The sequence below is a fragment of the Talpa occidentalis genome, unplaced genomic scaffold, assembly GCF_014898055.3.
Source record: "Talpa occidentalis isolate TD23 unplaced genomic scaffold, MPIMG_talOcc4v2.1 talOcc4.8, whole genome shotgun sequence".
Classification (NCBI taxonomy): Eukaryota; Metazoa; Chordata; class Mammalia; order Eulipotyphla; family Talpidae; genus Talpa; species Talpa occidentalis.
The window spans coordinates 65486982-65557126 of record NW_023605194.1 but is presented as its reverse complement, the minus strand read 5'-3'; the positions used below and the strand labels follow the sequence as shown (position 1 = coordinate 65557126).

The 70145-nt window shown below is 48.1% G+C and overlaps 2 protein-coding genes and 1 pseudogene across 7 annotated transcripts; 2 read left to right on the top strand and 1 right to left on the bottom strand.

Moving 5' to 3' along the window:
• The first annotated feature begins 24819 nt into the window (after positions 1-24819).
• LOC119234861 (tubulin alpha-3 chain-like) lies at positions 24820-29195 on the top strand (annotated as a pseudogene).
• A 768-nt stretch (positions 29196-29963) lies between these two features.
• On the bottom strand, positions 29964-36617 carry LOC119234860 (mitotic-spindle organizing protein 2B-like). Its single transcript, XM_037497909.2, has 3 exons — positions 36436-36617; positions 36087-36235; positions 29964-30225 (listed from the first exon to the last, which is right to left on the bottom strand). The coding sequence occupies exons 1-3, from the start codon at positions 36615-36617 to the stop codon at positions 30068-30070; spliced, it is 489 nt and encodes a 162-aa protein (XP_037353806.1). The 3' UTR covers positions 29964-30067.
• Positions 36618-36784: 167 nt separating this feature from the next.
• SMPD4 (sphingomyelin phosphodiesterase 4) lies at positions 36785-62140 on the top strand. Of its 6 annotated transcripts, none has more exons than XM_037497906.2 (20): positions 36786-37303; positions 39361-39444; positions 41544-41630; positions 42484-42626; positions 42784-42859; positions 43686-43794; positions 43909-43961; positions 44506-44657; positions 46291-46423; positions 49405-49476; positions 53180-53266; positions 55817-55962; positions 56626-56716; positions 57171-57271; positions 57858-58021; positions 58426-58631; positions 58972-59205; positions 59407-59538; positions 59719-59847; positions 60897-62140. In XM_037497906.2, the coding sequence occupies exons 1-20, from the start codon at positions 37238-37240 to the stop codon at positions 61092-61094; spliced, it is 2463 nt and encodes an 820-aa protein (XP_037353803.1). In that variant the 5' UTR covers positions 36786-37237; the 3' UTR covers positions 61095-62140. The 6 variants fall into 6 exon arrangements, with proteins under 6 accessions (XP_037353804.1, XP_037353803.1, XP_037353800.1 ...); XM_037497903.2 differs by having other exon boundaries at positions 59975-60939; XM_037497905.2 differs by lacking the exon at positions 36786-37303 and adding an exon at positions 37321-38296 and having other exon boundaries at positions 59975-60939.
• Positions 62141-70145: the final 8005 nt, after the last annotated feature.

The window sequence follows — 70145 nt, the reverse complement described above, 5'->3', positions numbered from 1 at the left end:
ATTTCCCTGTTGTTGTTGTTTTTAATAATTAATTTCTAGAGTTATGACATTCTGCCCAGAAAGACTACTTGGTAAGATTTCAGTCTTTGTGGTTTTATTGAAAATTGACTTGTGTCCCACCAAATGGTCTATTCTTGAAAATGTTATATGTGCACTTGAAAGAATGTCTAAGCGGTGGTTTTGAAAATATTTTTATTTATTTGAGGTAACATTGGTTTACTATAGACTGTATCACTGTATGTGATTCAGAGGAATAGATTCACACCTTCTCAACTGTGTGTCCACAGCCCGCTGACCCCAGAGCACTCATATCCCTTTATTGTATACTGTTGGGCCCATTCCCCACTTTGTTCTTACACCCTCACCTTCTAGTGGTCTCAATTCTTCATTCATTTCTAGCCTTTGTTTTAATTTAGTTATGTCAGTTCCTTTGTTTTTTTTCTATATTCCACTTATGAATGAAATCATACAGCATTTATCTTTCTTCTGCTGGCTTATTTCAATTATCATAAGCCCCTCCAGTTCTGTTGCACAGTTGTTAGGAGTTTATCTTTTTCTTTGATACTGAATATATGCTACTAAATATAATGTATTCCAATATAAATATTTTTAATACAATAGAATCTATACTATTGTACCACATCTTCTTAATCCAGACATCTGTTGTTGGGCACCTAAGTTGTTTTTATAACTTGGTCATTGTAAATAGTGCTACAACGAACATAGGATTGCATGTATCCCTTTGAATTAGTTTTTTTAAATTAATATATATTTTATATTATTGTTCATTTTTGTACAGTGTATGCTTTCTCCTCTCAGGAGTAGTCCCATAAAATTCCCACCACCAAAGAGTGCAATTACTAGATCATATGGTATCTATTTTTAATATATTCTTAATCTTTTGAGAAACCTCCATACTGTTTTCCATAGGAACTGAACCATCCTATGCAATGTTTTTTTTTTTAAATATATATTCAAAAAGTCAGGTTTTAATATATATTCAAAGAGAAGGCAAAGGAAGTCAAGGATGCTTTCACAAACACAAATTGGCAAAAAGAGCTGTCCTAAAAGGGATGGGTTTATTAAAGAAGAGTACATAGTCATAGGTGGGCAGTCTTGGGAGGAAAGCTGCCTCTGCTGTTTGCAAAGGGAGAAGGTTGGTGAAAACACCTGCATAACTACAGGTGGGCATGAGAGCTGCTGCCTGCAGCAGTTTTTGGGTGGAGTAGTCTGTAGAAGTATGTCAGGCCTATTTGGTCTATTTACTTTCAAAGACTATTGCTTTTTAAAAATTTATTCTTTGTCTTGTTCTGCCCATAGTTGTACGTGGAGTATTAAAATCTCCTAGGATTATTTTGTTGCTGCCAATATCTTTCATTAGTTGTATTAATAATTGTTTGTATATCTTGGTGTTCTGTCATTTAATGCATATATTTATGAGTGTTGCTTCTCATTGTTCTATTAAGTCCTTAATCATAATGTAATGCACATCTCTGTATCTTATTACCTTTTTAAATTGGAAATCTATTTTGTCTGATGTAAGTAGATTGTTCCTTTTTGTCATTGGCATTTGTTTTTATAACTGTCTTCCAGTCTTTAAGTCTAAGAATATGCTTTTCTTTGTTAGTAAAATGGGTTTCCTGTAAAAAGCAGAAGGTTGGACTTTGGTTTGAAATCCTTTCAGTAATTCTATACCTTTTAGTTGGTGAATTGAAATCACTTACATTTAAGATCATTATTGAGACATAAGTCCTTTTTTTTTTTTAAAGAGAAACGGTATTTTTTTTTTTTTTAAGATTTATTTATTTATTTATACATACAAGCACTGGGTACAGTCAGAAGCGCAGGAGGATGAGAGAATTCACCAGAGCCAGAGCTGGGAGCAGAGCAGGCAGAAGGACCGAAGTACACTGCTGAGGGGAGCAGCGGGTGGCAGGAGAGGTCTGCGCGCCATGTGGGACCCTCCTCCAGTGGCCGGGGAGCAGCCGGGGATAGAACCGGTGCTGCAAATGCTGCGGGCAGCTTCGCAACCCAGCGCTCAACCGCTGTGCCACTGGGGAGGCCCGAGACACAAGTCCTTTTTGCCATTTGTTACTTTGCTTATTAGTTTGTCCTTATCTTTTTCTGACATCTTCCTGTTATGTTTTGTTTAGGTTACATTTCCATTGTCTTATGTTTTAATTTCTATTGATTTTTGCTTGAAGGTCCTGCTGAGGTTAGTGTATGATAGACTGTTTTTGTGGCCCATTGGATGGTCTGATCTCAAATTCATCCTGATGGACCACCTTCCTTTTTATTATTTTTTTTACTCTCCTCCATGTTGTATAATTTAGGTGTTTGTTACTACTAACTAGATCTTTTTTGGAGGAGGATTACTTTATAATAGCCCCTTTAGTACTTCTTTTATGTCCAACTTGATATTGGTAAATTCTTTAATTTTTACATTTCAAGGAAGCTCCTTATCCATTCTTTCTATCTTGAATTGTAATATTCCAGAATAAAGGATTCTAGGTTGGAAGTAATTTTCTTGAATACTTGAACTCTTACTATTCCCTTCTTGCCTCTAAGGTTTCCACTGAAAAATTGGCAGTCTAATTGGTATTCCCTTATAGGTTACTTTTCCTTGATGCTTTTCATAGTCTGTCCTTGTCAAATCTTTTAACCGCTTTGTTATAATATGTCTTGGAGTGTGTTGGTCTGGTAATATTTTGTTTGGAGTTCCTGGTTTATTTCCCACATTGAGATGATTCTCAGCAATTATATCTTTATTTTTTTTTTTTTAATTATATCTTTAAATAAATTTTATATATCTCTTTCTTTCTCTTCTCCTTCTAGGACCCCCACGATTCAGATGTTATATTTCTCTTTGGGTTATCCTAAAGAACTCTTAGTTTTTTTTATTCTTTGTAATTCTCTTTTGTCTTTGTTCTTCTGTTTGTGTGCTCTCCATCACAGTCTTTCAAGTTCCCTAATTTTCTCCATTACTTATGTTTGTCTACTGTTGAGTCTCCACTATTGTATTTTATTTATTTATTTATTTAAAAGATTTATTTATTTAAGCATACAAGAGCTGGGGTGTAGGCCAGAGGTGTGGGGGGTGAGAGAATTCACCAGAGACAGAGTGGGAAACAGAACAGGCAGACTGACTGAAATACACTGCTGAGGGGAGCAGTGGGAGAGGTCTGCTTTGCCATGTGGGTGCTCCCTGGGCGGCCGAGGATCAAACTCATGTTGCAGAGGCTGTGGATTGCTTTATAGTGTGGTGCTTAACCCCTTGCGCCACCAGGGAGGCCCTATTTTTAATTCCACTGTAGTATTTTTCATTTCCTCCTCAAATTATGTTTATTGAAGTAAAATAGTGTAGGGTAAATGATTTTCAGGCTTTTCTGCCCTCCCACCATTAGGATTGCATGCCTGATCATGGGCACCTGCATTTTTACTTTGTTATCTTCAGTTGTGTTGTTTACTCTTGTGGGCCATGGCTACAGTATTGATATGTCCGCCTAGAGTGCAGAGTGAAAATTCGCTGGGGGCTGGGTTGCCTTCGGCCTCCTGGACCTCTGGCACCCCTGCCTGCCGTGTACCTGGTAGCTGTACTACATATAAAAGCTCAATAAAAGCCTGAGAAAGCCAGCGAGGGCTCCAGGACTCTCTTCCTTTCCATCTACTCCAATCATAGAAAACCTGCTCTGTGCCCTTCCTGCCACCACAACTGGCATAGTCATCATGATTCAATGAAGACAGGTTTGGAGCCCTCTGAAGACCTCAGGAGGGACTGAGGAGTAGCAGACTGTGAGCCTGTGACAATGCTGGAGGCGCCATGGCAGCACAGGTGGTGACTAGAGTCCAGGAGCTGTGGGAAGAGCTAAAGATGCTGCAGGAACACAGGAGGTGGACAAGGTCCGGGAGCTGTGGGACGAGACCGAGTGAAGGAGAAGACAGCTGGCAAGAACCAGCCCAGAAACCCTGAGGAAGCAGAATTGTCAGGGAACAAAGAACCACAATTTGGAGCTCACCCAGTGCTGACACAGGAACAACAGATGAACTTGGACTGACATCCCGCCAGAAGGCAGAGGAACTTTGGCAGGGTAATGTTATGTTTTGGGGACTGTAAGGGCAGGACTGGATACAGTGCAGGTTTTCTGATCCCATGCAGACCGGGTAAAGGAGGAGTCAGAGTCCTCAGTAGTTTTGCAGGTTTTTTATTTGGGGTTCACCAGGCATATGGCAGGCAGGGGTGCTGGCTGGGGGGCTGGGAGGCTGGCAGGCCTCCCAGCCCCCAGCAAGTCCTCACTCTATCTGGGCTCTCTAGCGTTCGTTCTGCTGCTTCTCGGCTTCGGCTTCGGCTGCGGCGGCTGCTGCTGCTGGTGCTGGTGCTGCTCGCGTCCCCCCCGTGACGCCGCCCTTAAAAGCACAGTCTTAGCTCAGCTGAATCCCATCTACCTATGCCCACACCCTACTCCAGGTGCCCACCATCAGGCATGCATTCAGGACAAGGATCCATCATCTATCCTGATGGCGGAAGGGCAGAAAAGCCTGATATTTTCTTTACCCTACAGGGACCATGGGGGAGGATGGTATTGTTTGTAAACCCCAGGAGATGGGAATCTGGGTGTGGCCAGTGGGCCTCGGTGGCCAAAAGCAGCCTGTGTACTGCCCAGCAATTCTAGGGCCACAGTCTGGAGAGGCAATGGCCAGAGTAGAGGAAGGGGCAGGCATGAGAAGAGCACAAGAGGCTGAGGGAGGAAGCCCTCACCAAGTTCTCCACAGCCGAGCAGAGAAGATGTGTCAAAAAGCCAACTTAGAAAGGCAAAAGCTGGTGCTGAGATTGGGAGGCCCTGAGTGGCTGTTAAGCAGCCTAAGTATGTTAAAGAAGGCCAGTGAGTCTCTTAAAATCACCTGTTGGTGATGCCCTGTTCATTGTCAAGTAAGGGTGAGGAGCTAAGGAACCCATCCTTGGTCGATGGTGGGGAACATGGCTTGTGGTGGAGCCCACAGCCAAAGAGGAGACCCAAGAGAGGCCACATGTGCAACGGGCTGGCCTGAGTTCAGGGGTCTGTGTGTCCCATTGGTGGCTATGAAAGCCAAGTGTTGGAATGATCGCAGACAGAAACCCTGAGGATTGGGTGATGTAGGGTTAGGAGGACATGGAGCAGTATCTCTATGACTCTAGCAGACAGGGTAAAGGAGTAGAGAGTCCTGGAGCCCTCAGTGGCTTTTGCAGGTGTAGGGTAAGGAAAAATGTCAGGCTTTTCTGCCCTCCTGCCATCAGGATAGATGATGGATCCTGCGGTCCTGAATGCATGCCTGATGGCGGGCACCTGGAATAGGGTGTGGGCAGATGTAGATAGGATTCACCTGGGCTAAGACTGGGCTTTTTTTTTTTAAGGGCGGCATTACAGGGACGCCAGTAGAAGCCAAAGCCGAAGCCAAAAGAGAAGCCGAGAAAGAAGCAGCAGAAGCCAAGAGAGAAGCAGAGAACGCCAGAGAGCCCAGATAGAGTGAAGACCTGTTGGGGGCTGGGAGGCCTGCCAGCCTCCCAGCACCCCTGCCTGCCATATGCCTGGTGAACCCCAATAAAAGACCTTCAAAAAGCCACTGAGGACTCTGACTCCTCCTTCACCTGGTCTGCATGGGATCAGAAAACCTGCCCTATGTCGTTCCTGCCTTTACAGCAGGCTTTTATTAGGATTTACCAGGTACATGGCAGGCAGGGGTGCTGGGGGGCCTAGAGGCTGGCAGGCCTCCCAGCTCACCTTCACTCTATCTGGGATCTCCGGCCTTCTCTCACATTCTCTCTGCTTTCTGCTAGTGTCTCCATGATGCCGCCTTTATAAGCCCAATCTTAGCCCAGGTGAATCCCATCTACTTATGCCCACACCCTACTCCAAGTGCCTGCCATCAGGCATGCATTAGGGACCACAAGGATCTATCATTAATCCTAATGGCAGAAGGGCAGAAAAGCCTGATACTTTATACCTTACCCTACAATCCACCCCCTCAGGGTTTTCTGCCAGACAGTCTATACAAATTATACACACGTTTCTCTTGGCGAATATGAACACTGCAACCATGGCCTACCAAAGTACTTAAATACATCACAATATATAACAAAATACAACAGAACACAAATAAGTCCAGGCAGGGCACCAACCTAGTGGCAAAAGACAAGATTATTGGCACCAGCTGATGATTCACCACTTCTGCTGCCGAAGGCACTGCTCATGTGAGAGAAGGAAACCACTCACGGCATCTGCCGTCACACACCAGAAGCCATCAGGCTTCCTGACCTTCTCTGGCTGTAGTCTCGACCACAAACCACACACTGCATCCACCCCCAGGATGCACTTACTCTTGGAATGGCGATTCTATGCTGTTGGGGGTAATTGCCCAACCCTCAGGGTTTCTGTCTGAAGTCGCTGCAACACTCGGCCTTCATAGCCACCCATGTGACACATAGACCTCCGTACTTAGGCCAACCATTGCACAAGCACATGGGTCGGGGATCCGTGGATACAAGCTCCACATGTGGCCTCTCTTAGGTCCCCTCTTCAACTGTGGGCTCCACCACAAGCCACATTCCTCATCCATCCCCCAAGGACGGGTTCCTCAGCTCCCCACCCTCACTCAACCATGAGCAGGGCCTCACCCACAGTGATTTTAAGAGACTCACTTGCCTTCTGTAGCATACTTAGTACTTAACAGCCACTCAGGGCTTCTCAATCTTAGCACCAGTTTTTGCCTTCTCAGCTGGATTTTCTCCTCTGTCTAGCTGCTGGGCAGTACACAGGCTGCTTTTGGTCACTGAGGCCCCACTGGCTACTCCCAAATTCCCATCTCCTGGGGTTTACAAATGATACCAAACACTCCCAGGGTCCCCAAAACAACAACCTGCCAAGGTTCCTCCGCCTTGATTGTCAGTCCATTAGTCCATCAGTTTCCCTGCATCAGCACTAGGGGGCTCCAAATCGTGGTCCTTTCTTCCCCGACAATTCTGCTGCCTCAGGGGTTGCTGGCTGGTCTTCTTGGGTGTCTCCTCCAGGCAAGGTCTTGTCCTGTAACTCCCAGACCTTGTCCACCTCCTGTGCCACCATGATGCCTCCAGCGTTGTCACAGGCTCTCGGTCTGCTACTCCGCAGTCCCTCCTGAGGCCTTCGGAGGGCTCCATACCTGTCTGCATAGGTTTATCCTGCCAACTATGCCAAATGTAGGGGCAGGAGAACATGGAGCAGGATCTCTATGACCCTAGCAGATGGGGTAAAGGAGGAGAGTCCTGGAGCCCTCAGTGACTTTTGCAGGCTTTTATTAGGATTTACCAGGTACACAGCAGGGATGCTGGGGGGCCGGGAGGCTGACAGGCCTCCCAGCCCCCAAATCTTCACTCTATTTGGGCTCTCCGGCCTTCTCTCCCATTCTCTCTGCTTCTCTGCTCTCTGCTCTTCTTGTGGTTCTGCTCTCTGCTCGCGTCTCTGTGACGCTGCCCTTACAAGCCCAATCTTAGCCCAGGTGAATCACATCTACATATACCCACACCCTACTCCAGATGCCTGCCATCAGGCATGTATTCAGGACCACAAGGATCTATCATTAATCCTAATGGCGGGAGGGCAGAAAAGCCTGATACTTTTTATCTTACCCTACAGGTGATTACCCCCAAAGAGACAGAATCGCTAATCCAAGAGTGAGTGCATCCCGGAGATGGGTGTGGTGTGTGGCTTGTGGCCAAACCACAGCTGGAGAAGGCCAGGATGCTTGTCGGCTCCTGGCGTGTGACAGCACATGCCTGAGTGGTTCCCCTCCCTTGTATGAGCAGTGCGTTCCTCAGCAGAAGTGGTGGATCATCTGCTGGTACCAATAATCTTGCCTTTTGCCACTAGGTTGGTGCCCTGCCTGTACTTATTTGTGTTCTGTTGTATTGTTTCATTGTTATGTATTCAGTTGTGGCTCCAGTGTTTATATTGTTAAGGGGAAATTGTATATAACTTACATGTAGACTGTATAGCAGAAAACGCCTAGGGGGTGGATTGTAGAGTAAATGATTTTCAGGCTTTTCTGCCCTCCCGCCATTAGGATTGCATGCCTTATGGTGGGCACCTGCATTTTGTTACATTGTTATCTTCAGTTGTCTTGTTTACTCTTGTGGGCCATGGCTGAAGTAGTGATATGTTCACCAAGAGCACAGAGTAAAGATTCACCTGGAGCTGGGAGGCCCTTTGCTTACCAGCCCTCTGGCGCCCCTGCCGGTTGTGTACCTGGTAGCTGCACTACATGTAAAAGCTCAATGAAAGCCTGAGAAAGCCACCGAAGGCTCTAGGACTCTCCTCCTTACCCTATCTGCCCGGGTCATAGAGAAACTGCACTGTGCCTTCCTGGCACTACAAATAGAAACATATTTTTATCTACTCTGGTTGGTAATAGGTTCAAACCTCTACAAATCTATACTTTCACACCCTGCCCACCACCAGTGCCCAAACAATCCTCCACCATGTTCCATTGAGCCCATTCCCTCCCCTACTCACCCGCCACCACTGTAGTATTTTTTTTTAGATCTCTTCGTTATAGTTGTAAAGGTCTTGTATTGTCTCAGTCTTTGTTGTGTTCCTATTTTACACTGCCCATTATTTTTCTTCATTCAAAAATCTTGATTAAATTGTTACCATTAACTCTCTTCAGGCATAGTTCACAGTTCTGATGGATCAATACTTCTCTAGTATTTTTTTCCTCCAGCATTTGTGATATGTTCTTCTGTCTCTGCAGGTTTAGTTTTTATGGGTTGTAACAAATAAGAAGGAACGGGGCAGTAAGGCACTGAAAGATCACCTCCGTTGAGCATCAAGGGGTCAAACTTCCTTCTGTGCTTTGGGAACCCAAGTAGTGTGGCAATCCACAGTGACCCCCGCCAAACTTTAGATGAACTTCTTGGTGAAAATGTCTCTTGCCGGGCGTCTCCGGTGGCGCAGCGGTTGAGCTCTGGGTTGCAAAGCTGCCCGCAGCCTCTGCAGTGCCAGTTCAATCCCCGGCTGCTCCCCAGCCACAGGAGGATGGTCCCACATGGTGCAGACCTCTCCTGCCACCCACTGCTCCCCTCAGCAGTGTACTTCAGTCCTTCTGCCTGCTCTGCTCCCTGCTCTGGCTCTGGTGAATTCTCTCACCCTCCCGCGCTTCTGACTGTACTCAGTGCTTGTATAAATAAATAAATAAATCTTTAAAAAAAAAAAAAAAGAAAATGTCTCTTGCCAGTCTCAACCCATAGATGTGGTTAAGCACCAGATGTAGCACTGGATGAGGACTAAACTAAGTCACAACAGAACATAGTCAACAACCCCAGAAAGATAAGTGGATGACTACTACATACATCAGAAGCAACACTGTAATGGGAAGGGATCTATAATGAACATGTTTGCAGCAATACCAGGGAACTACAACCTATGAGACAGAGAAGCAGCTGTTGTACTGAGTTCCTCTGCTGTTGTCAACTTCAGGATACATGACAACATCAGAGATATTGGTTACTTGGCACTCCATTGGAGAAGGGGGTGCTTAGAGTTGACATACAGGACAGAGGGTCTACTGCTCGAGAACTAGAGGAGTATGGTTCAAACAGGGCCACAAAGCCAGAAATTATTGTATACTTTTCAAATAAGGAGCCTTATTCTGGGAAATTTGCTCCTTTATTAAGGTCCATGTGATTACTCTCTGGTTAGTAAGAACATTCAGTTGTTTCAGTTTTGGCTCTCGTTGGGAGTAAGGCAAGTATCACAGCCTCAGGCTGCAAATATTTGCCTTGTCTATTAGGAGATCCATGAGATCCTATCTGGCTCTCTTTACTGGTTTGGGCTCCAACTGTTACAGACTGGGAGCCCTAGGCTCAAGTCAGTAATCATTATTCTGCACCCATATTCCTCTGGTACCTTATAGTGGACCCTCTGTCCCTCCCCTGAGTGCCAAGTCACCAATATCTCTGATGTGGGCATGGATCCTGAAGTTGACAACAGCAGAGGAACTCAGTACAGCAGCTACTGCTCTATCTCATAGGTTGTAGTTCCCTGGTATTGCTACAAACATGTTCATTACATATCCCTTTCCACTACAGTGTTGCTCCCGATGTATGTAGTAGTCATCTACTTATCTTTCTGGGGTTGTTGACAATGTTCTGTTGTAATTTAGTTGTGAATATATGCCAGGAGGCAAGTCCAGCATCTTTACTCTGCCACCATCTTGTTGGATGTTCTTCATTGTTGTTTTTGTTTGCAATTTCCTCATGGCATATGATGTAGTGTATCTTTTGATATATTCATTTGCCCTCTGTTGATCCTCTGTTAATGAAGTGTATGTTCATATCTTTTCTCAATCTTTGAGTTGTTGATTTTTTTCACTGTTGAGTTTTAAGAGTTCATTGAATATTTTGAGTGATGTCCTTTATCACATATATCTCTTGCACGTATTTTCTCCTAGTCTCTGGCTTGTCTTCTCATTCTCTTGTAAGTCAACTGACTTTTGGTAAAGCTTCAAAGCAATTAAATGGAATAAAGAATAGTATTTTCAACAAAATGTGCTGGGATAACTCGACATCAACAAAGAAATAAAGGAAGTTGACCTGTATCTCACTCCACATAAAAAATTAACTCAAAATGGATCATGTTTGAGCTTTATATGTTTGAGCTCAAACTATGTTGTGTTTTGTTAAATTAACATTTGTCAAGTAGAGCTATGAGGGTATCATATGGTTTGCCTCTGTTTAATAAAAAAACATTAACAAGTTAGAGAAATTTATTATTCACGGGTCCTTGTGAAGGTACACAGCACATCATAAGATGTCACACCAAGATATTGAGGCAGGATACAGGCAGAGAGTGCAGCAGGACCTGGAGTGCATGCCTAAATTAGGGTTCCCACCCTAAGGCTAGATTGGTCAATTCAAAGCAAAAAGATCACACTCTTGATAAGTTTCTCAGGGATCTTATCTAAGAGGCACACGAGAAAACCCTGATAGGCAAGTGGGAAAGGGGAAGAATGCTTATCATAAGGGCCATTGGGGGATACATATCAGGACCTTAAGTTTACTTGTGACTCTACTGGCTATTATCTAGAGCATGCACCTTTGGAAGGGCTAGTATCATTTCAAGTCCCTTGCAGAACACTTGACCCCACAAAACGCATGCCAAAGCAGCCTATTATGGTATAGTTTAGTTAAACCCTTTACAGACTCTTAAAAAAAGACATAGTAGAGGGGGCGGAGCAACATGGCGGCGAGGAGACGCTGCGAGTAAGATCTCCCATTAAAAAAAGTTAATAGGGAGGAAAAGCGGCAGGTCCCAGTGAGAACTGGGACACGGAAGATAAACGGGTGACGCCAGCGAACTGCCCGAAGAAGAAAGTGGCCATAAAAGAGGACTAGAAGGGAGGGAAGCGCAGAACCCTGCTCCCCTCCCCCGCCCACAGAGGCGGCACTCTCCGACCGGCAGAGAGGAGGAAACAACAAACCAAAACGGCCCACAAGAACAAACGACGCAGCAAGCGGGACTGTGCGTGGAAAGGAACTATTGCAGCCACCACACCCCGTGAACGGGAGCTGAGGCGAACCCTGCAGGATCCGCCGCGGCGGTGAGCGAACGGCTCCTGGCGCCATTAGAGAAGAACAAAGACTCCGGGAGACGCGCACACAGCCCGGGCTGCCGGTAAGCTGGCGCGGAAACGCGGCACGCTCGGGGAGCTTGAAAAGCAAGTGCAGACCTGGATCGCGGCTGCCCAGGTCCCCGCGCCTGCGACCTAGGCTTGCGGGGAGACGCACGGAGGTCCTCACTGAGGTGAAGGTCCCTCCCTGAGTGAGCAGGAACCAGGCGCCCAGGCACGGGAGCTGTGCAAAAGGCGCCATTCCCGCGCCACTGAACTGGGCTACAGCCCGCGTCCTGGAACTGAGGGCTTTGAACTGAGACCCGGGGCACGAAAATTCGGGGCGTGGTTTCTCCACGACGGTGGGGCACAAGGCAGACACAGCACCCCAAAGCTGTTGAGGTGTACCCTACCATTCCCGCTCTGTTCTCTGTCCCACGGGGTGGGGGGAGGCGAAAAACAGCCCCCCAAGGCCAATAGGAGAGATCTCTGGCGCCACCTAGCGACCAGGAAAAAAAAAAGTCACTAACACCCTATAAAACAGGACATTTCTTAAGACTGCTTGAAAAGGGCAGAAGGTTTCTGGAGGACCCAGTGGCCAGCCGGGAAGTTATTCCACGCCAGGCCCCTTCCGACCAGCAGTCTGAGCCCACAGAGGGAGCAGGCACCCACGTCCGGGGCAGACCGGGGGCGCAGAAGAGTGTGCCTGAAACCAGAGGCGCAGGGACTGCATCCCGCTCCGCCATTTGAGAACAGGGACATTTCTTCAGTAAAAACTGCCTAAAACCAGCAGAAAGCTCCCCCAGAAGACAGAGATGGCTCCTGGAAGAGCCAGAGGGGAGCGGAGAAGTTCACCCAAGATGTCAGTCAGTCCGAGCAACACAGTGTCCCAATGCATACGACAAATTAGAAAACAGACAGTAGGGAGTAGAAGAACCACACGCAACCTAACAACTCCTCAGGAAAGAAGCACACCACAAAAAGAAAACCACTCCCCAGATTGCAACGACAGCAACTTGGAAGAACTTCTGAGCCTTCCAGAAAGAGAATTTAAAATTGCCATGATTAAAAAAGTGATAGATCAGAAGAAGGAAATTGAGTCCCTAAAGAGGGAAGTAAGAGAAATGCAGGAGATCAAAGAATTAATGGAGGAACTAAAGAACTCTGGGAAAAGCAATGAAAGCAGAATAGATGAAATGGAAGAACGAATAAGTAATCTTGAAGACACAGAAATAAAAAGAACCAAAACAGAAAAGGAAAGAGAAGTACGAAGGAAAAAGAATGAAGAAAGACTTCGGGAACTATCTGACTCCATGAGGAAAGGAAATATAAGAGTTATAGGAATTCCAGAAGGAGAGGAGAGAGATGTAGGAACAGAGAAAATATTCATGGATATAATTGAAGAGAACTTCCCAAATGAGAAGAAGAAGCTGAAAATTGATATACAAGAAGCAAGAAGAACACCAAACTTCCACGACGAAAGGAAAAACACAGCAAGACACATAATAGTAAAGCTCCCAAGAATCCAGGACAAGGAAAAAATAATGAAGCTGACAAGAGGGAAGAAACAGATAACATTCAAAGGAAAACCAATCAGGCTGACATCAGACTTCTCTGAAGAAACACTACGGGCAAGGAGAGAGTGGAGGGACATAGTCAACAGACTCCAAGAAAACAGATGCCAACCAAGAATACTCTATCCCGCAAAGCTCTCTTTCCTCCATGAAGAAAGAATATGGACCTTCCCAGACAAAGAGAAACTCCGGAATTTCATTGCGACTAAACCCCCACTCCAAAAAATACTACAAGGAATCCTAAAGCCAGAACCTCAGAGGGACGAATAACAACGAAAGAAGACCAAAAAAAAAAAAAAAGTTATTAAAAGAATAAATAAATAAAATCAAAGGAAAGACAAACATAATGGCAAATACAGATGCTAACATAACAATATTAACTCTAAATGTAAATGGACTAAACTCTTCAATAAAAAGACACAGAGTTGCAGCCTGGATTAAGAAACAAAACCCAACCTTTTGCTGTCTCCAGGAAACACATTTAGCTACAAAAGATAAAAATAGGCTCAAAGTCAAAGGATGGAAAACAATCCTACAAGCAAATGGGTCAAAAAAGAAAGCAGGAACAGCTATACTTATATCAGATAAAACAGACTTCAAACTCAAAAAAATAAAAAGAGACCCCAATGGTCACTACATTATGATTAAGGGGACAATACTTCAAGAAGAAATAACACTCATTAACATATACTCACCAAACGAAAGAGCACCAAAATATATCAGACAACTGTTGTCCTCTCTGAAAACAGACATCAGAGAAAACACATATGTAGTGGGAGACTTCAACACACCACTATCAACAATGGATAGATCAACAAGACAAAAAATAAGTAAAGAAACTAAAGCTCTAAATAAGGACCTAGAGCATTTGGGCTTAACAGACATCTATAGAACACTAAACCCAAAAAAAACGGAGTACACATTTTTCTCAAGCGCACACGGATCATTCTCCAGGATCGATCACATACTGGGGCACAAGACAAACATCAACAGATACACCAAGATTGAAATCATATCAACCATCTTTTCTGACCACGAAGGCATCAAACTAGAAATAAATCATAAAAAGAAGGCAAGGAACTATCCTACCTCATGGAGATTAAAAGCCACACTACTGGAAGACCACTGGACTAACGAGGAGATCAAAGAAGAAATTAAAAAATTCTTTGAATTGAATGACAAGGAGGACACCAATATCCTAAATATATGGGATGCAGCAAAAGCAGTAATAAGAGGAAAATATATAGCAATAGAAGCTCACATCAAAAAACAAGAAAGAACTCAAAGAAACAACCTAATCTCGAAGCTCAAAGATCTAGAAAAAGAACAACAAAAAAACCCCAGAACCAGTAGAAGAAAAGAAATAATAAAAACCAAAGCAGAAATAAATGAAATTGAAACTAAAAAAACAATCCAAAAGATCAATGAAACCAAGAGCTGGTTCTTTGAAAAAATAAATAAAATAGACAAACCCCTAGCCAGGCTCACAAAGGAAAAAAGGGAGAAAGCACAAATACACAGAATCATAAATGAAAGAGGAGAAATCACAACGGACACAGCAGAAATCAAAAGAATAATCAGTAACTACTATGAACAGTTATATGGAAACAAGTTCAACAATCTAGAGGAGATGGACAAATTCCTACAACTCTACAATCACCCAAAGCTAGATAAAGAAGAAATAGAACACCTAAACAGACCAATTACAAGCAGCGAAATTGAAATGGTAATTAAAAACCTCCCCAAAAACAAAAGCCCAGGACCTGATGGATTTACAAATGAATTCTACCAAACATTCAGAGACGAATTAGTGCCTATCCTTCACAAACTCTTCCAAAAAATTGAGAAGGAAGGGACAATACCAAACACGTTCTATGAAGCCAATATTACACTAATACCAAAACCGAATAAGGACAACACAAAAAAGGAAAACTATAGGCCAATCTCCCTAATGAACACTGATGCAAAAATCCTCAATAAAATTTTAGCTATCAGAATCCAACAATGTATCCATAAGATAATTCACCACGACCAAGTTGGATTCATTCCAGGGGCACAAGGATGGTTTAACATCCGAAAATCAATCAACGTTATCCAACACATCAACAAAAAGAAATATAAAAACCATATGATAATATCAATAGATGCTGAGAAAGCTTTCGACAAAGTGCAACACCCATTCATGATAAAAGCCCTTGAAATTCTTGGGATACAAGGAACATACCTCAACATCATAAAGGCCATCTATGAGAAGCCAACAGCCAGTATCATTCTCAATGGTGAAAAGCTGAAAGCAATTCCATTAAGATCTGGAACAAGACAAGGATGTCCACTCTCACCACTGCTTTTCAATATAATACTGGAAGTCCTAGCCAGAGCAATAAGACAAGAGAAAGACATCCAAGGAATCCAAATAGGAAAAGAAGAAGTCAAACTATCACTATTTGCAGATGATATGATAATATACATAGAGAACCCCAAAATCTCCACAGAAAAACTAATTCAACTCATCAATCAATTCAGTAAAGTGGCAGGATACAAAATCAACACGCAAAAGTCAGTAGCCTTCCTATACACAAACAATAAATCTGAAGAAGAAGAAATCAAAAAAACCACCCCTTTTATTATCGAAACAAAAAAAATCAAATATTTGGGAATAAATCTAACAAAAGAGGTAAAGGACCTATACAAAGAAAACTATAAAACACTGTTAAAAGAAATAGAAGAAGACACAAAGAAATGGAAAGACATCCCCTGCTCATGGATTGGAAGAATAAACATTATTAAAATGGCCATCCTACCAAAAGCAATATACAGATTCAATGCTATTCCAATCAAAATCTCAATGGCATTCTTCAAAGAAATAGAGCAATTATTGATGAAATTCATATGGAATCACCAAAAACCCCGAATAGCCAAAGCTCTACTGAAAAAAAAAGAAGGAAATGGAGGCATCACACTCCCAGACTTCAAACTATACTACAAAGCCATAATCATCAAAACTGCATGGTATTGGAACAAGAACAGACATACAGACCAATGGAATCGAATAGAAAATCCAGAAATAAACCCACAGATTTATGGTCAACTAATCTTTGACAAAGGAGCGAAGACTATGCATTGGAGCAAAGAAAGTTTGTTCAATAAATGGTGCTGGGAAAACTGGGTCGCTACATGCAAAAGAATGAAGCTTGACCACTACCTCACACCATACACAAAAATCAACTCAAAATGGATTAAAGAACTAGACATAAGACCTGAAACCATAAAATACATAGAAGGAAATATAGGCGAAACACTACGGGATTTGCACATCAAAGACATCTTTACAGACACATCACCCAAAGCAGTGATAGTGAAGAGAAAGATAAACAGCTGGGACTACATCAAATTAAAGAGCTTCTGCACAGCAAAAGAGACAATAACAAAAACAAAGAGAAACCCCACCAACTGGGAGAACATTTTTGCACCCAACACTAATGATAAAGGACTGATCACAAAAATCTGCAAAGAGCTGATGAGACTCAGCAACAACAAAGAAAATAATCCAGTCAAAAAATGGGCAGAAGAGCTAAAAAGAAACTTCTCTGAAGAGGAAATGCAAATGGCCAACAGACATATGAAAAAATGTTCAACATCACTTGTAATCAGGGAAATGCAAATCAAAACTACCATGAGATACCATCTCACACCAGTGAGAATGGCACATATTAAAAAAACTAGCAACAACAAATGTTGGCGAGGATGTGGAGAAAAAGGAACTCTTCTGCACTGCTGGTGGGAGTGCAAACTGGTCCAACCACTATGGAGAGCTGTGTGGAGATTTCTGGACCTACTAAACATAGAGCTTCCATATGATCCAGCAATTCCACTCCTAGGTATTTACCCAAAGGACACAGAAACATCAATTCCAAAGAACACCTGCACCCCTATGTTTATAGCAGCACTGTTTACAATAGCTAAGCTTTGGAAACAACCCAAATGCCCAAAAATAGATGACTGGATCAAGAAGATGTGGTACATATATACCATGGAATATTACTCAGCATTCAAAAAAGATAAACACATGCAATTTGCAGCAACATGGATGGCACTGGAAGGGATCATGCTCAGCGAAATAAGCCAAAAAGAAAAAGAAAAATACCGGATGGTCTCACTCATAGCAGGAATCTAGAAAACTTAAATAAGGGACCAGGAAAATGAATATAAGAAAGTGAAAATCAAAATCAACAAAAAACTATGAACCAGAGACACTTTTTGGGGGGTGGGGGGCGGGAGGGGAAGGATTGGGGTCAGAATGGGGCGTTTGCAATTGTATGGGGGAATATAAAAATAAAATTTAATATTTAAAAAAATAAATAAATAAATAAATAAATATCCTGAAAAAAAAAAAAAAAAAAACTAGCAACAACAAATGTTGGCGAGGATGTGGAGAAAAAGGAACTCTTGTGCACTGTTGGTGGGAGTGCAAACTGGTCCAACCACTATGGAGAGCTGTGTGGAGATTTCTGGACCTACTAAACATAGAGCTTCCATATGATCCAGCAATTCCACTCCTAGGTATTTACCCAAAGGACACAGAAACATCAATTCCAAAGAGCACCTGCACTCCTATGTTTATAGCAGCACTGTTTACAATAGCTAAGCTTTGGAAACAACCCAAATGCCCAAAAATAGATGACTGGATCAAGAAGATGTGGTACATATATACCATGGAATATTACTCAGCATTCAAAAAAGATAAACACATGCAATTTGCAGCAACATGGATGGCACTGGAAGGGATCATGCTCAGCGAAATAAGCCAAAAAGAAAAAGAAAAATACCGGATGGTCTCACTCATAGCAGGAATCTAGAAAACTTAAATAAGGGACCAGGAAAATGAATATAAGAAAGTGAAAATCAAAATCAACAAAAAACTATGAACCAGAGACACTTTTTGGGGGGTGGGGGGCGGGAGGGGAAGGATTGGGGTCAGAATGGGGCGTTTGCAATTGTATGGGGGAATATAAAAATAAAATTTAATATTTAAAAAAAAAAAATAAATAAATAAAATTTAAAAAAAAAAAAAAAAAAAAGACATAGTAAATCTTCATGATCTTGGCTTAGGCAATGGCTTCTTAAATATGACTCCAAGTCTGAGAAACCTAAGAAAAATATAGATAAATTGAAATTCATCAAAATTACAGGCTTTTGTGCTTTAAAAGATACCGTAAGTAAGTAAAAAGCTAATCAACAGAATGGGAGAAAAATATTTGTCAATCATATATCTGATAAGGCGAACTTAAAATGCAAAACCTGAAATTACCGCATGATTCAGTCAATTTACTCCTGGATATACACCCAAGAAATGAAAACATGTCCACACAAAAATTTGTATGTGAATTTTCCTAGAAGCATTATTCATAAAATTAAAAGCAATGCAAATGTTTATTAACTGATGATGAACAAATAAAGTGTGAATTTTCAATCCAATGGAATATTTGTCCACAAGAACCACCACTAGTGGTGATACAACATAGATGAATCTTGAAAACATTATGCTAAATGAAAGAAGCCAATCACAAAAGACTACATACTGTATGATTTCCTTTGTATAAAATGTCCATAATAGTCAAATCCACAGAGACAGAGTAGATCAGGGGATGGGGGATATGAAGGAGTGCCCACTAATGGTTACTTTGTGGAATGATGACGTTTGAATTTATTAGTGGTGGTTGTACAATTCTACAAATGAACTCACAACCACTGAATTGTGCATTTTTAAATTAATGAGTATTATTGCTATAGGGCCTTGACCCAAAAGAGTGGGTCCTTTGCTCTCTAGGGAAAGAACTTAGCAGAGAGTGCTGGTATAGTTGAAACAGGCAAGGCTTTATTAGAGAAACTGATGCCCGTGGGAGCCATTTTGAGGAAGGAGAATATAACCTGGCCCCCTGAAACAAATTAGAGGAGATAGTTAAAGGATAAGTCCATGGCACGGCAGGGGGCGGGGTGGGAAGGGAAGAGCAGCCCCAGCTTATACTGGGTGGGCTTCGCCCGACCACGTGCAAATGGGTTATATTCCAACTGCTCATGAGGCTCTCTGTGAGATACATTCATCAGCATCGAATGCTTTTTATCTATCATGGCACTACTCATGGTCAGTGCAGTGGGCTGAATTGTTTGAACAGGACTTACAAAAGGACTGGATAAAATCATTCGACTGGCCCACAGTTTCTTTAAACTTGGTTATCTCATTATGGTGTGAATAAAGCTGTTACAAAAATAAGAAGATAAAGCACCATGGGGGCCTTCCTCGGGGTGAAGGGGTTAAGCATCAGCACTATAAAGCTAGCTGCGGCCACTACGGCACAAGTTCGATCCCCGGCCAGGGAGCTAACCCACATGGCGAAGCAGACCTCTCCTGTCTCACCCACTGCTCCCCTCAGCAGTGTATTTTCAGTCAGTCAGCCTGTCCTGCTCCCCACTCTATCTCTCCCCACTCTATGCTGTCACCATCACTCCCGCACCTCTGGCCTGCACCCCAGCTCTTGTATGCATAAATAAATAAATCTTAAAAAAAAAAAAAAAGGAAGATAAAGCACCAGAGTGTTTCCAAGAAAAAACTGCAGGGGCAGGAATAGCTGAGTACCCAAAAGAGAGGAAGCCTAGTAAACAGAGGGACAAAGTAAGAGTTTAGGGGAGACTCAGAAAATATAAGGGGCAGCCCCCAGGATTTAGCATCTCTGGGGATGTTTTAGCATTTGGGATTTCAGCAGTTTTGGATTTTCATCAATTCTGGGATCAGCCATTTCTGTCCCCACCACGCCGGCCTTCCAGAAGGCTGTGGTAGGCCTCAGAAGGACATGGTGAGGTTTCCAGCAGCCAACCTCAGAGAAGAAATGTTCAGAGACTTTGCAAGTAGTCGAGCAACTGAAACTATTCCCAGCTTTGCTGTTGTTACAGCCTGGGGGGGGAAGGCGAAGACCTGGAGCTGGGCGCCTGGCTGTGCTGCATGCGTGTGGCCATTTGTTGGGTTGTTCAGCTGCTGCAACTGCTGTTTTGAGTGTTGCTTGTCTGGTGCTGCGCTGGGACATCTTCGAAGCTCAGGAATGTCTCCTGTTGTGTCTTCTGTTGTCTTCATGAGTTGGATCACAGCCTATGGTCTGGCTGCCATGTGCTCCGAGCCCTCAGTGGCGGGAAGATGCCACCATGGGAGCATTTGTGTTTGGGACTTTAAAGCACTGGACACAGTTTTGGGTGAGGTAAATGGCCATTTGTGGCCTCAGGAACTCTTTGTTTTTCCTGGTTTGTTATATAAATCCCATTATTGTTGTTTCCTGAGCCTGCATAGTCTTGCAATTGTACATATGGGTGAAGAACTCAGACCATGACCAGTAAACTATTGGGGCAGTGTCCTTGGCCAGTTTTTGTGCCCCTTGCAGCCTGGTATCAATCTCAGTACCTCAGCTATTTCTTATACTCTCTATAATTCACTATTTTCTGGTTCTACCTGCAATTCACTCAGGGTGTGCTTTAGAAGAGCCAAAAGAAGAGATTCGTTTCCTTTATCACTAAACAGCCTCTCCCACTGACCTTGCAGCAGGTGTCGGAAGGGTCTTGGTGGGGAAGGGGAAACGGAGGCCCTCAGTCACCCTCCCAGGGACCTGGAACTCTGTGTCTTGTCACCAAGGAGTGTGGGTGGGTGATCCTCTGGCCTCCCCACTCTGCCTCTGCTGCCATGTGCTTCTTCTCAGCTACAGTCCAAACTGCTTGTGTTGCAGGCCTGCTTCTTGCCACCGCAGAGCCAAGCCCCTCAGTTTGGCTGAGGTCACAGCAGCCTCGCAGGAGCTGTACTGTTACCTTCCACACCAATTCCATTAATAGCTGCTGCACTGACCCTTCCAGCTCTCAGAGGCCCCTCTTCCTCTAGCTGCCCCACCCACGCACCCATCTTCGCAGCTTGAAAACCAGGTACTTTTTCTAAGACGTAGCTGATAATTCCTAAGTCTCCTGGAAGGAGGAGTTAACTCTTCTTTCCCTCCTAGAGCTTCCCAGTCCCTGCTTCCGGGAATTTATTCTTGCAACAGGTGGGGTACACTCTGCCCCTGGCCGACTCGGTACTTCAACATTCTTCCCAGGCCAGGACTAACATCAGGCAGGAAAAGGTAATTACTGAAAAGCCCTCACAGGTATCTGCTCCGCCTTAAGCCTGCAAAACCCTGTCAAGCTATCCGGATGGCTGCGGACAGGTTCGCCAGAGCCCAGGACAGACATGTCTGTAGTAAGACGGCTTTTTGTGGGTGAAATGGGGCTCAGCGATGTAAACTGTGGTGATGTGGCCTGTGCCGCCAGGAACGGGCTTCCCCTACGCCCCGCAGCGGCCCCTCCACAGTAGCTCCACAGGTCTCAGCGCTGCAGCTTGGGCGTCAGAGCCTCACAAGAAGTTGCTGCGGGGGCTCCTTCCCGCCCCAAATGAGAACCAATCGAAGGGGTCATCTGGCCAGTCTGCAAAATGGGCAATCGCGACTGGGCTCCCGGCCTGGGTCCAGCCCCGAAGCGGTGGGAGCCAATGGCCGCGGCCAGGCCTCTAGCCAATAAGGAGGCGGGGTGGCGGGGCTGGCCGGCTTCTGGGCTCCTGTTCAGGCCCGGAGGTGGCAGCGGAGCAGGAGCTGGCGGCCGGCACCATGGTGAGGCTGGCGGCGGGGTGGGGACGCGGGGCGGGCCTGGGGTGGCCGCGGGCACAGGGCGCTGCCGGGGCCGTGGCCGGAGCGCTGGTGCGGGCTGGGCGGGGCACACGCTCCGCTGGCACGGCCGCCGCCGCCCTTCCCCGTCCGCGTTACTCCCGAAACAACACTACGTGCTGAGCGCGAGCCCGCTGCCGTCGTGCTGAGAGCTCCTCGGAGGGGGTACTTAGGTATTTACAGGGTCTTGAAACAGGAATGCTAGAAAACGGTATGTGCAGAGACTGTTGCCTCCACCATTCCGTAGGATTTGATGGGTTGTTATGTTTTTGGTCGTTTATTTTTAAATCTCTTGAAGGCGAAACCAAGCAAAGGGATGAATCGATAGGCTGCTATTTATTACCCCCTGTGCACCAAAGGTGGCACACAGGGTCCATGCTTGTACCTTGTTCATCTATTGTACCAAAAACGCTGCCGTTTCCTACATATCCGCATACAGTATTTGCCCCTGCGAAGTATTCTAGAGTGTCCGACTAAGTAGAGCTGCATTGAGTAAAACTTGTGCACCCGCAGCTGCTTACCCGAGATCGAGGCTTGGGTTTTATTGATTTTCCTCCTGCTGTTTCTGTTAGTTTATATCTGCTCTTTTTTATTTTTTTCCAGCGTAATATCGATATTTGGTCTTTTTCTGCTTTCTAAGGTGGAAGCTTATGACATGGATTTTGTAAAATTTGAATTTTTGTGTCTATGTTGACTTGGTCTGTAGTTTTGGTCTGTATTGTCTGCGGATTGTATTGGCCCCTAGTTTTCTTATAATGTCTTTTGTTTCAGCTGTAGGGTAATGCTAGCCCAAAGAATGAGTTGGGAAGATGCTTCTTCTGTTTTCTGAAGTTTGAAAAGGACTTTGTCTTTTTAAGCAGTTCTATTGAAGTATTATTAACATAAAATTAAAATGCTAATTTGGAATGTATAATTTGACATGGTTTAACATTTATTGATAACTCTTGGAACAATCACCTTGAGAAAATGAACATATCACCCCCAACTTTCCTTTTATTTCTTTGTAAATCCTTTCTGTTCACCCAAACTTCCCCTACCACTACTCTGCTTTTCTGTATTTTCTGGAGTTGTATAGAAACGTGATCGTTTGTTTGAATTCTCTGCTCAAAATTATTTTGAGATTCATTCATGTTGCACATGTATCAATATGGTACTTTTTATTGTTTTTCTTGGGATAAAATAGGGATGACACAAAATTTATCATTTTAAGTGTGTAATCCAGAACATCGCCTCTATTTCCAGAACTTTTCCATCATTAAGTCTTTCCTTCTGTAGTATATGTAATCTGTAGTTCATTCCATCCAGTGTATTTTTCATTAGACAGGGTTTCTTTTTCGTCATTAGCATTTTGATTTGAGCAATCATGTCTCCCCTTATATTCCTTTTTTTTTTCTACCAACTTGAGCATATAGATGTTTTGTTGTTATTTTAATGTTTGTGTCTACTAAATTCGATCATCTATGTCATTCTGGGTCTGTCTTTATTGGTTGCTTTTTTCTCTTAAAGGGTCATGTTTTCTGACTTTTTAAAAATACACTGACAAGTTTAAATTGGATATCAGACATTATGAATTAACAATATTATTGGGTGCTAGTTTCTTTGTTATCCCTTTAACAATTGTAGGGCTTTTTTCTGTGATGCAATTAACACACCTGGAAACTATCTCTTTGAGACTTGGTTTGATACTTTCTTAGGTGGATTCAGAACAGTCTTCAGGGTTGGCTCATTTAGCCACACAGCTGTGGCTAAATGTGGGTTAGCAGCTCTTTATGTGCTGTGCCTGAGACTGTGTCCTGAGAGTGCTCAGCTGTGGACTCAGAACGACCCTTTGATGACCAGCGGGGTGCATTTTTGTGTCACTCTTCTCCAGTATAGTTGTCATTCCTGGCAGAGAAAACCTTACATAAATGACAGTAACATCAGTGAGGCGCTACAGGTTATTGAGAGGAATGCTGGGTATTTAGGACAAAGGGAAAAAAGTGGCAAAAGAAGAAAAAAGGGCAAGTGTACTCTTGCTAAGGAGACTAACAATTGTCTTGTGTTGCCTTTGTTAAAGTATGAAATACAAATTTCTCACAACTAATGAAGATTCTGAAGTTTGTGGGCAATTTACCTTTCAATTTACTTTTAAATAATAGCAAGTCTTGCTGCCTCAGTCTCTCTGACATGGACTTTTCTCTTCTTAACTCATAGATTCCTGGACTTTGGGTTTCTCTTCCCTGTGCTGCAGCCTGAAACTAAATTCCCCATCAGTCTTCTGGGGCAGTGTAGAATTTATTGTTTTTCTGGTTTGAGAAATCACATATATTGTGTTTGCTTTTGTAGACCATTACTTCAAATGGGGTCAATAGATAAGTCTTTAGGTGGAAGCAAAATTACTTGACAGCTTGCTTTATACTAATTTTTAACATTTATAGATTGCTTAAAAGATGAGTTTTTATGACAATTTCTTTAAATAGTTCAGTGTGTCTGTGACCATGTTGGATGGCACATGTTCAGATATAAATGGTCTTTGGAAATTCCTGGGATGTACTGTTTAACAAGACCTTAATCTTTTACAAGTGGGGGCTTCCCTGGTGGCACAAGGGGTTAGGTCTCAGCATCATCAAGCTACCAGCCACTGCAACATGAGTTCTATCCCCAGTCAGGGAACTGACTCACATGGCACAGTAGACCTCTCCCACTGCTCACCTCAGCAGTGTATTTCAGTCAGTCCACTACTCTGCTCCCCACTCTGTCTCTGGTGAATCCTTTCATTCTCCGCGCTTCTGACCTACACCTCAGTTCTTGTGTGCATAAACAAATAAAATATTTTATAAAATAAAAAATATTTTACAAATGTTAATTATATCAGGTCTCAGTTGCATGCTATATAGTGTTAACAGCCCTGAAGACAAGTGGGTCTCACGTTTATGTTCTGGTTCCCAGCGCGAGTGTATCTCTATCCACGTGGGGCAGGCAGGTGTCCAGATCGGCAATGCCTGCTGGGAATTGTACTGCCTTGAACATGGGATTCAGCCCGACGGTCAGATGCCAAGTGACAAAACCATCGGTGGTGGGGATGACTCATTCAACACGTTCTTCAGCGAGACGGGAGCTGGCAAGCACGTGCCCAGAGCAGTGTTTGTGGACCTGGAGCCCACCGTGGTTGGTAGGTACTCAGACACTTAGACAGCTTTCTTGAGAAGGTGGGAGAACCCCACTAAAGCCCCTCCTCTGCTCCTTTCAATCCCTCTGCAGAAAGGCTAGGACATACAAGCGAACGCCCTCAGCCATGTTAGGTGAGAAATGGAAAAGTTTCCTTGAGTGAATGTGGGGCGCTGGCTCCTGATTTAGAAAATCCTCAAGTAGAGCAAAAGGCTGCTTTGTCAGCAGCAGGATGGCTGATGAGGGACCAATTGGTGGCTGCCTCAGCCCTGGTCAGGTGGGGATGTAGACTCTGCCTGCGGGGAACGTGGGCGCTCGCTGGTCCCTGCTTAATGCCGTGCTCTCTGTCCTGCTGGTGCACAAGAGTCTTGACCCGTGTATGAGACATAGAAAGTTACGTGGAGACCATTCATAGTGTTCTTCCAGGTTAGAAGGCCAGTAGTAGATTAGAAGGCCAAGGAGAGCTGCAGAGAGAGAGCGAGCAAGTCCTTTCAGTGGCCCCTTGGGAAGTGACAGAAAGGGCACCCTATGTGGCCTTTGTCTCCCAGGCTTTAGGGTGACAAATGGGACTGACTGGCAGAAGTCATGCTGCTGACCTGGTGGCTGTGTAGTATATAAGGGGTCTGGGGGTGTGAGAGCTGTTTCCCTTCTTGGGAACTGGTGGAGCTGGCATTTGTACCCTGAGCTGACAGAACAACACATGCCTAGTAGAAGAGACGTGCTTGCGAACCTCTGCCCTGATGGGCTCACCGTGGGCCTCAAAGATGGCAGCACATGTGTCCTCTCTGCAGATGAAGTGCGCACAGGGACCTACAGGCAGCTCTTCCACCCCGAGCAGCTGATCACCGGGAAGGAAGATGCAGCCAATAATTACGCCAGAGGCCATTACACCATCGGCAAGGAGATTGCCGACCTGGTCCTGGACCAGATCTTGGTGAGAACGTGGGGAAGGCTTCCCGGGGACGTTGTCCTGGACTGAAGAGCAGGACAGGTCATTCTGGATAAATTCAGGCTGGAATGGTGAGTCCACAGGCTGACGCTGTGGTGTGACCACAATGTGTGCACAGTTGTTTAGTGTCTGCTTAGTTTTGCCTCTGAGCATGATGCCCGTTCGCCGTGGATGATTTCAGTACATAGACACATGCCAAGGATTGTTGGGGGTGGTGGTGTGGCTGCTGCAGGCGTTGACCCTGGTCTCTTGTTTGCTCTCAGGTGGACCTGTGCACGGGGGTGCAGGGTTTTCTCATTGTCCACAACTTTGGTGGCGGCACCGGCTCCGGATTTGTGTCTCTGCTCATGGAGCGGCTGTCGGTGGACTATGGCAAGAAGTCCAAGCTGGAATTTGCCATTTACCCAGCCCCCCAGGTGTCCACGGCTGTGGTGGAGCCCTACAACTCCATCCTGACCACCCAGCGACCCTGGAACATTCCAACTGTGCCTTAATGGTGGACAATGAAGCCACCCATGACATATGTCGGCGCAACCTGGATATCGAACGGCCTGCCTTCACCAAGGTCAATCATCTGATCGGGTAGATGGTGTCCTCCATGACAGCTTCCCTGCACTTCGATGGGGCCTTGAACGTTGACTTGACGGAATTCCAGACCAACCTGGTCCTATACCCTCACATCCACTTTCACCTGGCCACCTATGCCCCAGTCATCTCTGCAGAGAGGGCCTATCATGAACAGCTGTCTGTGACTGAGATCACCAATGCCTGCTTTGAGCCGGCCAACCAGATGGTCAAATGTGACCCTCACCACAGCAAGTACATGGCCTGCTCCATGTTGTACAGGGGTGACGTGGTTCCCAAAGATGTCAATGCAGCCATCGCCACCATCAAGACCAAGTGTACCATCCAATTTGTGGATTGGTGCCTGACTGGGTTTAAGGTGGGACTGGGTGACATTGGGGGGTTTTCCCTGTTGGCAAGCAGCAGACCCTGCGAAGGCTTCCCCTTTGTGGAGAATACCTGTTTTTCCATGTCAGCTCAGTACAGGGGGAATAACCTTACTAATTAATTTGCTAAGTGCCTTATTCTTCAAAATGCTGTATGTGTCCTGTTGCTTACAACCACTTTGTAATATCCATGGGACATACTGATATTTTATGACACCTTGATATATCAGATTGACAACTAAAGTGACTCAGAAAAGTCTAAATAACAGATTTCACCAGATTTGTGAACATTCATTAAATCTTATGTTATTGGTTGGAATTGAAACCTTCATTCCATATGTCTAGTTATCATGCTCTTGATTTGAGCAGAGGAAATTTTCTTCCATTCACTCAGTCACAGTGACCTCTGGAAAGTTAAGACATCCAAGCAGCCTCTGGGAGGTACTGTGAGAGGTGCTGTGCCTTGTGTCCAGGTCTCCTCTCCTGAGTCTCTTGTGCTTCTGAGCCAGCAGGGAGGCCGCTCTGTTGGAGACAGTGAAATTGCCGTTTCTACTGTCCCCACAGCAGACAGTCCAGCCTGGAGGACCATGTTGAATTTTCACTTCTCCTAGTGTGACTATCCCCATCTCTTTGCTCGGGGATAGCATTGAAAGTAAAAGACTGGAAAACTAAAAGCCTCTTCCCCTTCCCCGGGGTGTTTGTGCTTAAAGAGATACTCTGTACATATTCATGGTATATTGTGCTGCTTGTTTTATGGATGATATTGACAGAAAGAGGCCAGCAAGATGAGCAAAGGATGCACACGCCTTTCATGAAGGTGACAGACTGCAATCAGTGTGCACAGGTGGCCAAAGAGAAGAGGGAGCTGGCAGCACTCCCAATGGGAGAAGCCAGCTGGCCTGGCTTTAGAGCTGTGGGAGGGCAGGGTGAGAAACCCCTCTCCTTCTTTCTGCCCCTCCCAACTCTTCTGGGGGCTGCCTCTGTGCCTGACTCTTGCTAATGGGTATCTACTCCAAAGGAAAGAGAGCAAGAGACTCAGTGCACTCTCAGGTGTGTGTTTGTCTCCCTAAGGCTCTCTCTGCTACTCTACAGATGTTTTTAAATATAAATCTTCACATATAATTCAGCTAGCTTTTCTTTTAAAGAATACAATATCCTTTGAACATAAACTAGAATAGATTTCCTGTTCTTTTGCATGATCACACAATGTAGTGTTTCATTGTGTGGGTGTCTAATTTAACTAGCTCCCAATGATGGATATTTGTTTCCAGTTTTGCCATTACAGTGTTTTAACCTAAATATATAAAAATCTTTGTGCTTTGTGCTCTTAATTGCATTAGTTCAAAAAGTGAAAACAGCTACTACCAAAAATTAATAGCTACTACCAAAAATAGCTACTACCAAAAATTAATACCAGTTTCTAAGGGCATCATTTAATCTTGGTCCACAGCTTGTTTTTAAAATAAGCCACCACTTCTGAGCCTACAGCATAAACTTCACTCTTATGTTCTTTTCTCTGGCAGGTGGGCATGAACTACCAGCACCCCACTGTCGTCCCTGGGGGAGACCTGGCCAAGGTGCCGTGGGCTGTGTGCATGCTGAACAACACCGCTTCCATTGCTGAGGCCTGGGCTGGTAGGGTAAATGGTTTTCAGGCTTTTCTGTCCTTTCACCATTAGGATTGCCCTGCCTGATGGGGCATCTGCATTTACATTGTTGCAAACTATCTTGTTTACTTTTGTGGGCCATGGTGGGAGTATTGAGATAGTCCCGAAGAGAAGTAGAGGCAAGAAAGAAGCAGGAAAGAGAAGGGGAGAAAGAAAGCTAGGAGAGAGAGAGAGAGAGTCCCAGAGTGAAGACTTGCCTGCTGGCCTTTTGGCCCCTTGGCCCCCCTGCCTGCCGTGTACCTGGTTGCTGCAATACATGTAAACATCAATAAAAGCTTGAGAAAACCAGAGGGCTCCAGGACTCCTCCTTTACCCAGTCTGCTTGAATTCTAGAAAACCTGCACTGTGGCCTTCGTGCCCCTACAGCTGGCCTGGACCACAAGTTTGATCTCATGTATGCCAAGCGAGCCTTTGTGCACTGGTTCATGGGAGAAGCCTTGGAGGAAGGGGAGTTTTCCGAGGCCCGGGAGGACCTGGCAGCTCTGGAGAAAGATTACAAAGAGGTGGGCGTGGATTCTATGGAAGCAGAGGCCCAAGAATGGGAAGAATACTGAATGGAAGAATGTGGCTGGCAGGTGTTCCTCTTCTTCCACTCTCTTCCCACCCCTTGGCATGGGTGCTTTCAAATTGTTCACCATTAACGTTTCCTCACCCTGTTGCTGTAATTGGCTAGGACAACTGTTCACAGGAGTAGACGTGACCCCATGCCAGTCCGGGGCGTGTGGAGGCCAGTTGGCTGCCGAGTGCTGTGCTGTGGGAGGGGGTGCACCTTTGTGTGTGTGAGGCGCCACTGTGCATCTCCGCTAATGTGCCCCAGGGGAGATCGAATTTTCAACTCAAGGTCTCCAAGTAGAAGGTCTACTCAAGTCTAGGAAAAGAAAGTTTTAAGTTGGCCATCTTTCAAGCCTGAGGTCCATGGGAGGGGGTTGTCACCAAAATGCCCAAAGCTGTAGGTCAAATGTATAAGGATATTTCTTTGAGAGAAGTGTTTATTTAGATTTCTGCATGACATTTATGACCTACAGAAGTTTGACACAACTCCTCTCTGAACTCACTGTCCATGTAAACTTGAAGGCATTCTCCTCTCTCTGCTAAAACCCCTGCCCCCATGGCACTGAGCACCGTGGGAATGGGCTCAGCAAGTGTTTAACCCTTTACTTTAGGTAAACTGTGTTAATTGTTTGTTTATAGAAGAGCTAGAAATACATATATTTTTTTCCGAAGTCCAGAAAATGAGGTCCAAAAAAGGAAGTCACTAGGTTAGTTCAACTGTAGCATAACAAGCACCAGCACACACAACAAATCCTCAATCTTTCTGCCTTCATATATTCAAAAGGTAAGAGAAACCATCTTCAACTGGACACTCAGTTTTTCACAAACGTTTATTACCAATCGAAGGAAACATGTAGCCTCCACTAGAAGGTGGCGTGAGGAGTCTGTCTCAGGTACTGCTCTGAGGTGGGCTCTTCCCTGGCCCACACCCCTTGGGCAGCCGAGTTGCACTGGGTTGTCGGGGCATCCTTTGGCTGGATCCTTCCCTGCTGCTGCGTTCTGCCAGTGCTGGGCCTCCACTAAGGGCAGTGCTGCCTTTGTTTCTCCCTGAGCAGACACAGAACACGATCATTAGGGACAAGGCAAAGGCCACGATCACAACAGCCCTACTCTATTTGTGTTCCTTAGCAATATCAACTTGTAGACCTCCCCGTCACAGTCCCTGTGGCCAGAGTTCCTTTAAGTGTCCTGCGGCCCAGGACTGCCTGCGGTAGCACATCCTAGAGAAGGCGATGGCAGAATGCAGGGCAGAGCAGGGCAAGGAAGAATGGGGAAGGAAGCTCAGCTTGGATGTGGTGGGTCCCTTGGCAGGCAGTGCCAGAGGGCTGCATTTCTCCCCTCTGCCCCCAGCTCTTCCCTCTGATTGCCAGCTGATGAGAAAATGATGCAGGAAGCATCAAGAGTGGAGTTGGGTTTGGGGATTTGGATCTTGGAAGATTTCACATGTTTCCCTGCCTTCTTCATAGTATCCTGTCAAGCCTCTGGTCTCAAGTATGTACCCAGATCCTGTAATGGGGTTCCTGCCAGGGCTGCTATGGCCTTGGCCTGACACAGTGGCTAATCACACTTAGATGGGGACCATTGGTTCAGCTATTCCTTCGTCATTTATTTTACTCTTTTTGTGAAGACCTGTAACCACACCTGGGCCAGAGCTCTATTTTAAAGGAGTGGCTCTTACTCCAGAGGCAGGACAGGATTTGGTTTCTTAAGTAGGCTGGTCCATAGAGCATGTCTGCTTAGGTATAGAGGGACCCATTCCAAGGGGCTGACAGAAATTACGGGATATTGCCCCCCCCCCACACACACACAAAACCAAACACAGAAGTGGTTCCTGAGTCTCCGGATGATGCTTCCCAGCATCAGTAAGACCGAGAGGACCTTACTGGGGACAGGCTGGCCCATTTGGTCACAGTCCCTTCCTATGGCATGCTCTGTGGGTATGCGTCCTCAGCATGAACCCCAGCTCCACAACAGTTAGGCAAATAGTTGGCAGTAGGAAATTGAGTTCTTGGAGATGAGGCAGTGAAGTTTCTGAGGGACTTAGAAGACATTTGTGTTTTCCCATCTGTATCTCAAACAATCGGAGGAACCTGTATGTGTGATGCTGTAGACCCTGGCTCCTTTAGGTCAGACTCATTTTCCATGTTCTTTAATACTGAAACTAAATTCCCCCCAGATTCCTGCAGGAATTGGCCCTTGAGAGAATTTCTAGGCAAGGGTCTTTGCTGCCTGTGGGTAGGAAGTGGTGATGTATCTACAGCTGACAGCTCAGATATGCCTGTGTCCCTGGGATTCACATTCGAGTGTTCATACACACTTGTTTCAACAAAAAGGGGGTTCCCCAGAGCTGAGGCTGGTGGGGTGGCCGGAAGAAGGTGGGCCAAGTGACCCATGGGAAAGAGAATTGGCACCAAACACGGCCGTTGGTAAAATGACAATATTCTGGTCCCCAGTGACTGGTCAGTGGGCACGGGTCATCTATGCATTCATCGCCCGTGCCACCCTGCAGGATCACCCACAAAATGCTAGTTTCCCCGGAAATCACAGCCTTCCCCAGGCTGCGACAGATTTAGCTCTTCGGTAGCAACTAGCCTGACCCCAGGTGCCTCAACAGCCCATAAACTTTTGGTGAGGCCAGAAACAGTTTTTGGACTCAGGAGTACAGCTCAGGTCCAGCTCAGCCTCAGCACATGGCAGGGTAGGTCTCTGATGAGGCCTATGTTTGAAGCCAGCTTTTCTTTGCCCTGCTACACACCTGAATTTCCTCTCTCCTTAGGATAATGACCGAGATTGTTCTGGGAACAAGGATGAGAGCAAAGTAGAAAAGAGCAAACTGTTCATTTTAAAATCTGATGAAGGTGATAAACCCTGGAAATAAACCCAAGTAACTTAGAGTCAAGGTGTTAAGTAAGCCATCTAACAATGAAAGCAGACCACTTCGCCAGCTCTGCAGTTCTTAGTCTTCAGGAATCACGTTTTCCATGTGGAGATCCCCGCTTTGTTTCCTGGCTCAGTCATGCCCTCCCTGGGGGGCCCCAGCCAGGGCTTTTTGGACTGGTCCCTGGGAGATGTTTGCTCAGCTCCCCTGCAGCTGGTTTCTTAGGGTCAGATGGAATGGAGGCTGGGGCTGAGCCATGGTGACTGTAAGCTGAAGTAGGGATGGGATGCGGGTAACGAACTAGATGCTCCTAGGCCTAGACAGACAGTAACTGAAGGTGAAAAACAGTCCTGCTGTTTTCACAAATTGGTGCTTATCCTTGTAACCACTCAGAAATTTGTGACCCTTACTTAATGACGCAAAACCCCAAAATGCACCCGCTTGTCAGTCACCAGTGACTTGGGGAGTCCTGAAGCTGGAGAGATCTCACAGCTGGTTGCCATTTACCGTTGCGGTGGCCCTCCTGATCCCAACTCGCCATCCCTGAAAGCTCTGTGGCAGAGTTCGTGGGGATGGAAGGTTTAAAAGGACAAGCTGAGGACAAGCTGCTTCCCCTCCCTTCCTGCCAGTCCCGAAAAGCTCCATGGTAGAGCACCCCCTCGTGGTAAGATGGTCTATGGGGTCATTGGCTGTGTGCACTGTGCACTGAATACACTGGGGCAGGGAGGACAGGCAAGAATTGCCTGTGAGAAAAAAACTACAGTCCTGCTCTGGAGCACACTGAAGCCAGGAGCTGCCAACACAGCAGGTCACCCCCAGTAGCTTGAAAACTGGCCGGCGGCCAGGGCAGTTCATGGCTGCTGCTGGTGAGATCACAGGAAAGTCTGCTCTCCAGTTATATGGGACTGATGCCTTCTCTGGCCAGGCACACGATAAGGAATTAATGGTCCCAGAACACAGACACGATGACAAAGACCCACAAACACACGGATGTGCTCTTTAAACCTTTAACTCAGCCTACTATTCTTGGGAAGGTGCTCTCCCAGGCATGCGCGCCCACAGCCATGCCTCGGTGTTTCAGGGAGTGTTAGTGTGAATGCCCTAGAACAGCACTGTCCAAGAGAAAAAGGATGCAAGTCACAGTATAATTTAAAATATTCTAGTTGCCACGTTAAAAAGAAAAAATCACAGGAAATTTAATATAGTTTAATCAACCCGAGATATCCAAAATATTATGTGGTCGATATAAAAATCACTGATGAGATGTTACATTCTCATTTGTGCCAGTTCTTCAGCATCTGGCGTGTACCTCTACCTACTGTGTGCCAACCACTGCGGCCAAGCAGGGGCTCCCACACTGGACAGCACAGCTTTGCAGACTTGTAGTTTCAAACAACTCCATCTTACACTTGCCGAAGGAACTCCTTTTTAAAACATAGTTGCCCTAAACTTAAACAAAAAACACTCAACTAAATTCTTCCTCAGTCACTCCCTTACCATGATAAACGTGACCCCTCTGTGCTTTGGGGATCTTCTGACCCCCGAGATCTGTAAGCTTGTTGGTGACATAGGCCCACTACGTGGTTGGGGAGCAGGAACCAGGATGACCTACTGTCCATGCTGCGGCCTCAGAGATCCTAGTCTTACCTGACGGCTTCTGCCTCTCAGCCACAGCGCATTCCTGGCACGACCCCTCATCTGCCCTACTCCCCCGACCCTTCCCATCGGCCACTCTCCCAGGCTGCCCTCTACTCTCACTGGCCACCTCCATGAGGCCTGTGTACCCTGGAACCCTGGCCACCGGCCACCTAGTCCAGCAGGACCAAGGCCTGAGCATTAAAGGAGAAAATGACCAGATGGAGCCCAGTGTTCCATGCCATGCCTGTACCTTCCCACCTCCTCTATCCTCCAGACCCCTCAATGCCAGTGTTTCTAGTGCCATAGCCATGACCTAGTCTCTTACCCTCCCAATAACCAACTCAGGTCCAGCTCCTGCCTTCCTCCTCAGCTGCCTCCCTGCCACTGCGCCCTGCCCTCCAGTCTGGTTAACCCCTGCTGCTTCAGCAAGCAGGGAGCACTCCTCCCATGACTGGATGGGGTTCCCTGTGGTGCCCGTCCATCTCTGCCACTGTTGGTTCATGTTTCTCCCTCATGGGTCCAAGACCACGTCCATCTCACCGTAGACCCACTGTGCCCTCAGCACCGAGCCTGTCCGTCACCCAGTGACTGGGTGAGCAGCTTCTGTGCCCAGCTTCTCTGAAACATGCCCATTGATTCCTCAGCTCAGTCTCAGAATCCACTCACTCCACCCCTGACCTGCCCTTATGCCTCCGCTCCCCTCCTGTGCTTGAGTTCCAGGTGCCACCTAGACCGGCAAGGTAGGAGTTTGGGGAGGGATGTAAAAGTCATGGCAAGAGCGCTGATGTGGGAACTCAGGCCCATACACACTCCAGGCCATGGGCCCCCACATTATCGCCTGGCAACACCTGGAAGGTTTCCCCAAACAGAGCCACCAGGCAAGAAAGGGGAATCTTGGTTTTATCCTCCAGGATGGCCACTGAGTGATGACAGCAACTAAGAGGCCAAGATGGTTCTCATATCTAAGGCTTGCTCCCCACTGCACACCATGCTACATTTCCCTGCCCCTCGACCTGTTGTCCTTCTCTGGGGTGGGGTGACTTCCACAGGAGTGCAAGTGTTACCCAGTAAAGTTAGCCTCTGGAGGGAAGGAGGTGGGCAGGTGAAGGAATTGGACCCACACCAGAAGTCTGCAAGTTGCCTCTGATAAATCAAGTTGTGAAGTCACGTTTTCAGTCTCTAAGCTACGTAGCAGGGATGACCCACGGTCCTACCTTGCAGCTCAAAACTGCTCTGGCTTTCTGGGGCCACAGTTTCCATGGAAACAAGAGAGTACACCACCCCCAGAGATTAACCAATAAACACGACCTGCAAAAGGAGAGAACAGGCAGCAAGAGAACCGGAGGGAACCGGGGGCCCTGGAGAAAGAGGCGAGTGCGTGGCAGCTGGGCTGTAGAGTAGAACCGGAGAGGCTGCAGGCCGTGGGGCCGAGGAAAAGGAAGGCCTTGCAGGGGGGCTACAGTTCTTGGCAGAGAGAAAGGAGGCCTCTGGAGGTCAGAGAGAGACACAAAGAGAGCAGACAAGAGTGTGGGTCAGTGAGGAGGCCTGAGTGCCAGTGCCCAGGGCCTCTCAGGACAGAAGCCACGTGTACCCAGGACCCTGGCACACGTACCCACAGGGGTTTGGCCTCCACCCAAAGGTAAGCTCCCTCTCAGGCTGTTTGGGAATCCTGGGTGTTTCTGGTCAGGGAGCCAGCCCAAGAGGTCCTGCTGCATTTTGGAGACTTTTTGGTAGCCAGTGGGGGCAGGGAGGTTGCAGGTGGAGTTCCACCATGACACCCCTATCATCGGCACCTGCCCATCCCTCAGTCATGACCAGAGAGAGTGAGGGGCACCATCACCTGAGCCCAGCTCTGGCCCTCAAGCATCTGAACCCTGTGTGTGGAGGGCAGCAAGGGGCTGCCACGCTGACTCCTGTCCCACAGGCCTCAGAGGGGGAGCCCAACCCGCCAGACTCCTGGGCAGGACTGGGGACACCCCACAAGGAGGCTGCTCCTGAGCACTTCCTAGAGACTACATACCCTCAGGACAAGAACCAAAGTTGCCTTCTTTCAGTGTTTGTGGAAAGAAAGCCTGAGTGAAGAGTTGGAATGAGGCTGGGGCAGCCAAAGTTCCAGATGAGACATGGCCAGCTTGCCACCCTGGGGCATCTGCTCTGAGTACTTCTGATCTAGCTCTGCCCTCTCCACCCTAGCAGCCCAGCCCAAGATGGGCACCGGCACCCAACTGGCCAGCCCTTCGATGGGCCAGCGATCCTGGGAAATGACCAACAGAAAGTTCCAGTCACTGAGGGCCAAGCCAGAGCTGTGCCAGGCACTGCCCACACCTCCCCAACCCTGCCACTCCCTGCTGCCTGGGCCACAGGAGCAGGGAGCACCAAGCCCAGCTCTGACCTCTGATCTCCGGCACACTGGATGTGGGCAGAGTCACGGCGGCAGGGTCCTGGGCTTCGCTTGCCAGTCTCTGGCTTGCACACATGGACTTGAGCATCTGAAAGACGGCAAGGGGCGCCACGTTCAGCTTCAGCAGGTCCACCAAGATCCTGGCGAAAACAGACGAGGGGAGCAGTGACCCCTTCTTGCCCGAGACCAGGCGTGGGTACAGGCTGGGGCTGGGCCCAGGAGCCCCACCTTCCTCCACCCTCCCCTGGGCTCCCAGGAAAGCTCAACAGGGGTGGGGGAGTGGGAAGGCGGTGGCGTCGGGGGTACGAGGAGCCAGTAGCCTCCACCCACGCCCACTCACTTGAACACGTCGGGGTCCATGGCGCCGCCCGCCGCCTGCGCCAGTTCGTACAGCTCCATCTCCTCGGCGCTCAGCACCTTCTTCCGCCGCAGCGCGAGCTTCTGCAAGGCCGCCTCCAGCCCCGGGGTCCCACCGGGCCCCAGCCCCGGCCCCGGCCCCGGCCCGGCGCCCACCGCCGCCATCTGCGCGGCCCGCGGGAGGTGCACACCCCGCTGGGCTCGCGCCCAGCCCCGCCCCCCGCAGCACCCTCTACTGGCCGGGACCGCCTTCCTCTCGCTGCAGCGCGCCGCCCGGCCCCCGGCGCAGCCCTGTCACGGAGGGCAGGGACCGGCAACTCTCCCGTCCGTCATTCGAGCCTCAAATAGTTGTGTGGGCTGGGCGGGGTCAGGCGTGGGGAGGCCGCGCCCACCGAGACTCTCACCCCCGGCCGTCAGGGCTTCCCTGCCAGTCTGCACTGGTCGTCCTCGCTCAGGGAGCAGCATCCAGCGCAGTGGCCAGTGTATGGTGGGTGCGCGATGAATGCGTACGAGACGAAGAGCAGTTAATACAGTAACTGCTCAGCGCCGGGTCCCCCACCCCCATTAGAGGGCGCGCTCCGAGGGCCTAATCAACGACCTCTTTCACGCGCATGCGCGCTCTTGCCGCTGGCATCAGGGCGTGCGTTTACGCGCACGCGCGCTCGGAGGTGGACGCCGTCTACGCGGCCAGTGTCTTCCCCGGGCGCACGCTTTGAGGCAGCGCCGGAAGAGCTAGCAGCGTGTTTCCCTCCAGGCCAGGAGACGTGACGCTTTCGCGCAGCTTGATGACGACATTTCGGCGCCGGGTAGCCGAATGGCGGCTTCCATCTCTTCGGAGAGCGGTGCGATGGGTGAGTGGCGGGAGCCGCGCGTAGGACGATCCCGCGTCCCGGCTGCCTCCCCGAACCTCCAGGGCGGCTGTCTCTGTTCTTCCGCCGGGCCTTGGCGTCTCTCTCATGCCACCTTCCCCTGCTGTGCATTCATTCTACCTTCCCGCGCGCCTGGCACACCTGGTCCCGAGGGGAGCTCGGCCAACGTACGTTGAACGAGTTGGAGAAGGAAGGGCTTCCCGTTAAAGTTGAACTTTGGGTTCAACCAGTGTGGGAGGAAAAGTCGGGACTGAATATGGGTGTGTCTCGATTTTTCCGAGTCTCATCTTCCTCATCTGTAATACAGCGATCCCGGTGCTCACTTCACAGGGTAACTGTGAGCAGTTAACAGCAACTGCTTCTTAGAGGGAGGCCTTGGCAGTAGCGTGATTTGCTTTTCTCAGAAATTACCCGCAGACACGGTCCGAAGCGGCACTGAAGAAAGTGGGTGTTGAATGGAGGGATGAAGAGTTGGCTTGGTGCACAGGGCAGCAGGGTGTGATTCAGGCTGTTGCCGTGGCAGAGTCAGATAACAGCATGTGGGAGACACTGCTCTCCCTTGGAAAATTGCCTGAGTTTTTCGTGAGGAATGAGGCGCTGCTGGCCTCATTCCTTCAGTAGCTGCCTGTGCAAGCATTGTCTGAACAAGGAGGTGTTTGCACCTTATCTCTAAAATTCTGTCCCTTGCAATAGTCCAGAGCTTTTTGTTGCTTTGATAATTTTGGAGTCTTGTATAATGTTCTCTAGACCATTTGTTGCAGGAATGAGGCTTTTTAAGTCTTTCTTAAAGCTGAAATTGATAATATTTACTTAAGAATTGAAAAAACCAGGGAAATCTTTGTAGTGTCGAATGGCAAAGATGGGTGTCTCTTCTCAACCCCGCAACGGTCTACACAGCCTCCTTGCATCCAGCTTCTCTCCACCCACGTAGACTGCCAGTGCTCTTCCTGGGAACTTGGGGCAGAGTTTCCCCAGGTAAGGCATCAAGTAACAGCCCAGCCCAGGAGTGGGATTTCGTGTGCTTCCTCTCTGCTCAGTTCTACCGTGGTTATTTTCAGCTTCTGCCCTGCGTGGGCAGAGAAGTAGGCATCTGGAGAACTCCTGATTTTCTGTCCAAAGGCCTCTTTGGTAGAAACTCTTTCTTCCCCTCCAATCATTCATTCTCATAGAACACAGGTAATGCAGAGGGGACTTGTCCACCTGTCTGTCTGTGAGAAGATGAGGGCAAGGAGGATACTCCCACTCAGTATCCCTTTTCTTCATCTTAGTGATCTTGTAGTGTTATTGTGAGGATGTATTTTCTATCTTGCCTAATATACAGCTTCAAATTACACCCATTTCCTATCTCATATAGTGAGAAGTACAGGTTCAGCTTGGTTCTCTGGTTAGGCTGTCACAAGACTGAAATCAAGGTCTTCACCAGTTTTGTTTTTATCTGAAGACATTCAGGAAGAATCTGCTTCTAAGCATATTCAGGTTGCTGGCAGAATGCAGTTCCTTGGAGTTGTTGGACTAAGTCCCCATTCCTTTGCTACCTGTCAGCCGGCACCCCTCTGTATTTATGGTCCACCAACTTGAGATGATAGTTGCACCTGCACGCTACCTTCAGAACAGTAGCACGATGAATGTTGGAATAGGAAGGAATCAGGGAGGGCTCTCTTTAGAACTCTGCCTAGCACAGATTTTTTTTTTTAACATTTTAAAATGACAGGTTTATTAAAAAGAAAAGGAGAAAAAGAGAGGCACCTGCATAGTTGCAAGTGGACAGGACAGCTACCCCTACCACAAGGATTTAATGAGGACATATAGGGAAAGCTCATAGGACTGAGCTGGGCACATACAAGAGTTACCAAGTGTTAAACCACCCGATACTTAGCTGTGAAACTGGCTGCTGAACTGCACAAAAATAGCATTTTTGCAAAACATGAGACTTGACAATGCTACGTGTTGCTTTCTATAAGCATTCTTGTGGGCATTGTGAGACAATACAGTATTTGTTGTGAGGCAGATGTTGAATTCTTGTCTTTGTTTTTTCACAGTGGTTTCCTAAGACGACCGTTTTAGACTCTCCACGGGAGGTTGTGATGGCGTTTCCTCACCTGCAGCAGCCCAGCTTCTTGTTGGTAAATATCGGCTACCTGCGTGAGTGTCAATGTGATGAGAGTTCTATAGCTGAGAGACTTGAGAGTTCTTGCCACTGACTTGAAAAACTCTTCAGTGGCTGTTTTTGGGGTATGTGATAGAAGTAACACCAGACACTGGGGTAGAATGTTTAGATTCAACTCTACCTCCTGTTTGTGCAGGACCTTTGGTTTATTCAACCAATGAGCCCTGGTTTTCTTTTTTCCTTTTTTTTTTTTAAAAAAGATTTATTTATTTATTTATACATACATACATACATACATACAAGCACTGGGTACAGTCAGAAGCGTGGGAGGATGAGAGGATTCACACCAGAGCCAGAGTGGGGAACAGAACAGGCACACTGACGAAGTGCACTGCTGAGGGGAGCAGCAGGCGGCAGGAGAGGTCTGCGTGCCATGTGGGACCCTCGCCGGCGGCTGGGGATCGAACCAGTGCTGCAGAGGCTGCAGGCAGCTTCGCAGCCCAGCGCTCAACTGCTGTGCCACCCGGGGAGGCCCAACCCTGGTTTTCTTATAGTCAAGACAAGTTGATTCAAATGCCATTTTCATTACTTTTCCCAGGTTGTAGGGAGGAGCAAGTGAAAACAACATACATCTGAATTTTCCTATCTTGTGAAGCCTTACACAAATGGGATGTGTTACAGTAATCATAATTTGTCATCAGTGGAAATGAGGGATACTGCTCATTGGGGGCCTACCAGGACTGCACTCTAAGGATTAAACATGATGCTGAGAACTTATATGTGAAAGAAATATCAATAATTTCACCTTCAAAAAGATACTTTTCATAAATATTTATTTGAAAGGGCGTTCTTCCTTGGTGTACCCCTTGAGACTATCAGATCAACCATGACCAAAATAGCCTAGGTCTCCGCCCTTGGCTCAGGCACTGGGACTCCACCCTCATTTGGAGGTGGATGAGGCCTTAGATATCCTTAGGCAAGCTCCTTAGGTAAAATTTTGGCATTTCTTCCTGATCTTCCTTCATTTGCATAGGGGCACCTTTTCTTCCTGTAGTCAGGTTATACACAAGCTTTTCTCATACTCTGACCTCAGGTAGATTTCCTTAGTTCTTGTCCTGAATGTTTCCTGCCCTTTCTGTTGCCTTTCTGATTAGTGTCGACACTTCACTGAAATCATCTGTAGTTTTTAGCCTATCTTATTTCCTTTCTTGCGTATAAGAACTGGGGTGTAGGCCAGGGGTGCAGGGGGTGAGAGGATTCTCCAGGGACAGAGTGCAGAGCAGAACAGTGGATTTACTGAACTACATTGCTAAGGAGAGCAGCAGGCGAGACAGGAGAGGTCTGCTGCACCATGTAGGTTGGCTCCCTGGCCTGATCAAACTTAGGCTGCCACCGTTATAGAGCTGAGACTTAACCCCTAGGCCACCGGGGTGGCCCTGTTTCATTTCTTAAGGTAATTAGTTCAGTTGGGTCATTATCTACTGAAGAAGGGATGCCTTGGTTAAGAGGGTTTAAATTACAACCACTGCTTGAGCGCTGGGCTGCGAAGCTGCCCGCAGCGTCTGCAGCGCCGGTTTGATCCCCGGCCACCGGCGTGGGTCCCACGTGGTGCGCAGACCTCTCCTGCCACGCCCGCTGCTCCGCTCAGCAGTGTATTTTGTCCGTCTGCCTGTTCTGTTCCCCGCTCTGTCTCTGGTGAATTCTCTTACCCTCCCGCGCTTCTGACTGTACCCAGTGCTTGTATAAATAAATAAACAAATCTTTAAAAAAATTAATTACAACCACTGCCACTCTCATTTTGTTGGGCATGCTCACTAATGATCACTGTAGTGTAATCTTAGGTGGTCTAGCATATAGGAAATTTCTAATTCGTATGTTACTGGGAAGCAAGTCTGAGGGTTACTTTTCTGAAAAACAAAGCATCTCAGCCTCTCCTGGTAGCATCTTTTAGGTCACTGACACATGCATGACCTAACAGATGAGGTCCTGGGAACCAGGTCAGTGGTGTGTATCTGACTCGTCTACTTTGATTCCCATTTTTACTTCAGCCAGAATATCAGCAACAGCCACTAAGTGAAAATGCTTATGTCTTTGGGGGTTTGTTCTGTCTTCTAGGCTAGCCTGAAAGCTGACTCCATAAATAAACCCTTTGCACAGCGATGTCAAGACTTGGTTAAAGTCATCGAGGATTTTCCAGCAAAGGTATAGACAGCCCCGCTAGAGTCTCTTGAGAGCATGTCTTATCTGCTCTTTGAAAAACATCATCGTAGCCCTTGGTTCCCACCTCTGCACGCTGACCTGTACAGAAGCCTGAACCAGTATTGTGACATACGTTTATGGATATATCTAAACATGTGAACATGTAGACCAGGGCATCGCAACCACAGTGCTCCTGCCCACATAGGACCCTCGGTAATGTCTGGAGACCTTTTTAGTTGTCACATGGGAGTGGCACTACTTTCATCACATGGGTGGAGGCCAGCCATGCTTGTAACCAGCCCCTGATGCACAGGGCAGCCCACACAACAAAGAAATGTATCGCCCCAAATATCAGTTGTGTAAATACTGGAGATAGGTATTTATGTCTCTCTCACCTGGCATTATGAAAGAAGAACTGTAATAAGCAAGCCCAGGAAGCTGACCTGAGTAGGGAGTTCATACCAAATAGCAGCAAGTCATAGTTTTAGCGGCTCACTCTGAGCGAGGCAGGACATTGCCACCCTTTTTAATAGAATTCTTTTCATATCAGATCAGAAGTTTATGAAAAAAAAAAAAAAAAAAAAACCTCTTAATCACAGACTGACTAGTTTGGCTCAGATGTAAAGCAGTACTGCTTGGTCTACCACATAACTACAGTGGAAAACTCCAAAGCTGCCCCTCTCTCAGTGCTACTGCACCAAGATCCCTGTGGGTGCCAGTCTGGTCTGAACTCTGTAGTGACCTCCTCAGAGGGCAGGGCCAGTGAGGGAGGAGGGCAGCGTGTGGTGCAGGACGAGCTGGGAGGGCACTGGTCTTTAGCTGGTTTCTCTGAAGCCTCACCAGCTCACTGTTTCAGGAGCTGCATGCCATCTTCCCATGGCTGGTAGAGAGCATCTTCGGCAGCTTGGATGGTGTCCTCGTCGGCTGGAACCTCCGCTGCCTGCAGGGGCGCGTGAGCCCTGTAGAGTACAGCATTGCGATGGAATTTCTAGACCCTGGGTAGGTAGGTTTGTCATGTAAGAGGGACGGGATATTTGCTCATAATGATCCTATTTTTTAATCACTTTATTTCTCAAAGTTAAACAATCAAAAACTGGTGGTTTGCAGTTCATTTGTCCTGTTTTTTTTTTTTTTTTTGGTTTAATTTCATGTTCAGTGGCCCAATGATGAAGCTGGTTTATAAACTCCAAGCTGAAGACTATAAGTTTGACTTTCCTGTCTCCTACCTACCAGTAAGTGAACCGCGGTGGTCAGAGCCATGCCTGGGGCAGAGAGCCCTGCATATCTGCGGTGGTGGATGGGCAGGGACTCCCTGAGAGTGGACAGGAGAAAGCCATGGTGTCTGTTGAGGGGCAACAGAAATTAGAATGCCAACAGTTAGTTTTTTATTTGTTTATTTATATACTTTTTTAAGATTTATTTATTTGTGCATACCAGAACTGGGGTACAGGCCAGAGGTGTCAGAGGTGAGAGGATTCACCAGAGACAGAGCGGGGAACAGAACAGGCAGATTGACCAAAGCACACTGATGAGGGGAGCAGCAGGCGAGCCAGGAGTGGTCTGCTGCACCATGTGGGTTGCTCCCTGGCTGGCCAGGAGTCGAACTCGTGCCACAGTGGCTGCAGATTGCTTCATAGGATGCTTCTCAACCCTTGTGCCACCAGGGAGGCCCCAACAGTTTTTCTAAAGATCTTTTCTTACTCTTTCAGCAGTGAAGGCACCATACTGCCTGGCTTGTGTGGGGTTGCTTTGTTTTTCTGTCTCTAGTCCTTCAGGGGCAAATGAAAGGGTTCCTTACTCAGTGTGTATGAGAAATGAAGGAGATGGAGTTAGGTGCCCTGCGAGGCTCAGGTGCACAACCACTGCCCTTGCCATTGTGGGTCTTTGTAAGGATGGTATGAGAGTGTGAAGTCTCTCCTGCTCGATTGCTATGCAGAGGAAAGTGCTGTTCCCATGGCAGGCTCCGTGTGCCACTGCTCCTCAGCAGCCTTCACAAAGGGCCACATCTCCCGAAGGCTCTGCACGAACCCACCCACAAGCCCCCCTCCCTCTCTACAGGGCCCAGTGAAGGCGTCCATCCAGGAGCGTGTGCTCCCCGACAGCCCCCTATACCACAACAAGGTTCAGTTCCCCCCCGCTGGGGGACTCGGCCTGCACCTGGCCCTCAGTATCCTTTGTCCAGTGGGTAGGGGAGCTGTGGGTGTGGAAACTGGGTGGCCAGCGCAGTGCTGAGGGGTGATCCGCCAACCCTGCCTGTTTGGCCTCTGACATTTGCCATCAGATCCATTCGAGTATTACATGTTCTTCTTTGCTTTGAGCCTCATCACGCAAAAGGTACGGAGGGGTTGCCTCTGAGCACAGATAGCCTTATGACAGTCCCCAGGGGTGGGTGGTGGCCATGGCCTGGTCCGTAATTTTCCCCGTCGGGGGTGGGGGGGTGGGTGTTTTTGGGGGGGATCTTTGGACTCTCCTAGGAGCCAACTTTGGCCTTTACCTTCTTTTGTTTCTCCTTTTCCCTACCCACCTGGTTTCTGTGTGTCCTTTCCTTCTTCCTCTAGCTTCTGCCTCATAGACAGTTTCACTTATGAGGACCACAGACTAGCGGGCAGACTTTGACAGCTGATATGAGGTTGTCTTACCACCCAAGTGGTGATCAGGGAGACTTCCTGCAGGAGGTGTTCGCTGGGCATGGAAACAGGATTGGGATCCTCAGGGGGGTTGAATTCTGGTTGAGGTTAAGAGGTCTAATCAGGTCCTGTACAGTTGATTTTTTCCTAGCATCACCCATGGTGTGTTATGAATCAGGCCCTGTGATTGCTGGGTTTGGCAGCAGGAGCCAAGCCTAGAGCCCCATGCTAACACTAGTTTTGATTTCCAGCCACTACCAGGGGCCCTCCATGTTCGTACTTCAGACTGTGCCTATTTCATCCTAGTGGACAGGTACCTGTCATGGTTCCTGCCCACAGAAGGCAATGTGCTCCCCCCACTCTCCTCCAGTCCCGGCGGACCCAGCCCCTCACCAGCTCCCAGGTAAGGTTCCCCTGCTGCTGACTTTGGCCAGTACTTAAGTGGTCCTTGCCTGCTGCTACCGTTAAGAACTCGTCCTTGCGTGAGGGAGTGGTCTAGTCAGTGCATTGCTTTTAGGGGCCGTGGTTCTACATTTTGCCCAGGGCTCCTCAGGGTTTTTGGAAGAGGAGAAAAATCAAGCAGTTTTGAGGGGCTTTAGGGGAAGATCCAAGGGCTGGGGACCTGAGATCTGCTGTTCTTGGGCCAGTCAGAATCTCCCCAGCTTTATAGTCACAGAAATCCCCCCAAATTTTTTATGCCTAAGAGTCCCCAGCCTAGTTGCTCTGGCACAGACTGGATGGTGGGGACGGGAGGATTTCAGTAGCCATCACTGAAGTGGTTGGGCCCTGTGGCTACATTGAGGAGGCCTCACTGTGGGTATGGGAATAGGCTGTGTTCTGCCGGTAGCAGTCCTCACCACACATGGCATCCAAGACCCATATCGAGGAGGTGAGCAGGGTCCCAGGGGACTTGAAGCTTTGTCATAAGAAGTGACAACGTTGGTGATTGATGGTTCTGGAGAGAAAGGATTTATGGGCAGGATGAAGAAGGTTTGACCAGTGGATGAAAAAGATTAGTAGGAATTTGTGTGGACCAGAGGACCAGGTCTTGGCCTGAGCTGGTGATCCTGGGGTGAAGAGACTGTTGTGGCAGTCCAGGCAGATTGGGCTGTTCAGGAGGGAGCACGCAGCCAGCTCTGAGGCCTTGGTGGGACCTGTAGCCTGGTATCTCTTGGCCAGCTCTGCCTGGGAAACCAGATGGTTTCTCGGCCCAGTTTTGTTGGCTTGTTTTAACATGAAGTTCAGATTTACCAAAACGTTGCCAGGTATAACAAAGAACTTAATAAACCCATCAGCAAGGTATTTGCGTTGTTTTACCCTCTCTGTATAGAGTGTGTTCTGGACTGTATGGGTAATGTACATACATGATACCCTGTTACCATTCAACTCTTCAGAGTCTTTTTTCCTAAAAGCCAGTGCATCCTCCTACATGATCACTGCATTTCTATCCAAATCAGGAAGGTAGTATTGTTGTCAGACCACCATCTAATTCTCAAAACTCCCTTGGGTTTGACCTTTCCCTGATGGGTTTCGGTGCAGGGTCTCTTGCTTCATGCAGATGTCTTTCTAGCCCTCTTCCATCCTCAGGCTTTTCCAGCCTGACGCCTTTGAAGCATGCAGCCTGGGTGTGTGCAGCATCCTGTGGACTTGGGTTCTGTGGTGTTAACCTCATGATTAGGCCCAGGTGGGCTTTATGGGCAGGAGCACGATAGTGGTAGCCAGTGGTGTCCACGTGCCCCAGCATTGCACCGTTAGCTTGATCACTGGGCCAAGGGAGTGTTCACTTTAATTGTGAAGTTGTGTTAATGAGTGCCTAAATTAATCAGAAAGGGGAATTTAGTGAGAAGATATACTGAGACTGTAAGCACTAGTGTTAGAGGAGAGTTTTCTTCCCTGCTTATCTGTCTGTGTATCATTATGGATGTGGGAGTCACTGCGTGCTTCAACAGGTGTAAGTGTTACCATTGGTTTTGATGACCAGATTGCCCTTGGCTAAGGCAGTGGGAGCTGAAGGCTTGTTTATCTATCTCCCGTAGGACGCCAGCCATGCCCTTCACTTCCTACGGCCTCCACCATACCAGCCTCCTGAAGCGACACATCTCTCACCAGACGTCTGTGAATGCAGACCCCGCCTCCCATGAAATCTGGAGATCAGAAACCCTGCTCCAGGTGAGAGCTGGGGCAGCTCTTCTCTGCTTCCATGTCAGAAAGAAATGCTTAGCCCCCTTCTATCACTGGAGAAAAGACTGCCCATGTCCTGGGGGTGGTGCTGTGTTGGTCTTTTCCTGCTACGATATTCAGCAAAGGGATTGTCTCTTTCCTGTCTCTTTCTTGTCTCACATGTCTAACCTATGTCACTGGCAGTGTTTTTCATCCCAGGATTCCTTGTCCATAGAGTTTTGCTTTGTTTTTTGTCCTGGTGATATAATCATTGCCAAGTCTTGTAGTTTCCCATACATCTCACTAGAGGTTCCCCCCGTCTACTCTGTCTCTCTGACACACTCCTGTTTTTCTGGGGAGATGTTTCCTGCGATACCCATCACGTGGATATTAAACCCAGACCCGGTAGCATGTTTATGATGCTGAGTGGGAGGGCCTGTGATGCCTTTACTTAAGATTGTCAGCAGCCCATCATCCTTTCATGCCAGGGCACCCTGATGGAGGGTAGTTGGGCCCCTTTTCTACCCTTGTATGGGCTCCAAACTCTCCCACAGGTGTAGGTTGGCTCTTTCCCAGAGCATAGCACTGGCTGCCTCCCAGACTTGACTGTGTCGTCTCTTCCAAGCATGCCTTAGAGAGTTTGGTTCCAACACTGGAGTCTGGAGCTGTGTTGGTAGCCACAAGTATCACTTGCTGATAGCCTGGAATTGGATGAGATAGAACTGTGTCCCTTCTCCCCATACATAACCCACACATGGGGGCCGCTGCAGCTTTAGAGGCTTCCGCCATACCCTTGCAGCAGACGCAGACTCAGTGGAACAGAACTGGAGAGTTGTGTCCAGGATCAAAACGCTAATGCTGTTTTGTTTTTTCTTATCTAAACAATTTTTTTAAATTATGGGAAAATATATGTAACCAAGTTTACCATCTTAGTTGTATTTCAAGTATGCAGTTCGGTAGTGTTAAGCTTTGTTGTGTAATGGATCTCCAGAACTGTTTTTATCTTGTAAAACTGAGACTCTGTCCCCACTTAAACAGCAGTTTCCTCATTTTCCCCTCTTCCCAGTCTCTGGCAACCAACATTCTAATTCTGTTTTTGTGAATTTCATTACTCTGCGTATCTATAGAAATGGAAACAAGCATTACTTTTAGATTTACTAATTTCACTTAGTGTGTTGTCTTCAAGCTTCATCAATGCTGTAGCAAGTATGAGAATTTTCTCTTTAAGGTTGAATAACATTTTTTGTATGGACATGTAGTACACTTTGTTTATCCATTCCTCATCAATAGACATGGGTTGCTTCCATGTTTTACCTATGTGAATCATGCTGCTATGGACTTTTAATTCTTTTGCATATACTCAGAGTTAGAAATGCTGGAATGTCCGGTAGTTCTGTTTATTTATTTATTTGTTTTGTTAACGATTTATTTATTTATTTATTTATTTATTTATTTATTTATTTATTTATTTATTTATACAAGCAGTGGGTACAGTCAGAAGCGTGGGAGGTTGAGAGAATTCACCAGAGCCAGAGCAGGGAACAACAGGCAGAAAGACCGAGGTACAGTGCTGAGGAGAGCAGCGGGCGCGGCAGGAGAGGTCTGTGCACCATGTGAGACCCTCGCCGGTGGCCGGTGCGAACCAGCACTGCAGAGGCTGCGGGCAGCTTTGCAGCCCAGCGTTCAACCGCTGCGCCACCAGGGAGGCCCTATTTATTTGTTTTTTGAGGAACTGCCATACTGTTTCCCAGAGCCTGACCCCTCTACTTTCCCACTGGTGACGCATAAGGAGTGCAGCTTCTCCACATCCTCGCCAGCACTCCTTATTTTCTATTGATTGTAGCCGATCTAACATGAGATTGTATAATAGGTCCCCCTTGTCCACAGTCTTGTTCGCCACAGTTTTGGTTTCCCTGGGTGAACCAGCCGTCCAGAAATATTTGGAGAGAGATCACAATCACATAACTTTTGTCACGGTTTTTCATGATGAATTACTATTGTTTGTATCTTACTTTATCACGCATATAGAGGTGTGAGGAAACTTCGTTATCTAAAGGACAGGAGCTGAGGTTCTAAGCACCACGGTCCCACAAATAAGGGGGCCTGCTGTCTCTCATCATGGGCTGGATTTGCATTGTCCCAATAGTGATGTTGAACGTCTTTTCATGTCCTTGTTGGTCATTTGTGTATCTTCGTTGGAGAAATGTCTGTTTCGGTCCATTGCCCTTTTTAAAACTGGACTGTGGGCCTCCCTGGCGGTGCAAGCGGTTGAGCGCAGCACTGTGAAGCTGTCTGCAGCCTCCGCAGCGCGGGTTCAAGCCCAGCCGCCAGGGAGCTACCCACATGGCGCAGCAGACCATTCCTACCTCGCCCGCTGCTCCCCTCAGTAGTATATTTCAGTCAGTCTGCCTGTTCTGTTTCCCGCTCTGTCTGGTAAATCCTCTCACCCTCGCACATCTGGCCTGTACCCCGGTTCTTGTGTGAATAAATAAATAAATCATTAAAAAAAAAAACTGGGTTGTTTATGCTTTTGTTGTTGAATATTAGGAGTTCTCAATATGTTCTGGATATTAATACCTAGCCAGAAGTGTGATTTGTAAATATCCTCCCCCATTCCGTGCATTTCCACTCTGTTGATAGAGTGTTTTGAAAGTGAGGTTTTTTTGATTTTCATGAAGTTCAATTTAGCTCTTCTCTTTTGTTGCCTGTGCTTTTGGAGTCAGATCTAATCAATCATTTTTAAATTCAGTGCCATAAACCCCCTCAACCCCATGCTGTCTTCTAAGAGTTTTATACTTTAGACTCTTACATCTGGGTCTTTGATTCATCTTGAGTTATGTTTTATATGTGATGTGAGGTAAGAGACCCACTTCCTCATTTGCACGTGGCTGTACAAAAGAGCCTGTATTGAAAGGACGGCCCTTTCCCCACTGAATGTTTTGGCATCTTTGTCAAAAATCATTTAACCATCTACTGCTGCTCTTTTGCAGGTTTTTGTTGAAATGTGGCTTCATCATTATTCCTTGGAGATGTACCAGAAAATGCAGTCCCCGCACGCCAAGGTATGTTGCTGCAGCTTTTTTTCCCATCTCCTGCAGTGACCCTGGTGTGCATGGTCAACCTGCTGCTTCTTGTCCTTGAGTTCAGTGAGTTTTCAAGGACCTCATGGAGGGAGGCTGAAAACCCCCTCCCTTCACTCTCAGATGCTGAACAGCAGGCGGGTTTTGTTCTGTGGTGGACTTGCACCCCTGAGGACTGGAGGCCTCTCTTCTCTGGGGACCTCCCCATGCTTCTGCCAGAGCTTGCTCCCTAGCAGCGGGAACAGATGAAGTTGTAGCACTCATGCTCTGGGGGTGGGGAAGCTGCCCATGTCTCTGGGACTCACATCTTCTCCCCTCTACCATCACAGCACCTCCTGCTTTCCTCTTGAGGAGGTGTCCAGCAGCCCCCACCCACCCATCGGTTATTGCTGCCCTCTAGAATCTCCAGATCATCTGTGGGCAGCGAGTTGCAGTGGGTGGAGTCTGATGACCTCCTGCATGTGGCCTGTCTCTTCCTTCTCCTTGCCTGTACCGCCTTCCCTGGGTGGACAGGGCTCCTTTGCAGAGGTAAAGAGGCAGCTGTGTCCTTGCAGCCCTCCTGGGTTCACTCTCCCCAGGGCCAACGATCCCCTGCATTCATCGGGGTAGTAGAACAGTTTGGTCCAGGTAGTAAGAGGCCAGTAGGCACTTAGATTTATATTTGTGTAAGAGTTTGAATCACCTGGGCCCCGTTGAAGGCAGCATCAAGCCTCAGTTCTTTAGTCTATGACTTCTGTGCATCAGTTTCCTGGTTAGACTTTGTTTTTGTCACTGCTAGACAAAATTTGAGGCTTACCAAAGAATTAATAGGGATCCATGTGTTCAAATTGAGGACAGCAGGGCCTTCCTGGTGACCTAGGGGTTAAGTCTCAGCACAATTACTGTGCTGGCCTGAGTTGGTTTCCTGGCCTAGGAGCTATCCCACATGTAGCAACAGACCTCTCAGGCTTCGCATGTTGCGCCCCTTAGTTGTGTACATCTGCCTGTTCTGCTCCCCATTCTGTCTCTGGTGAATCCTCTTCCCCCCCCCCCCACCTCTGGCCTACACCCCATTTCTTCTGTGCAACAATTTTTTTTAAAAAAAGAACTGAAATCTATATTTAAAAAAAAAAGTGGGAATACGGGCCTCCCTTGTGGCGCAGGCAGGTGAGCGCATTGCTGTGAAGCTGTCCACAGCCTCTGCGGTGCCGCTTCGATCTCCGCCAGCCTTGGAGCAACCCACATGGTGAGCAGACCTCCTCTGTCTCACCAGCTGCTCCCCTCAGCAGTGTATTTCGTCAGTCTGTCTGTTCTGTTTCCCACTCTGTCTCTGGTGAATCCTCTCACCCTCCCGTGAATTTGGCCAGTACCCCGGTTATTGTATAAATAAATCTTTTTAAAAAAAAAATAGTGTATAAATAAATCTTAAAAAAAAAAATAGATAGTAGCCTGCAGCTTTTTCCCTGTGATTCTGGGGAGAAGCGGTGCTTCTGCTCTTGCTACAGCATCTCAGCAGCCAGTTCTATGACAACAGTCCTCTGGCATGTGGAGACTTGGGACACAGCTCCCACTATTGCTCTTTTAAAGTGCAGGGCAGCCCACATCTCCATCCTTAGTACCATATGGGTGGGGAGAGGGGCAGTACTCCACCCTGGGCCCCTGGAGTCACAAAGCATGTGCACTGCCCTTCCTGCTTCCAGGGTGACCCTGAGATCCTGAGAGGCTCACCTAGCCTTATGCTTGTAAGCTCGGTCTTGGAGAGGCAAGGACGGCATCACTGCATTACCCTGTTTTCTGTACATTCTGTCTTCTGAGCTCCCACTTTAATTTTTAGCAGTAGATCATTAAAAAGCCCTCTGTGCTCTCTGTCTCTGTGAGGATTCTGACTGCACATGGGGAAAGGGCAGTGAGCTGTCCTTTCCAGGATAGGGGCTTCTCCTTGCCCACATTGGTTCCTCCTGGCCAGACCTCAGGGTGGGTGAGAGCTGTTCAGAATGACTGGCAGTGGGGAGGTCCATGAGGTCCCCAACCAGAAAGGATCTGCTTTTTGATTCATATTCAGGCAGAAAGCAAAACCAGTGAGGGAGAGACAGCCTGGAATGTCCGCTTTATTCCCAGCCCCTTACTGTTGCGCTGCATCAGACAAAAATCCTTGCCAGTTGTGGTGTAGCCCTGGGGTCATTGTTTTCCTGATTTTAGGGATGTAGCAAGTCCTGGAGGTTCCACAGTCCTTCTGTGGCTGGCCGGCTGGCTGCAGCATGCCTGGTCTCCCTAGAGATTGCTACTCACCCCTATCTTGCTGAGCAGGGATTCTGAAAGGGCAGTAGTCAGGGCAGCCACAGCCCTGCAGGTCCCTGTGTGCCTTCTCTGTATCCCCACAGGCTAGGGCAGGACCCAACAGGGAACTGTGCTTGCCAGTACCTTACTGAAAACTGCAGGTGAGCCTAGAGTCTGGCCTGGAGAAGGCGCAAAGGACCCGCATCCTGCCATGCTCCTCCCCACCCCTGCTCTGTGTGTCTCTGGCTGTGCCTGTCTCCTCAGTCTTGCATGGGCTTTCTGACTCTCCTGTATGAAACATGCTGTTCAGGCAGGAGGCATGGTCCTTGCAGGGCAGGCCCTGAGCCTGCTGTGGGCTGCACTTGGCTGCAGGGGTTTGCTTCACAGCACACTGCAACACTGCTAGGGGGTAGGGAGGAGGGTCCTGGGGTGGGGGACCAGACAGCATATCCACTCAACCGTCATCCCAGTGTCCCAGGCAGTCCAGTCTCAGGGTTCCAGCTGCCTCTGAATGTGTATCACCATGGCCAGAGTCTCCTGGACTCTTGCCACAGGACTGATATATCTGGAAGCGTGTCTTCATGAGGTAGGAAAGGCTGATCTTACCAGAATTAGAATCAATGAGTGTTTGTGTTTTACTATTTCTGGAATGTGGAGTATAGAGGGTACCAGGTGGGACCTGTTAGACTGAACCTGTACTCACTTCCGTGCTGCTTTTTGGAAACCGGTCCTTGTATAAGAGGGGACAGTGATTGGATCTTTGATGTGTGGACCTTGGTCACATCATGTTCTGTTGGGTAAATTTCTCCTTGGAATAACCCAGAGAAGTTCAGTGAATTTTAATATTTTTCTTTTCTGGGCAGAGAGGCCTCCGTCTGCAACTGGGTCCCCCAAAGTTTATTTGCTGAGCCTCGGCCTTCAGGGCCTTGGTGGCTGGCAGCGGAGCGTGTCCCAGCAAGGCACGCTGGGCTCCTGGCAGCCTGCACATAGTGCCATGTCTTAGGGTCGGGGCTGAGCAAAATCCTCCTGGAGGGAAAGTGAGTTGGTCCAGCCTCAGGAAGCTGGAGAGGCCATCTGGCTCCAGTGACATGGAGGGGACCAGACATCCAGGCGATTTGGAGGGTCTGTTCGTCCCTCTGTCTGGCAGGTGGAAGAGTGTGCCCACCAGGAGGGACTCCATCTGGACAGCTGAGAGGGTGGTGTCTCGCTGGCTCAAGGCTGCTGGGCTGTGATGGTTTGGATTGTCACTGATGTGCTTTTGTTTTTGTTTTGTTTTCTCTCCTTACTTCTGGGCTCATTCTCACCTTTTTCTCTCTCCCCATTCTCTCCTCTCCCTCCCTTATCCCCACCCCTTTCCTCCCCTTCCTACCCATCCTCATTCTCTACCTTCCCTGCCTCTTCTCTCGGTTTCTGTTTTGTTGTCTCTCAGCTGGAGGTTCTGCACTACCGACTCAGTGTCTCCAGCGCCCTCCACAGCCCTGCCCAACCCAGCCTCCAGGCCCTCCACGCCTACCAAGTACTGGCCGTTATCATTTTGTTCTGTTTCACCCCTGCTCTGCGGTGTAAGCCACAGAGCTCATGTCAGTGCAGTGGTAAAGCAAAGGTCTGACTGGGGGCTTGCTGGGGCGATTCAGAAATTAGTTCTAAGCAGAGTAAGGCGTGTGTGTGTGTGTGTGTGTGTGTGTGTGTGTGTGTGTGTGTGTGTGTGTGTGTGTGTTGGGTCAGGCTTCAGAACAGCCCAATCTCCAGCTTTGCAGTCTAGCCTGGCCTTGGGGTGTGTGGTCATGTGCCAGGGAGCAAGGCACAACACCATAGCTCACTGTGGGGTCGCTGAATCTACCTAATCAAGTCCCAGGCCAGCTTAGATGTCACACATTCTTGTATGTTGGAAGACTCCGTGCATGGCCGTGGTTCAGAGGTGTGAAATAATGTGGACATCTAGGTGGCCCAACTCTCCCAGGAGTGCAGGGCTGGTACTCCTTGGTGACTGACTGAGGATACAGAGGCCCTGGGGCTTGTGGGTAGTATGACTTTGTGTCTCCCCTGCCCAATCCAGTGTATGATGTCTGGGGGCAGGAAGAATGTGGGCCTTGGCCTCTCAGTACAGAGATGATGATGGTCCGTCCCTAGGCAAACTGGGGACCTGGCATATTTTGGCTTCGTGGCGACTGGTCCACTGTGGCAGAAATGAGCAGTGTGTGGATGGGTTTGAAGTCAGTGAGGTATAGTTCCGACCTGTCGGGTGCTTCACAGCCAGTGGAGTCTCCAGAGTTTGCTGATTCATGAGATGAGTGCCAGGAAATCTGGGGGGAAACATGCATCTGGAGCTGTGCTTGCGGTCGGGGGTGTGTACAGTTCCTGCTCAGTGGGAGCACACGGCATTGAATTTGGATTTGAACACAAGACCAGAAACCATGTTTTGCTGAGCTCGGGTGAGGAGCACAGCACAAAACAGGGTTCTGCTCAGGAGCAGCAGCTCAGTGAGGAGGGAAGGGAATAGTCCTTAAGGGCCAGTGTGCGCAGGTGGGGCACAGGTCTCACTTGGGTAAGAGCAGGGTCCCCAGAGAAACCTCTAGGGGAGCAGGGGTCTGACATCTCTGGGAGGCCAGTTCGGGGAAGCTGGGCCCAGGGAGAGGTGCCTCGGGATCTTGGAAAGTGTCCTTAAAAGGTGGAGGAGGCCATGTGCAGGTGTAACCACAAGTCACAGGGGGATTTGGCTCAGGAGGGTGGAAAATTGGAAGAGTTTGATTTGACAAACCTGGAGGGAAAGTAGCCTAAGCGGGTACCAGTGTGATTGCTGGGGATGTGCAGGGGGGAGCCTGGTCCAGCAACTCCGCAGGAGGGCCAGGCTTGCCAGTTCCCAGGTAGACACCACCCTGAGCCAAAGGGACGTTACTGGGATCAGGGCAAGGGACCAGACATGAGAAAGGGAGAGACCCAGGTGGCCCTGGTGTTTTATTATTATAATGAAAGTATCTTGTGCTTTTTTCTTCAAAATGATGATTCATTGCACTGGGACTTAAAAATACAGAAAAGCATTGGAAGATTACCTTGTGCCCTGTAGTTCCATCCCTAGACACAGCCACCAGGGTATGTCACCTCAGCCTTTGGAGGCATTTCCGTGGCAGGCAGGCCTGCGTGGATGGTGCCTCTGGTAGCAGCTGCCCAGCATCCTCTGTGACAGGTCTGCTGCGTCCCAGGGATGCCAGGAAGCATGGCCTGAGTGGCCTCAACATTGCTGAAGATTTGGATGAGGCTGCCAAAGCTTCTTTATAAGTTTGTTGGGGTCCCAGAGGGCCGGGGGTGAGTGTAAGGAAGGAGCTTATCAGCCTGGACACTCGAGAGCCTGAAGCTGGTGTGAGGAGGTGGGGAGCAGATCCTGCCTTCCAGTGCTGTCCTCCACCCTTCCACTGTTCCCTCAGCAACACCCCCACCCCAATACTCCATCGCCGATCAGCCGGCAAGCAGATTTTTCTCTTGGGTCTGGGTCCCAAAGATCCTACATGACCTTTGTGAACCAAAAGTTGGGCCACCAAGATGGACGGTGCTCTTGTGTTGGGGCTTGTGCTGACCTCAGGTCCATTAGCAGTGGAAGAGGGGCCACCCTGGGCTGAGTCCCGGTGAGGGGGCAGGTGTGAGGGTGGATGTTGCAGTTGCTGAGGGCCCTGGCACGCTGTCTGCCCACACTCAGGAGGTAGGCAGAAACCCTGAGTCCAGTTTTAGGGTGGGGTGCAGGCCTGCTTCTAGGACCAGGGTTGGCGGCGGTGACCCAGTGACCTGAGTCACCCACAGAAGGAATAAAGTGGGATTTGTTGTATGCAGGGAAGCACCTGGCAGATTTGTCTGTTTCGGGGAGCTGTCTGGGGTGCATTACAGGCTTCACTGCTGCTTAGCAGGTCTCAGCCTGAGCAGGGCAAGGTTCCCTGCCAGGGGCCAAGCACCGGAAAGGTCCAGAGGGACCCACTTGCTGATCTGCACATCCTGTGAGGAGAGGGGGACGGGTGGGTCCTGGCCAGTCCTGGGACCTGACCACTTGGCCCTGATGCTGCCGCCCTCTCCACCTTAGGAGTCATTCACACCCACAGAAGAACACGTACTGGTTGTACGCCTGCTGCTCAAGCACCTGCACGCCTTTGCCAATAGCCTGAAGCCAGAGCAAGTTTCTCCCTCTGCCCACTCCCACGCCACCAGCCCCCTGGAGGAATTCAAACGGTGGGTACAGGTGCATGTGTAGGGCTCCCAGCCTCTGGCGCCTTCCTGGTAGATGCACAAATACTGCTCCATTGACTTTCCCCCAGGGAGGGGGCGGGCTGGGTTAGGTCAGTGAGGCAGTGCAGGAGGGGACAGTGAGTCTGTTCACTCCTACCCCTACTCTGGCCCCCAGTCTCGGCTCTAGAGGTGGCTGGGGCTGCCTGACTGCTTTTCTGGCTGCCTCTCCAGCTTGCCTTCTGCAGTGGAGCGAGCCAGCCTGGTCTGGGAGTGCCTTCACAACGAAGTGGCTCAGTTGTCAGGTTGCTCTGTGCTGGCTCCTTCCTCCTCCTTTCTTCCTCTCCCCAGCTCCCTCCTCTGTCAGGAGGAGAGCTGGCGATGACAGAACAGGCAGCTTGAGTGGGGCAAGCTGAGATGAGGTGCACATAGGAGCCACACTGGATCAGCCTCAGAAGCACTCTGCGTCCTTGGGACATTCCTTGTCTTTTCTGAAGGGCCTTATCTGGTGGAAGGATTCTGTTTTCTCGAGTTTCCTCTGAAGGATGGAGCTAGAAGTAGGCCTTAACCCTAGAGGTTGCTTGGTGCTCACCCTGGCAGAGCCAGTCTTTGCAGATGGGAGCTTCTAGGCTTGCCTGCAAGGTGACCCTCCTCCTCCTCCCCCTGCAGTGCTGCCGTCCCCAGGTTCGTTCAGCAGAAGCTCTATCTCTTCCTGCAGCACTGCTTCGGCCACTGGCCCCTCGACGCGTCATTCAGAGCCGTGAGTGTGGTCCCATCTCATCTTGCTCTCATCTCTGTGCCCTGATGAGGGAGGGCCTTTGGGTCAGAGAACTGGCTGTTCTCTCAGAGGTTCTGAAGCCTGTTTGAATATCCAAGGCTAACCCTGGGATACAGAAAAACTCATTCAGACTTGACCTTAAACCTTGCTGCCAGTGCTCATGGGTTCCTACTCACATTGAAATACTCTCAGCTCCCTCAGCTGGGAGAAGTGAGCTCAGTAATTCTTGCTTCCAGGGCTGAGGTGAGGGCGAAATGGCATCAGGGTATGACCAGAAACTTTTGTGCCCTCATGGGGCGGGTGGGGCCGCGGGAAGAGGTCAGAATCTGGCAGCACACCAGGGAGCCTGACCCTAGGCTGCCCAAGGATTTGGTCCAAAGCACCATTGCTCACCTGCGTGCCAGTCACCACACCCTCAGGGCACACATCTCACCAGGTGCTGGAGATGTGGCTGAGCTACCTGCAGCCCTGGAGGTATGCACCTGAGAAGCAGACTCAGAGCAGCGACAGTCAGGCCCGGGCTGTGTCGGAGAGATGGTGAGCCTCGCCACCCTGTCCCCACCCAAGGGGCCTGAGTGGGGCCTCCTGAGGCTCCTTTCCAAGGTCCTGCTGGCCAGGAGCACAGGCTGCCCTTTCTGAACCATGCTGTGTTGCTCCTGGGCTCTGGCACCGATCTCCTGCAGAAACAAACCATCAGTGGCTGTCTTTCCCTCTGTCCTGCCCTGGCCCCATTCCCTTTGACTGTGTGCTCGCATTCAGCCCCCCAGCTCCCCTGAACCCTTCCTCACCAGCTGTGATAGAGCCCCCCAGCCTTCCATCGGCACCTCCTCCTTGAGTGCCTTCCCCTATGAACCCCTACGATACCAGGGCCAGCCTCCACCACGGCAGCCTTGGTCTTCTCAGGCTGAGCCTCACTCGGCGGAGGAGTCCATTTTTCTCGGGCGTTTGAGGTCCCTTCTGCCTCTTTCCTACCTCCCCTGCCGACATCCAGACCCCTCAGCCGCCATTGCTCACACCTTCATGAGATGGATGCTGGGGAGATTCTGGGACCTAATGAAGTGTCCTGGGCTGTGACCCTGCCCTCAGTGGTAGGTCTGGCCCTGACATACTGCCCCACTCCCAGGGCACCCTTTGTGCAGGAAAACCTACTGATGTACACCAAGCTTTTTGTGGGCTTCGTGGGCCGTGCACTCCGTACTGACCTGGTCAGTCCCAAGAACGCACTCATGGTGTTCCGAGTGGCCAAAGTCTTTGCCCAGCCCAACCTGGCTGAAATGATCCAGAAAGGTGAGCTCTTAGCCAGTCGGAAGCAGTGCTCTTAGAGGCCCCCATGGACCTAGGAGGGTGGTGTGGGGTTCTTGGTATGTGTTAGCAGAGCAGAGGGCAGATTCTGGCTGCATCCTGTCTTCCCCATGGCTTGCAGGCTGGGTTGAGGGATTGCAGATGTGCCATGAAGGAGGAGGGGCATCTTGGTCCCTGTTACATTTGTCTTAGCCAGCTTTGTTGGGTACTGGCTTATCTTTGAGTTTCAGTTTTCTATTTGTACTGGCTAGGGCTCCAGGAGCTTGACTACTGTGCTGCATAGCCCCAACCCCTTAGAAACCTCTGGAAGTACCCAAAAAGCCTGCCAGCCTCAGCTGAGTATTCTGTGCCCTTGGAAACTGAATCCATACTCACATTCTGCCTTCCAGGTGAGCAGCTGTTTCTAGAGCCTGAACTTGTCATCCCCCACCGCCAGCACCGACTCTTCACAGCTCCCACATTCACTGGCAGCTTCCTGTCATCCTGGCCTCCAGCTGTCACCGACACCTCCTTCAAGGTGAAGAGCCACGTGTACAGCCTGGAGGGCCAGGACTGCAAGTACACCCCGATGTTTGGGCCTGAGGTCCGGACACTGGTGAGTGAGTAGGGACTCCACTGGAGCCCTGGGCCATCCTGAAGTTCTGGGGCAGCAAACTCCAGGGTGGGGGTGTTGGGTTGAAATACTGCTACTACACCTACTACCTTTTTTATTTTTTCAGTGATACTTAATTTTTTTCTGATAGTAAAGACAGTGTTTGCTGCAAAGTTTTCATATTTAGAATATTCATTCTTTAGTTTCTAAAGGTTCTCATCATATAGAAGGCACCTGTCCTGACCCTCCTGGGAGTTTGCAGGCTACCTGCTGCTCTATTGATGGCCAGATACCATGAGACAGGCCCCCTGTGTTGACTGACTGTGCCCTATCTGCCCCTCAGGTCTTGCGCCTGGCTCAGCTCATCACGCAGGCCAAGCAGACTGCCAAATCCATCTCTGACCAGTGTGGGGAGACCACAGTCAGCCGCCCCTTCCTGTCATGGCTAGGCCTCTGCTCTGTGGACACAAATGGCTCCTACCCAGCCAATGATCTGGATGACATGGGGCAAGACAGCGTTCGCAAGACAGACGAGTACCTGGAGAAGGCCTTGGAGTACCTGTGCCAGATGTTCCGTGTATGGGCTATAGAACTGTCCCCTGCCCTAGTCTTGGTCCAACAACCCTTACGCCCTTGGCCAGGGACCAGGAGATGCAGGCCTGTACCTGCAGCGTTATGTCTGGGTTCCCTTGTCACTGTAAGAGGCCTGGTGGGAGGGGCAGTGGTTTGTGAAGGCCATTCTTCCTTCTTGAAACTGAAAGCTGGTCATCTCTGATAGCTCAGCGAGGCCCAGCTTGCCCAGCTCACACTTGCCTCGGGGACAACTCAGGATGAAAATGGAAAGAAACAGCTCCCAGATTGTATTGTGGGTGAGGATGGACTCATCCTCACACCCCTGGGACGGTACCAGGTAAGATAATGGAGGGGCCTGGTCTTCTGGGCAGCATGGCCTTGCCAGGGTCTTGCTGGCCCACATTTTCCCTCTTCCCCCCATAAACAGAGACAGCTTCTCTGAGTTTGTGGGCAAACGTGTATTTTCTGGCTGGCTTCCTGGGTTTTACCTGAGTCTTGCCTTTCCTCCCACTTACAGATCATTAATGGGCTTCGAAGGTTTGATATCGACTACCAGGGGGACTCGGAGCTGCAGCCCATCCGGAGCTATGAGATCCCCAGTCTGGTTCGTGTGCTCTTCCGCCTGTCGTCTGCCATCAACCAAAGGGTGAGTGTAGGCCACGGAGTGGCACCTCACTTCAGCTCCCCCTTGTAGTCCTGCCAATCTGTGGAGAGGCCAGGTGGAGATTGGCCCCGAGCCTGCTGCCCCCTCCCACCATGCCTTTGTGCTCTAGTTTGCAGGTCAGATGACAGCCCTGTGTTCCCGGGATGACTTCCTTGGCAGCTTTTGTCGCTACCACCTTACAGAGCCCGGACTGGCAGACAAGCACCTGCTGAGCCCTGTGGGGCGGAGGCATGCAGCCAGTCATGTCCGCAGTCCCAGGCTCAGCCTGCGCTTCCTGGGCAGCTACCGGACGCTGCTGTCATTGCTGCTAACCTTCTTTGTGGCCTCTCTTTTCTGCATTGGGCCCCTGCCCTGTGCCCTGCTTCTCATACTGGGCTATCTCTTCTATGCTGTGGCCATGACACTGCTAACCGAGCGGGGCAAGCTGCACCAGCTTTAACCAGGGGCCTCTGCCTGTCCCTGAGCAAGCGGGTGGCATGGCCACAGGACCCCTCCCCTCCACCGGGGAGGCCACAACCAAGCCCATGCACAGTCACCTTCTAGCTGGTGTTTCCCCACAGCCATGGAGCCAGAAGAGAACCTGAAGTAAGAAGGGTGAGGGCCAGACTTGGCAAGGACAGAGCTGTGTCAAAAGGCTTAGGACCTAAGCCAGGGACAGGGTCAGCCTGGGGCCCAAACCCTGGGCTCTCTCTCTGTCCCTCCTGCTCTTTGCTGGAGGTCATCAGTGAGATGACTAGAGGCCTGGCTTGTGTTTAATCATCTTATGATTGAATTGTGTGAAGCTCAGGGGTGAGCCAGGCCTCAGTTGCTGTCCTCTGCCCTTGCTGTCCTTGAGGGGCAGAGTGCAGGGTGACTCTCCTCTCCCTGGGTGTACCAGGACAGTCGCTCACGCCTCCAGCTTCAGGGAAGAATCAGAGAACCTACAAGAACCCTGAGAAGATTAGATCGGTTTTCTTCTGATTTCATGCTTCTAAGGCCAAATTTTGCCCCCATGGTTGTTCAAGTAAAGGCTGTCCTTTGTGTTCCCCCAGCTTTTCCTGGCCTGGGCTGACAGACCCACTCTTGGAGAGGAAAGATGCTGTGGGCTGTGCTTCTCCTCCTGCTCCCCTGCTGCTCCCCTGCTGCTGAGCGTGTCACTCAGCTCAGCCCTGGGCAGGCGCTGTCCCTCGGGCGGTGCCACCAGAGTCAGATTCTTCCTTTTGGACAACCAAAGATGGTCAGAAGCATGACTTTTACCCTCAGTAAAATTGAGTGCTCAAAGGCACAATAAGCTTTGGATAACAGATATTCAGACTACACAATTATATGTTCATTGCCAGAAACCCCATGGGTTCTCATGTACTTTTCATCCTATAGATGACACACCAGAGAGAACTTTCAAAATGGTATTAAACCAAGCCTTTCTGTTTTCAAACTAAATGTTGGACTTTGTATTTTGACATAAACTCAGAATAAGGGCATTCTGGAGCCTGTGGCCAAAAAGTAAGTCAATCTCGTAACCAATGGTGGATCTGAATAAACCCCATCTTGTTCCTGGGTCTCCTGGTGCCTGGGAGGCTACATAGTGGTACGCAGTACCCCAAGTGCGCAGAGATTGCAACAATGGGCCCTGGCTGCCCTGACCTTCCTCACCTGGGGTGTGCTGGACACACAACAGCAGTGGGCCCACGCAGATTTAAACACCAATGGCCATGATGGAAAAGGACCCGGGTTGGTCAGATTAAAGTTGACTTTAATATGAAAAGCACATCATTTTGCCTTTTCTGTAGCTTCTGGAAGCTCAGAGGGTTGTGTGTACAGTTGGGAACTGACTGCTGAGGCCCAAGTGCCTCACTAGCTCTTCCTGACTGACTGTTAAATGCGCACTTTCCCTGGCATCATAGCTACTTGAGTCACATGTGATGGAAGTAGAAAATAGGATAGAGTATAAATGATGGTTTGGGGTCAGATATTAATGGCATAATGTCCCCTCACACCCTCTTCCCAGCTTCCCCATGGGTGTCTACCCTGTTTCATAGCTTCACTCATCCATCCCTACGTGCCTTTATCACCCACATTTCTCTCCACTTGTAAACATTCTCCAACACCTTGCAAAGAAAATGCTCCATGAGCCGAAACACCTTCAGCTGCTATGGGGACATTTGGGACCATCCATTGCCCTGGGATCTCATGCTGAGTTCCAAAGTCCTAAAGAGCAGACTGTGAAGTGTTTGCTCAGCAGCAGGTGCTAAAATTGGAACCATACAGAGATTTCCATAGTCCCTGCAAGACAGAGTATAGAGTAAATGAATTCATTGGGTTTTTTTTTTTTTTAAGGTTTTTTTTTAATTTATTTTTTTTAAATAATAAATTTTATTTTTATATTCCCCCATACAATTGCAAACCACCCATTCTGACCCCAATCCCTCCCCTCCCGCCCCCCACCCCCCCAAAAGTGTCTCTGGTTCATAGTTTTTGTTGATTTTGATTTTCACTTTCTTATAGTTATTCATTTTCCTGGTCCCTTATTTAAGTTTTCTAGATTCCTGCTATGAGTGAGACCATCCGGTATTTTTCTTTTTCTTTTTGGCTTATTTCGCTGAGCATGATCCCTTCCAGCGCATCTGTTAAGCCCAAATGCTCTAGGTCCTTATTTATTTATTTATTTATTTTTAATTTATTTATTTGTTTGTTTTGTTTATACATGCACTGGGTACAGTCAGAAGCGCGGGAGGGTGAGAGAATTCACCAGAGCCAGAGCTGGGAGCAGAGCAGGCAGAAGGACCGAAGCACACTGCTGAGGGGAGCAGCGGACGGCAGGAGAGGTCTGCGTGCCATGTGGGACCCTCCTCCGGTGGCCGGGAAGCAGCCAGGGATCGAACCGGCGCCGCAGAGGCCGTGGGCAGTTTCGCAACCCAGCGCTCAACCGCTGCGCCACCGGGGAGGCCTCTAGGTCCTTATTTAGAGCTTTAGTTTCTTATTTTTTGTATTGTTGATCTATCCATTGTTGATAGTGGTGTGTTGAAGTCTCCCACTACATATGTGTTTTCTCTGATGTCTGTTTTCAGAGAGGACAATAGTTGTCTGATATATTTTGGTGCTCCTTCGTTTGGTGAGTATATGTTAATGAGTGTTATTTCTTCTTGAAGTATTGTCCCCTTGATCATAATGTAGTGACCATTGGGGTCTCTTTTTATTTTTTTGAGTTTGAAGTCTGTTTTATCTGATATAAGTATAGCTGTTCCTGCTTTCTTTTTTGGTCCATTCGCTTGTAGGATTGTTTTCCATCCTTTAACTTTGAGCCTATTTTTATCTTTTGTAGCTAAATGTGTTTCCTGGAGACAGCAAAAGGTTGGGTTTTGTTTCTTAATCCAGGCTGCAACTCTGTGTCTTTTTATTGAAGAGTTTAGTCCATTTACATTTAGAGTTAATATTGATATGTTAGCATCTGTATTTGCCATTATGTTTGTCTTTCCTTTGATTTTATTTATTCTTTTAATAACTTTTTTTTTTTTTTTTGGTCTTCTTTCGTTGTTATTCGTCCCTCTGAGGTTCTGGCTTTAGGATTCCTTGTAGTATTTTTTGGAGTGGGGGTTTAGTCGTAATGAAATTCCGGAGTTTCTGTTTGTCTGGGAAGGTCCTTATTCTTTCTTCATAGAGGAAGGAGAGCTTTGTGGGATAGAGTATTCTTGGTTGGCATCTGTTTTCTTGGAGTCTGTTGACTATGTCCCTCCACTCTCTCCTTGCCCGTAGTGTTTCTTCAGAGAAGTCTGATGTCAGCCTGATTGGTTTTCCTTTGAATGTTATCTGTTTCTTCCCTCTTGTCAGCTTCATTATTTTTTCCTTGTCCTGGATTCTTGGTAGCTTTACTATTATGTGTCTTGCTGTATTTTTCCTTTCGTCGTGGAAATTTGGTGTTCTTCTTGCTTCTTGTGTATCAATTTTCAGCTCCTTCGCATTTGGGAAGTTCTCTTCAATTATCTCCTGGAATATTTTCTCTGTTCCTACATCTCTCTCCTCTCCTTCTGGAATTCCTATAACTCTTATATTTCCTTTCCTCATGGAGTCAGATAGTTCCCGAAGTCTTTCTTCGTTCTTTTTCCTTCGTACTTCTCTTTCCTTTTCTGTTTTGGTTCTTTTTATTTCTGTGTCTTCAAGAGTACTTATTCGTTCTTCCATTTCATCTATTCTGCTTTCATTGCTTTTCCCAGAGTTCTTTAGTTCCTCCATTAATTCTTTGATCTCCTGCATTTTTTTTACTTCCTTCTTTAGGGACTCAATTTCCTTCTTCTGACCATTGTTTTCCTTTATGACTTCTGTCACTTTTTTAATCATGGCAATTTTAAATTCTCTTTCTGGAAGGCTCAGAAGTTCTTCCAAGTTACTGTCGTTGCAATCTGGGGGGTGGTTTTCTTTTTGTGGTGTGCTTCTTTCCTGAGGAGTTGTTAGGTTGCGTGTGGTTCTTCTACTCCCTACTGTCTGTTTTCTAATTTGTCGTATGCATTGGGACACTGTGTTGCTCGGACTGGCCGGCATCTTAGGTGAACTTCTCCACTCCCCTCTGGCTCCTCCAGGAGCCATCTCTGGCTTCTGGGGGAGCTTTCTCAGGCAGTCTTTACTGGAGAAATGTCCCTGATCTAAAATGGCGAAGCGGGACGTAGTCCCTGTGCATCCGGTCTCAGGCACACTCTTCTGCGTGCCTGGTCTGCCCCGGACGTGGGTGCCTTCTCCCTCTGTGGGCTCAGACTGCTGGTTGGAAGGGGTCTGGTGTGGGCTAACTTCCCAGCTGGCCACTGGGTCCTCCAGAAGCCTTCTGCCCTTTTCAAGAAGTATTTTCTTAAGAAATTTCCCTGTTCTATGGGGTGTTAGTGACTTTTTTTTCTGGTCGCTAGGTGACACCAGAGATCTCTCCTATTGTCCTTGGGGGGCTGCTTTTCGATGCCCCCCCCTCCGTGGGACAGGGAACAGAGCGAGAATGGTAGGGTACACCTCAATGGCTTTGGGGTGCTGTGTCTGCCTTGTGCCCCACCGTCGTGGAGAACCCACGCCCCGAATTTCGTGCCCAGGGTCTCAGTTCCAAAGCCCTCAGGTCCAGGACGCGGGCTGTAGCCCAGTTCAGTGGCGCGGGAATGGCGCCTTTTGCACCCGCTCCCGTGCCTGGGCGCCTGGTTCCTGCTTACTCAGTGAGGGACTTTCACCTCAGTGAGGGCCTCCGCGCGTCTCCCCGCAAGCCTAGGTCGCAGGCACGGGCACCTGGGCAGCCACGATGCCGATCCGAGTTTGCTTTTCAAGTGCGCCAAGCGGGCCGCTTTTCCGCGCAAGCATACCGGCTGGCCCGGGTGCGGGTCTCCTCCAGAGTCTCTTTGTTCTCTAATGGCGCCTGGAGCCGTTCGCTCACCTCCGCGGCGAATCCTGCAGGGTTCTCCACAGCTCCCGTTCACGGGGTGTGGTGGCTGCAATAGTTCCTTTCCACTCACAGTCCCGCTTGCTGCGTAGTTTGTTCTTGTTGGTCGTTTTAGTTTGTTTTTTCCTCCTCTCTGCGGGTCGGAGAGTGCCGCCTCTGTGGGCGGGGGAGGGGAGCAGGGGTCTGTGCTTTCCTCCCTTCTAGTCCTCTTTTATGGCCACTTTTTCTTCGGGTAGTTTGCTGGAGTCACCCGTTTATCTTCCGTGTCCCAGTTCTCACTGGGACCTGCCGCTTTTCCTCCCTATTAACTTTTTTTAATGGGAGATCTCACTCGCAGCGTCTCCTCGCTGCCATGTTGCTCCGCCCCTCATTGGGATTTTTATGCCACTAGCCTCTGGCTATCACCTGCGGTCATGATTGTGTAAATGCAGAAGGCATGTGAGAGCATGGGCCTGATTATGGACACCTGGAGCGTGGGTGCACACACATTGTATTAGTGTGCATACCTGAGCCTAGAGGCCAGGAATAGAAGGGCAGCATCACTCAGAGACGAGGGCAGCTATGAGCCAGTGCTTCTCGCTGTCACTGTATCCCCACAAAGCCCACCCCTGCGATTGCCTCCTCTGTCTTGTTTCTTTCCCTATTTAGCAATGATGCAGTTTTTCATTTACAACCTCATGCTTTCTAGACACACTTTAGCAACTTCCTGATTTGAGCCAAAAAATATGGACTGCTTCACAAATTTGAGTCACCCTCCAGTGAAGCATGCACAGAACAGGTTCACTACTGATTACGGCAGATGATAAAAGAGAGTCCCAAGCCCTCGGTGGATTTTTCAGGCTTTAATGCTCTCTCAGGGAACTGGGCACACAGGCGCCCCAGGCAGGGAGGCTAGCATGCAAGGAGGCAGGCACCGGCCGGGCAGCGGGTGCTGAGAGGCAGGCAGGCAACTGAGTCTTTACTATTTACTCTTTCTCTGGGGTCTCTGGTGTTCTTGCCTCTTCTGTGGCCACTCATCTTCTCATAGCTGCCCTCTGTTTCTGAGTGACGCCGGCCTTCTATTCAAGCCTAGGGACCCCAGAGCCTCCAGTGAGAGCAGTGGGGAGCTACACTTCACAATAATTCTTACAAGTTTTCTAAGATAAGGACTGGGAGGACCTTGAGTAGTGCCTGGAGGAAGCAGGAACCACATCCTAGAAGAAACTCAAGGAGGGGCTGATGGCCCTGGCTTAGGAAGATCAGGCAGGAGCTGGCATTTCTTGCCCTCCCCTTCCACCCCCTGGGAGCCACAGGAGCATGTAGCTGCCTCCACCACACCTCAGCATTTCGCCATTGTGACTTGTTGTTATAGGCCCAAATCCAGATGCCTCAAAGCACAAGGCCAAGGCTTGCCAGCATCCAGGAACTACAGCTCCATGGCCCTAAGGCTCCACTCCGCCTTGGGTACCTCCAGCGGGGTTCACCAAGTCCAGCATCTTGTCACGAACATAACCCACAGACTTCAGCCAGCCCCACCCATGACTAAAGCTCAAACTGATCACTTTGTACATAGGACCCAATGCTTTCTGTCCTGGTTAGTTCCTAACATCCTGGCACTGAGTCCCTCTACACCCCCTTTCCAGGTGAAAAGAGTAGTTTCACCACAAGCACAGCCCTGAGCTGACTGCACACCCACTGTCTTCCACAGAACAGGTCCCCCTGGGAGTGCCGCCTTCCAAGAATCTTCCTAGCTCAGCCAGCTGACTTGGCCCACCCTGTGAGATCATCAGCCCACTTCTCCAGGAAGCCTCCCCACCCCTCCCCTCTTCTCCCCTCTCACCGACCTGACCCCTCCTCCCGGACAGGATTAAATGCCCCCCTCTATTCTCATTGTCACCACTTAACAAATGCAAACAAAGAAGCACTTTAGCACTCCCAGGTGCCAGCTACTGCAAGGTGCTGAATAAATACTGTGGCTGAATCTTCAACTGGTCTATTTACTCCTCAGGACCAGTATTGTATTTTACTGTTTTTCTGTTCTCGCTCCAGCACCATGCACACACAGAGGAGATGCCCAATGAATAAAACATTTTGTTAGACAACTATTGATTACACATATTATATGTACACCCAGGCACTAACATCTTCAGGAGCCAAAATAGGAACTACTTACAACTAAATGGTAGGTGTCACTCCCCATTTGCTCTCTAGCTCATAAGATTTGACCTGATGAAGCAGGAGAAGAGCAGGAAACAGGCACACTAGCCAACTTCACTTTTCTCTCATTTTCAAGGCAGAATTTGTACTCAGGACTAGTTCCCTGCTTGTGCGGAGAAGACTTAGGGGACTGTAGACAATAAGCCCACAGGAGCTCCGGAGAGCACTGCAGAGTCACCTCTCAGGTCAGCGACTCACCCCTTTAAGAGACACAGTGAAACCAGCCTCAAGATGATGCCAAACCAGGATTCCAGACCACAGACCTGAACCATGGACAAGGAGGGGCAAGCACTCCACCGTGCTGCCCCCGCGCCAGTCTGAGACTCTCCAAACCACCAAATCTCGCCCTCCTCCCATCCTTCCACCCTCCCTTCACCCTCCCATTCCTTTTCTAATGTGCTAAACACTCTTTCAAGTGGAGAAAGTAAACTTTTTTTTAAAGATTTATTTATGCATTCAAGAACTGGGGTACAGGCCAGAGGCATGGGGTGGGTGGGTGAGAGTGGGGAGCAGAATAGGCAGATCTACTGAAATACACGGCTAAGGGGAGCAGTGGATGAGACAGGAGAGGTCTGCGCAATGTAGGTTGCTCCCCGGCCGTCCAGGGATCAAACTCATGCAGCAGTGGCTGGCAATAGCTTCATAGTGCTGTCTTTAACCCCTGCGCCATCAAGGAGGCCCTATTATGTTGTCTTTTATTGATTTATTGGCACTCTTTACATATTTTGGTTGTGAGCCATTTATCAGATATGTCTTGCATGTATCTGTTCCATCTGTGACTTGCCTCTTCACTCTCCCAATGATGTCTTTTGAGAAACAAATTCTTAATTTTAATGTAGTCCAATTTCTCAGTATTTTCCTTTAGAGCATCTGCCTTTTGTGATCTGTTTGAGAAATTTTTCCCCACTCAAGATCATGCAAATAATTTATCTTCTCATGAAATTTTCCTTTTTAACATTCATATTTAAAGCTACATTGTCGGGCCTCCCTGGTGGTGCAAGGGGTTAAGCACAGCACTGTGAAGCAGTCCACAGTGGCCAGGGAGCTACCCACGTGGTGCAGCAGACCTCTCCTGTCTTGCCCACTGCTCCCCTAAGCAGCATATTTCATTCAGTCTGCCCGTTATGTTCCCCACTCTGTCTCTGATGAATCCTCTCACCCCTGCACCTCTGGCCTGTACCCCAGTTCTTGTATGCATAAATAAATAAACCTTTAAAAAAATAAAGCTACATTATCTCTGAAACTGATTTTTATACTTCGAAAGGTTAGTTTTGAGATGTGCCTTTTTACACACAGCTATTCAATTGACATAGGTTCATTTTATTTTATTTATTTTCTTTTTTAAAAGATTTATTTATTATGCATACAAGAACTGGCGTGTAGACCAGAGGTGCAGGGGGTGAGAGGATTCACCAGAGAGAGTGGGGAGCAAAACAGGCAGATCCACTGAAATACACTGCTGACAGAAGCAGCGGGCGAGACAGGAGAAGTTTGCTGCACCATGTGGGTTGAGATCCAACTACTGCAACAGTGGCTGGTGATAGCTTGATAGCGCTGTGTCTTTAACCCCTGTGCCACCAGCGAGGCCCAACAGGTTCATTTTAAAATGTGTTTTTATCACTAGTCTACAGAGCTTCCTTTCAGTAGATCCTGATCCTGAGTCCACATAAGTGTGAGTCTGTTTTAGGGCTCTGATGGTTGCCATTACTCTAGCTTGTTTCAATATTGTTGCCTTAATTCTTGTAGCTCTACATTAAACTCTATTCTATAGAGTAGTTTCTTCTATTTAGATCATCTTTAACAGTATTTGGCTTTCATGGTCCTTTGAATCTCATATAAATTTTAGAGTCAGACTGTCAGGTGAAGTGTGGAAAAATGGACATTTAAGAAATACAGAGAGCTGGCCTGGAGAAAAGGATCATGTGGATCCACACCACAAAACTCTGGCACCCACAACACAACAGGAAGTTCAAATTCCTGTGTGTACTGGAGGTGATCCTTTGGTGCCCATTGGCCTGGTCCTGCTACCCCTCCCTGGCATCAATTCCCGGATTACTGCAACGGGTGCAAAGACAATAGTTGAAAATATATCCCTATTAAAAATCATAAAAATTGAAAATGAGGAGACAGAAGACCACATCGGAAATGCCAGAGCAAAAACAAACAAAAACAAGAACAAAAAACAAATAAAATCCTAAAAGGATCACCAACGGAGTGGAATTATGGAGCATAACAGAAGGGGAATTCAGGGCAACAGCTCAAGCAGCTTAAAAAAAAAGTGAGGCTGTAAACAACAGAATAAAGATAAGAAAACTATGAAGCAGCCACAATTAGAAATAATAGAGGTAAGAAATATGATAGATGATCTAAAACATACAATGGAGGCTCTCAATAGAGGCAAACAGTACGAGTTTGAAAACACAATTATAGAGAACAAAAGAATAAATGTTAATACAAAATAATTTAAAAAATGGAAATACTGTAAGATCTCTCTGAGACAATTTAAAGAGAAACAATATCCACATATGCATGTCCCAGAAGGAGAAGAGGAAGAGTAAGAAAAAATAATTAAAGAAATAATCATTAAAAACCATCTAAGCCTGGGAAATGAACAAAATATTGTGATCCAAGAGACCCAAAGAGTTCCAAACAAAATAATGCCAGACAGACATATACCAAGACATAATAATAAAGCCATTGG

Bases quoted from the DNA above. Each gene is read 5' to 3' on its own strand.
- LOC119234860 (XM_037497909.2), bottom strand. From the start codon at position 36,617: ATGGCGGCGGTGGGCGCCGGGCCGGGGCCGGGGCCGGGGCTGGGGCCC. The intron at 36,236-36,435 runs GTGAGTGGGCGT...TGTTTTCGCCAG, and splicing joins ATGGACCCCGACGTGTTCAA to GATCTTGGTGGACCTGCTGA. The intron at 30,226-36,086 runs GTCAGAGCTGGG...GTGTCTGCTCAG, and splicing joins CAGTGTGCCGGAGATCAGAG to GGAGAAACAAAGGCAGCACT.
- SMPD4 (XM_037497903.2), top strand. From the start codon at position 37,238: ATGACGACATTTCGGCGCCGGGTAGCCGAATGGCGGCTTCCATCTCTT. The intron at 58,022-58,425 runs GTGAGCTCTTAG...TCTGCCTTCCAG, and splicing joins GGCTGAAATGATCCAGAAAG to GTGAGCAGCTGTTTCTAGAG. The intron at 59,539-59,718 runs GTAAGATAATGG...TCCCACTTACAG, and splicing joins CACCCCTGGGACGGTACCAG to ATCATTAATGGGCTTCGAAG.